Source organism: Amborella trichopoda, chromosome 8 (genome assembly GCF_054954075.1).
Source record: "Amborella trichopoda isolate Santa Cruz 75 chromosome 8, AtrichopodaSantaCruz75HAP2 v2.0, whole genome shotgun sequence".
NCBI lineage: Eukaryota > Viridiplantae > Streptophyta > Magnoliopsida > Amborellales > Amborellaceae > Amborella > Amborella trichopoda.
In genome coordinates, this window is record NC_142343.1 from 41,874,619 (window position 1) to 41,946,707 (window position 72,089).

The window sequence follows — 72,089 nt, forward strand, 5'->3', positions numbered from 1 at the left end:
TTAATAATTATTGAAATAATCAAAACACCGAGAAAGACATTTTGCCTAATTAGTATTATATGTTATTTTGGAGCAATTATATGAAGGCGATAATGATGTATTTCTCTATTGTATACTTAAGTGATTTTATGTGTCTTTGAGAGTAGGATCAACCTACAAAATTTCAGTAGCGGATCCTCGGGGAATTAAGAGTTATGGACTCATGATTTAAGGCTGCCAGTTTTGACCCTGCAAAATCCAGTAACTGTCCATTGAGTTCCGTAATATTTCCCACTAATGGTATGATTTTATTTCTTACTGAAATTTTATCGTGAGTCATAAAATTGAGTGTACTTTCAAATAAAAAACCTTTCATTAAGAAATTATATGTGGTTTGAAAGATATGATTGATTTATTGAAGGGTGAGCAAGTATTATTTTTTGCAACAAAAATTATTTCCATGACTTGGAAGTCAAGATTTTATTTCTATTGTAACATAATATTTTATGGCTCACACTAAGTTTTAAGAGAGAAATATCAATGGGAATTGGGAATAAAAATTTTGGATTGAAGAGAGGTCATCTTGAATTTTGTGAATTATGATGTGCTCTTTATTGAGACTTAAAAAACGATAATTATCAAGGCTACTTTAACAGAGTGATATGAGGCGTTGGAAAATATATGTGCCACCATTATGTGTCTACTTTTAAACAAAATTAGTTTGAAAGGAAAGCTCCACAAGGATAGAGATAAAATACAATTTTACTAGACAATGTTCATCCTTGAATTATGTAGTATGAGTTATTTTGTGAAGTGTATGTCAACTTATTTATTTCTCTGAAGGAAGATATTATTTGAGACCCACCATGATATTATGATTTGGTTTTGAGTCTAGTTTTCAACACAAGAGATTTCATGAAGAAATTCTTTATAGTTTGAGATAAACAATTTTTTATTGAGAGACACTCAACTTGATTTTCTTTTGAGAAAATCGCATTGTGATGTAAAAAGTAACTAAAAGGTAGACTAAATAAATGGTGTGATTTAGGGATGGAACTAAGCACTATTTTATATTTTTGAGTCTATTTCAGTACTCAAAATAATTTGGAGAGAAACTTTTTATGAGTTAAGAGATATCATATTTTTATCATGGGATGTTCATGTTCTATTCTGCAGTAAATTAAAAGATGTGTCATATTAATGCACATCTTTGGATTCATAGTAATGGAGACCTTTTTAAGGCTCATTTAAAAGGGGTTTTATAGTGTGCCATTCATATAGTTTATTATAATAAAACTTCAAAGAGAGGTAATATAGCGCTGGCAAGGTACGACACACTATATGAATAATGTTCGATCTGGGAACAATAAAAAGAAGAAGAAATACAATACCTATAACATCTTGGTTTTTCGAAATGAAGGGATACATAGAAAAGCTTAGAGGTAGCACAGAAAAGTTAAAGATCAGTAGGAAAATCAAATTTGTGATATTTGAAATGATGGGATGAAAAATAATTTTCTTCACGGTGTGAGAAAGGGAAAATCCAAGTGCCGAAGAAATGGACATATTATGACATGTGAAATCGAAGACCAATATATTCTTCATCAATTATGTGCTCTTCCAACATCACTAAACGATTGTAAAAACAATGAATCAAGAAAGCCCAAGTACTCCACTACATGGTTTTGAGGTATTAAATATATCTCACATTACATGATAAGGTCGTATATGGAAAGATGATTCAGTTACTTTTTATATGCTTTGGTTATACTTTGGCTAATTATTTTATGAATATGTATGGAGTATATAGACATTGAATGATATGTGCTAACAAATTTGAAAGAGCCGATTTATGAATACCGTGTGTTATGGTGCCTCCTTGTGCTAAGAGTACGAACTACTTAAGGTAGTGATACACATGAAGATGTGATTTGATTAAGGGCTTTGAGTCCCAAGTATGAAACAAGAGAGATGGGTGTGGCTCATTTAATTATGTAAGCACAGAGGGAGTGCTCTGATGGAACTCGGTCTTAGTGACCATCCTCCCGATAATATCCAGTAATATGATATCTTGCATGTGATGATAATATCTTCATAAAGTCTCCGTATTTGCCAAAAATGAAATTTTGTCAAGATTTTGATAACAATTCTTTAGTCATGTTTTATTTTAGATAAAATTGTCATATGGACCTTATGGTTTGTTTTGTAGCTGTAAAAATGACTTGGTAGGTGAATGCGATAAAACAATTTTTTAAGACTAAACATATATTATAATATTAAATTGGATGTTTTGTGAAAACCCTATAGTCATGTTAGATCCACTAATTCTTTATGAAAAATTCTTTTATACCGTCATACTATTGTCTAACCATTGCTTGTGTATACCAAGTCATTTTTTTTTTAAAAGGGATAAAACCATTATGCCTTCAAGGTATTTATAAAATTGAGAGAAAAACTGTCATGCATAGATTGTCAAATACCTATGTGCCTTGACTCATGTTTGTAGTTACTTAGAATCCTCAATTAGTTCAGACCTTGAACCATATGAAATGTTATAGGAAAGCTATCTTACTAGGCTTCCTTGACACATGTTATATTGATTAGATAACTTGGTTTGTATGGATTTACTACCAAGATGACTAGTGTGGTTGAACCTTTGGGGTTTATAAAGATTTAACGTATTGTGAAACCAATGGGCATTGAATTACTTATTGTATAAGACTTGTTATGCTACATCGTGATATAGACGTAAGAATGTTGAAAATGTATATATTGTATGTGCAATAATTGAGTGAGCGCTGCTACAATCCCACGTTTTTTTTTAGTTGCTTGGATATTCAGATATACAGATGCAAACTATTTAAAGGATTTCGATGATGTGAAATCTACATCTAGATATGTGTTCATGCTTGGAGGGAGAACAACTTCTTGAAAATCAAAGAAAAAGGATGCGGTGGCATTGTTTATCGTAGAGGCGGAATACGTGGCGTGCTATTTGGCGGCCAAGGAGGCTGTATGGATTAAGAAATTTCTTAATCGACATGACTTTCAACCTGTGCGTTGTGAGGATTTTCTACGACAACACGATGGCGATATGTATGTAAAAGGGAGCTACGATTCCATAATACCGTCAAGCATATAAACTAAATATTCTAGTGGGAGCACCTAGTGTTTGATAAGCCAGCTCGAATAATAGACTCTAGTGTTGTTCACCCATGGAACCCAGATGTGTGACACTGGTTGTATGGCTACAGAAAAAAGCGGCTTGTTTGAAGAACTCGCTTAAGCCAATGAAGATACTATCCCATGTGATGAGGATACATGATGATTTTTTGTGACAGCATGTCTATGATTTGCGATGCAATATGAAAGATGGACAACGACCACTTTCGAGATGATATCCGAACAGCAAAGAGAAATAAGTGTTGCCTCTATGAATCATTTTGTGAAAGGATTGATGACAAAAGCCATGATTAATGTATTGAGAGAGATTGTTATTAGGAGACACAGATGGGGATAAGAGAAAGTGAGGAAGAGATAATGTAAGACCTTCAAAGGCCAAGTGGGAGATATTGGATTTATATGGCCTTTAAAAGCTTTATGATAGCTTGTATGAACATTTTATATAGTGGAACATAAACTCAGTGGGAATGTGGTCTTTTTGTGGACCATACTAGGTAAATATTATTTGCTGATACTCAAACTAGGCTCTACGAGCTAGGCCAGTCGAGGTTTGGAAAAACCCAAGATACCTAAGCATAGGGATCTATCGAGAAGGGTTTAGTGGATTATCTCTTGATGAGGTTGGAGTATGCCCAGATGAGAGCCAAGGGACTGTGAAGCCCTTGCCTGTGATGAATAGCTTTTAGAGGCAGGGTTAAACCCTCATCGTTATATTATCACACGACATGTACATAGATAACCGTTTTGAGATTCACCAATGAGGGTGAAGCGTGTACATGTGCGAGAGATTACCTATATGCACTATAGAGTCATTGTTGAATCATGGTCTGAAAAACCATGATTTTTGTCTCTACGGGATAACCGGAAATCCATAAACTGGGATTGCGTCCCCTAGTCTATTGGCTGACTTTGGTGATCCAATCATGAGCCCCTGCAATGGACTGTGGGTCATGGGAACTGCTGGGTCAGTTTGAGAAAGCTAGGTGGATTGTGATTCGCATTTGAAGGTGGAGTGCTCCCATGTATTGATAATTTCCTAGATCTAACGGATTCGATTCCCATCAAAATTAATTAATTTTATGTTATGTGAATTTTAGAATGTTTATTTGAATTTTTGTGAATCTTCTGATATTTTATTTTTATCATTTGGATTTATTAATTAAGATAAATTAATTTCAATGTTTTAAATAAAATATAAGATTTAAAATTCTAAATATGAAATAAAATATTTTCTAAAAATATATGGGACCTTCATAAAATATGGGTTCCAAAATTTAAAAAGATGTGGATTAACGTGGCCACCAAAGCAGGGACACGCCCACCCATTAATGTAATATTCTTGGGAATAATGTTTATCCTCTTCGTTGGCTTATCATTTCAGGTATAACCAACTTATGTGATAATGTTGAATATTTGAGATGTTTACTAATTCCTTAAATCAATATTGATTAATCTAATAATTAAGGATTGGATATATTAAAATATAAGTTTTTCTTATTTGATGGGAATAGATTTAGGAAATGGAGGATAAAGCTCTAGCTCATCTCATTGAATCTTGATGATGGGTCAAAGAGATTGATGACTCAAATCTTTCACCCCACAAGTCTCTTTAAATCGACGGTTGATATTTGACCCTACGAATGAGGCAAAATCTATGACATATAAATCTATAAAAGTAGATCTCCCCTCATAAAATGAGATACATTTTCTCTTCTAACTCTTTAAAAATTCTCTCTTCCTACCGCAAAATTTAGCTCTCTCTGGAAAGGGCTTTGGATTACTAAAGGGATACATGCCCCATTTTTATCTTTCTCCAAGTTTCACCATGTTTTGGTGGCACGCAACACCTCTGCTCTTTATGGGTGGCAAAGGGGTGGAACCCCTTGCTAGTAGATTTCTCCATCTCTCTTCATATTCATTTCTCATATTTTTAAAATCAAGCTAAGAGGCTTGGTCAAAATTAAGCCATTGAGTGGATTTTGCCATGGACGGAAAATCAACATACCGATCATAGATCCCGAGTACCATTGGAAGGAGGAGACTCGACGTGGGGTGTACTAAGCCCGGTTGAGGTAATCTCCAGCAATTTTACCTTTTTAAATATTTACTTATCTTCTCATAAAGCAATAAATTCTAGTTTTGTTTTTTTTGATAAAGAATTGTATTTGATGAGGTAGCAATTGAGAACCAATTTTATTTTTCTTTTATTTATTTCAAGAGTGGTTTGATTATAATTGGACATTATAAATGATATTGCCTGTATAGAGGTAAAGAATTTTTTAAATACATTTACACCATGCTTTATCATAAAGTCCTTTCATTCTCTTTACCCTCGATTTTTGTTCACTATGGTAATTATTGATTCTCAGTCCTTTACTTTGGTAATAAAAACGGGCCCTTTCTACAAAACGACAACTTTATTTTTAGAAGTAAGTTATGTATTGTAGTTGAATGTTGTAGATTATAGTAATTCTACCTCTACGAGTTAAATTACAGCCTTATGTGAACTTTTTGCCCATTCTTTGGAATACGCTCTTAACTAAAGTCGGTGCTCGACTGTTGGGATATAGATTTCTTGGGTTCATATTGATATACATAATTATGGATGTATATGTATATATCTCTTGATAAAGTTAGGTATCTAGATGATAAAGACCAAATTACTTGGTCATCAAGTGTAACAATCCTAAAATTTCAAAAAAAAAAAAAAAAAAACGGAGAAAATATGCTTTTAAATAGGTGATGTTCTATTTGAGTATGATGGTCCTTGGGGACCATCACTATTTTCAAAAGGTTTTGCCTTTGCCTTTGCCTTTACTTTTTCTTTTGCCTTCTTTTGCTTCCTGCTGCTTAGAGGTGGCCACGTCCTTTAGCGGACGTGGTTTTCGTATGTTAAAAGCAGACGCTTAACGCGACACCTCAGGTATGAGGTAGAACGTAATAAAATATTATAATAATACGTTCTAAGAATTTAAATAGGGGAGGTGAGCACTCCTACCCTAGAAAATTTTGAGATCTCTCTCTCTAGCCGAATTTTATCGAAGTTCTCTCTCAAATATTTGTGGGTAAGTGACTTCGTCTTCTTGAAAAATAGTCTATTTCTAATAAATAGTGATATTTTCGTTTAGGATCTTTATTTTATCAGTTTTATGTGTAAGTGATTTCATTGTCTCGAAAAATAATTCATTCTTTTTAAAAATAAAATGAAATAATTATTTCTGCTTATTATCATGAATTTTAGGCGCGATAAATTTTATGCGTACGTGACATCATTATCTTGAAAAGTAATCTTTTTGATAAAAATTGTGATATTTTATCTATGTTAGAAATTTTGAATGCTGTAAATTAGAAAAATAAATTTATTTATTTTTCTTGTTTATTGTTAGAAATAAATGTGATATTTCTGCTTTTAGTAAAATTATGATATTTCTTTCTACTGTTTTGAATATTTAGACATTGTAAAATTCATGTGCAAATGACTGCCTTATTATTTAAAAAATTGACATTTTTGCAATTGATTATAGTATTGTTGTGAAATATTTATTTGTGGATTGATATCCCATAAATTGTGATAATTCCGTATTCTTGAATTTCTATAAGAGTTTTTCTATACATATTAAATTGGCAATTATGCTAGAATGCCTTTACAAACTGCTACCTTTCTAAATTTGAGCCCAAAATATTTGATTGGTTATTTTTGAGTGACTGTTATTAATGGTTTAAGTGAAATTCATATTAATGATTTCAGTGATATGTTGAGTACATGATATTGCTGCTTTCGAATGTTTAAAGAGATTTAGAAATAATTTAAGTATGCAAGTCGACTCATCCGGTTCGCCGGTGAGGTATAAGTGGACCTATCTGGGACGCCGGTAGGAATTAAGTGGACTCATCCGATACGCCGGTGAGGTATAAGTGGACCTGCAGGGATTAAGTGGACCTATCTAGGACACCGATAGGGATTAAGTGGACCCATCAGGACGCTGATGGGGTATATAGGTGACCTACTTAGGACGCCAGTAGGGTATTTTGTGAAATCCTTTGAATTATGTACTGCCGTTAAAAGTGTTATAAGCATTTCAATTATTCGGATTATACTTAATTATGCATTTATTGAAAGTGAAACTGTTGATGCATTTCTGTTAATAGATCTCATTTTGGAAAATATTGATATCTTTCAATCATGATTATTTTTAGGATTATGATGATCACTTACTGAGTAGCCAAACTCATCAAACTATGGTAAACATTTTTTCAGGATAACTGCGGATTCATTTTGAGTGCTAGTCAAGATCAACCTTGGAAGATACTGTTGTTGTGCTAGCTTTCTTTATTTACTTTGTAAGACCTCGCCACTGTAAATTTGTCCTATCAATAGATGTATATATGTTTTGTCCGTCACATCTCAGGAATAACAGTACTGTAAATTCTTGGGGTGTGACATCAAGTTATCATACCATAATTATATCTTCTAATTGTGTGATTGTCCTTTATATATAGAGGTACTTCTTGATGTAAAGATTTATCCAATATAATGAAGATATAGCTGGTTGGGGCTTTGGATCCATGGACGTAAGGGGACGTAAGGGTTCGGCCTGAACCATGTAAATATTCTCATTCTCTCTCCCTTTTATGTTCCCATAAATTTTAACATGGTATCAGAGCAATAGACTCCTTGGCTCAGATCAGATATCGGGAAATTTCAAGACCATCTGCAACCATCGATCCTTGTTAATGTGTTGGTAGCATGACCTTTATTCTCCCATGTTGTCTGAGGATCGAGTTGGTAAAAGGAGGGAGAGAGACGTGATGGTGATTCCAGGGTTCCCTGTGAACGATGATGATGTGATGCGAGTGCTGAATATTATCCAGGGTTCCTTGTCTCAAATTCCAACTGCAGCCCTTGACCTCCAAATTATTAGCATGGATCAATTTGCTATGGTGGAAGAATTGGCTTTTCTTATTAAAGATAACTTGCCTTGTAAGCATCTCATTCTTTTAATGGAAGATGTCCTAGTCAAATTCCTTCAATGAAATACATGCTTCAAGGCTGTCTTGGAGCTCGTGCAAATGAATCCTTACCACCGCATGCTTCTACATCGTCTTGCAGAGATTTTTGGGTTAGCACATGAATCTGTTGGTGAAGGAGACGATTGCCATTTAAATCTAGATTTAGATGGTATTTTTTTTAAGATGTGGGCTTTTGTCTAGAAGCCCAATTTCATTGGCATTTTTTTTTTTTTTTTATATGGTTGTACTAAAAAGAAAAAAAAAAAAATTGTATTTTGCAAGTTGGGTGTTTCCTCGCATCCACACCCAACTTGAGGGGGAAAGTATAGGAGAGATGGAGATGGTAGAGATAAAGTCAACATCTCTAATGTAACAGCTAAAGAAAATCTAGATTTTGGATCAGTTCAATTACTATGCAAAGGGAAGTTATGGTTGATGATCAAGAGTTCCGTCTCCAGATGAGGAGATGAAGATGATCAAATTTCACAAAGAGTTCCGTCTCCAGATGAGGAGATGAAGATGATCAAATTTCACAATCCTAATTGTTGATCAAGAGTTCCGTCTCTAGATGAGAAGATGAAGATGATCGAATTTCTCGATCGAAGTCGACGATCAAGAGTTCCGTCTCCCGATGAGGAGATGAAGATGATAGAATTTCTCGATCCTAGTTGATGATCAAGTTTTTCGTTCCTTGATCTTGTTTGATGATGGAGTTTTTCGTTACTCCATCCTGTATGATGATCGTCAATTTTTTCATTACCCGATATCGGATGTTTCGAAGAGAGAGAAAGAAAAATTATTTTCTTTAGAGAGAGAAAGCCTTTAGAAAGAAGAGAAACCTCTGAAGAGAGAGAGAGAGATCTTCAGAGAAGCCTATGAAGAGAGAGATCTTCAGAGAAGAAAGTAGAAAGCCCAAAAAAAGGTTGTTTCTTGGAAGACCCTAGAGAGAGAAAGTCTCTCGAAGAAAGTAGCAAGCCCAAGAAAGGTTGTTTCTTGGAAGACTCTAAAGAGAGAAAATCTCTCGAAGAAACTAGCGAGCCCAAGAAAGGTTGTTTCTTAGAAGACTATGGTAACACGTGATTTTTTTTTTGGTAATTTAGTATTGTTCAAACTCGAGCTGTTCTGTGTCAAAGCATCTTGAGTTTGAGGGGGAGTGTTGGGATATGGATATCTTGAGTTCATATTGATATACATCATTATAGATGTATATGTATATATCGCTTGATAAGGTTCAGTATCTAGAAGATAGAGACCAAGTTACCTGGTCATCAAGTTATCATACTATAATTGTCTCTTCTAATTGTGTGATTGTCCTCTACATATAGAGGTACTTCTTGATGTAAAGATTCATCTAATATAATGAAGATATAGCCGATTGGGGCTTTGAATCCGTGGACGTAAGGGGACGTAAGGGTTCGGCTTGAACCATATAAATATTCTCATTATCTCTCCCTTCTATGTTCCCACAAATTCTAACATTGATAACTTAGGCCAAAGGCTAGATGTTTGAAATCGTAAGCTCGTTTTTGTGTTTCACGCTTATTTCTTCTTCTTCTTCTTTTTCTTCGGGTGTTTTAAGTAAATAAAAAGTTTATAAAAGGGTGAAGTCCTAAACAATCAAATTAAAGCGCACATCAAAAATTCACTAGGAAAGGAGGTAATAATATAGTTGGGTTTCTAAAGAGAGAATGTGAGAGTAGAGAACGGGTTAGATGTCTAGATAGAGAATGTAAGAAGAAAGAATAATTAGTTGTTTTTTTTTTGGAAAAAGTTTATATAAGTTCGAGGCTCTAAAATATCAAATTAGAGCACACATCAAAAATTTCACTAGAAGAGGTTGTTTGATGCCCAAATATTCTCAAATTGATCATCTCAACATCAAGATGTATGGACATGAGAAAAAAATGGATTTTAAGTTTTGAAAATAATGCATATTGTAATGCATTTTTGGATCGTCAAGTTTCAAGATTTCCCAGCTTTCACAATCCATGCTATTTTTTAAGGTTTAAATTTTATAATTAGCTATGAAAATATATTTTAAGTCTATCACAAAGATTTTTAGTATTGAAACTACATTTCTCGATACTATTTGAAGGTGTGCTTTACTTTGATTGGCCTCTCTCAAACTGCAACTTTTTTTTATTGTAAAAGAAATGAGTTGGATTTTTAGAGTGTGACAGAGGGATAAGCTTAAAAAAATTGGGTTTTTAGAGGGATAGACAAATTGGAGGAAGAAACCATGGGAAAAAGATGAGTAAAATGAGAAAAAAATGACGTAGGCAAAGTAAAAAATAAATCGTGGAGAAGTTCCTTTAAAAAAACTTTTCTTTTGATTATTTGAAATATTTTCATGCTCAAGTCGGTTGGCGAAAGCTTTTGGAAAAAGGGGATGTTGATATTGGTCGTCCGACTGAAACAAATTGTCTATATAATATCACGGGCAAAACACAAGGTAAACTTTTGCCACCATTCCGCAAATGTCCATTTAATAATATTCATAAAAAAAACGCCTTGGTGTTATTCTATTCTTGAGAAACTTGTTTCTTCAAAACAGAAAAAAAAAAAAAAAATTCCATTTGTTTCGAGCAAGGTTTGAAAATTAGGCGATTCAGATCGAAATCGCCTGATTTGGTTCCCTCCATATATTGGGAATGGCAAGGTCCCCCTGATTTCAAGATTTTCATATGTTTATAGATTTACTTAATTAACTATTTTTAAAATTTAAAATTTTATAATTAAATATAAAAATAGATTTTGAGATAATCCTAAGAACATTTTACATCAAAACTATTTATCATGATAAAATTTGAAGGTCCACCTTACCTCTATAGCTATGGATGCATCTGTATGCCACCTGCACCCTATATATATATATATATATATATATATATATATATATATATATATATATATATATATATATATATAATGCTTATGTTGAAAGCGTTTGTAAAGCTTTACACATTTTTGATAAAGCACTAGATTTTAAATAAAAAAAATTAGCCATAAATCTTTTTTTAAGAAGAAATTGTTAGCAATATATTATTTGAGAAAGGTTTCAATACTTCCCCAACAGCATAGAAGATCTATGCTTCTCCTACCATCCAGCCGTCCAATTTTGTTCAAGAGAGCCACTCACCGTTTGATCTTAGATCTAATGTCTCAAAGTATTTTATTTTTAGCTTTTTTTATACAAATTGTGTGAATATGAAATTGGTATGTTCCATATTCTCATTGGGATGCACTTATAAAAAATATTAAAAATAATTTTTTAATAAAATATAATGACCAAAATCCCTTGGATCTTTCAGAGGTATTTTGATCATTTTATTTTATTGAAAATATTTTTTTTTCTTTATTTTTCACTAGTGCGAGTTTAATAGAGGATTGGACGTACAAAATTTGGTAATAGAAAAAAATTTAAAATTAAATAGTGTAGAGACATAACATTGTGATTGCGACAATCTTAGCCTTCCTTTCATAATGGACGATTGGATAAGGGGAAGTATATAAGTTTGGGCGTGGTTTCTATAAGGATGCAACCTTAAACAATCCAATTACGGTGCACCTCCAAATTTTATCATAACGTGTAATTTTGGTGTTCAAAATTATTAGGATTATCTCAAAATCTATTTTCATATCTTACCATAAAATTTTAAAATCTAAAATTGGTTAAAATCAAGTAGATCTATAAACATATGAAAATTTTGGAAATGGACGGTCCGGATAATGTGTTGCAAGATGCATTATTTCTGAGACTCAAAATCTTTTTTTTTCAAATTTATATATCTCGATATCAAGATGATGAATTAGTTTTTTAACATTAAAATAATCTTTATCGATAGATTTTTGAGGTGCATTTCTAATTCTATATTTGAAGGTTACAACCTTATAGAAACTTTTTCTTATAAGTTTTATGTTGTAGACAAAACATAGAAAGCTTGCCTTGTTATTTTTGCCGATAAAAATAATGTACAAGTAATTAAGGGACGAGGCATGTTCCATTGCTAGTACAGCATTAACCACTAAGCGAGCAGCATATGGGTTTTAGGATCATGACAGGTGCACTCAACCCCTTCTCCGTCTTTAATCCGTGATCCCATTCAAGTATGAAAGTGTCACACCCCAAGAATTTACAATACTGATATTCCTGAGATGCGATAGTTAAAACATATATGCATTTCTTGATAGGACAAATTTACAGTGGCGAATTCTTACAAGGTAATAAAAGAAAGTTTAAGCACAACTACAGTATCTTCCAAAGTTGATCCTGACGAGCACTCAAAATGAAACAACAGTTATCCTGGAGTAATGTTTACCATAATCTGATGAGTTTGGCTACTCAGTAAGTGATCATCATAATCCTAAAAATAATCATGATTGAAAGATATCAATATTTTCAAAAAGGAGATCTATTAACAGAAATGCATTAACAGTTTCACTTTTAAAAAAAATGCATAATTAAGTATAATTTGAATAATTGAAATGCATATAACATTTTAACGGCAATGCATTATTCAAAGGATTTCACAAATTACCCTACTGGCGTCCCAAGTAGGTCACCTTTATACCCCATCAGCGTCCTGATGGGTCTTGTTAATCCATATCGGCATCCCAGATAGGTCCACTTAATCCTTGCAGGTCCACTTATACCTCATCGACGTACCATATGAGTTTACTTAATCCCTATCAGCGTCCCAGATAGGTCCACATATACTTCACTAGAGAACCGGATGAGTCCACTTGCATACTTAAAGTATTTCTAAGTATCTTTAAAGATTCGAAAGTAGCAATATCATGTACTCAACATATCACTTAAATTATTAATATGAATTTCACTGAAACCATTAATAACAGTCACTTTCAATAACATTTCTAAAATAACCAGTCAAATATTTTGGGCTCAAATTTAGAAAGGTAGCAGTTCGTAAAGACATTCTAGCATAATTGCCAATCTAATATGCATACAAAAACTCTTACAGAAATTCAAGAATATGGAATTATTACAATTTATGGGATGTCAATTCGCAAATAAACATTTCATAGACAATGCTATAATCAATTGCAAAAATATCATCTTTCAATTAATAAGGCAGTCATTTGCACATGAAATTTACAATATCTAAATATTCAAAAACAGTAGAAAGAAATCTCACAAATTTACTAAAAGCAGAAATATCACATTTATTTTTAATAATTTTACAGTATCTAAAATTTTCTAACAATAGACAAGAAAAATAAATAAATTTATTTCTAAGAATTTACAGCATTTAAAATTTCTAACATAGATACAATATCAAAATTTTATTAAAAAGATTATTTTTCAAAATAAAGAGGTCACTTGCGCATAAAATTTATCACGCCTAAAATTCATGATAATAAGCACAAATAATTATTCTATTTCATTTTTAAAAAGAACGGATTATTTTTCTAGATAATGAAGTCACTTACTTAAAATATTTGAGAGGGAGCTTCCGATAAAAATTCGGTTATAGAGAGAAAAAGCTCACAGCATTTTGACTAGAGAGAGATCTGAAAATTTTCTAAGGTAAAAGTCCTCACTTCTTCTATTTAAATTCGTATGACACCTTATAATATTCTTTTATTAAGTTACACCTCACACATGAGGTGTAACACTTATATTACTTCGTATACGCTTAAAGCCAACGTCCACTAAAGGACGTGGCAAAGGTGAGGCAAAGCGTAAAGCACAAGCTTTTGAAAATAGTGATGGTCCTTAAGGATCATCATATTCATATGGACCATAAAAGTTTTTTTTTTTTTTGTTTTTTTCAGAAATTTTAGGATTATTACAGAAAGGATTGGCTGAGGGTCCCAAATGGGTCTATTTAATCCATTTGGTACGAAAGAGCGATTCTTGGCTTTTTAATACCAGGCATTGGAATGTGAGATTTAACTGATTGATTCACTGTTAACCTACATTTTTTTGCAAGTTCCACCTAAACTAGTGCGAGTTTAATAGAGTATTGGACGTACAAAATTTGGTAATAGAAAAAAATTTAAAATTAAATAGTGTAGAGACATGACATTGTGATTGGGACAATCTTAGCCTTCCATTCATAATGGACTGTTGGATAAGGGGAAGTATACAAGTGTGGGTGTGGTTTCTGTAAGGATGCAACCTTAAACAATCCAATTACGGTGCACTTCCAAATTTTATCATAACATGTAATTTTGGTGTACAAAATTATTAGGATTATCTCAAAATCTATTTTCATATCTTACTATAAAATTTTAAAATCTAAAATTGGTTAAAATCAAGTAGATCTATAAACATATGAAAATTTTGAAAATGGACAGTCTGGATAATGTGTTGCAAGATGCATTATTTCTGAGACTCAAAATCTTTTTTTTTCAAATTTATATATCTCGATATCGAGATGATGAATTAGTTTTTTAACATTCAAATAATCTTTATTGATAGATTTTTGAAAATTAGGCGATTTGGATCGAAATGGCCTGATTTGGTTCCCTCCATATATTGGGAATGGCAAGGTTCCCCTGAACTGTCCGGGTCGGGCCGGTCTGTACCGGTTCTATTAGAGTGAACCAAAATATTTTTTATTTTTTAAGTTTTTAAATTTTGATATCATTATTTTCCATTTTGTAGGGAAAAATAAATTTTTCAATACTTGTTTTTAATGTCATAACATTGAAACTTATAAGGAATTTTAGTTTTTTTTTTATCATATGATATGGAAGTGTTTTCTAATAATTTTTTAATTGTGTTTATAATAATACTAAAATTAATAATTATACATTGATAACCACATTTTTATTTTATTTATTAATTTAATTTCATTATGAATTATATAATGTATTATTTTTTGTTGTATTTGTGAAAAATAATTTTAAATTAGATGATATTGTAATATATATTTTAAATTTATTCTTATTTGTATAGTAAAATAATTATAAAATATAAAATAATAATTATAATTATAATTTCAGTGTATAATATTATAGTTAGTTAGGTTGTGATAATTTTGAATGAGTAAAGAGAATTAATAAATGTTTGATGTGATATTAATTTCACTTTATAAGGAGTACTATTGTTTTAATCTTGTAATATGATAGTATTTTTTGATATTTTTTGAATAATTTTGATATAATATTATAATATTATATTATAATTAATAATTATATAGACATCCAAATAGGAAAACAATGTCTCAATACTCACATATTTTTTTATAAATAATGAAAGCACATAATGTGACACCCCTATTTTTTTTTCAAAACTCAAAAAATATTATTTTGGAGATTTTTTTAAAAATCATCTTGAGGCTAAAACCAGCTAATCCGATCCAGGTTGCCGATCCATCGATCAGACAAGATTTTTTGGGTGGCATATCCAGGTCACCAATTAGTTTCTTTTAACCTTGGTTTCAAGGTATTGTTCCATGTTTTCTACCACCATTTTGCACAAGAAAATAGTGAAATAAGGCCCTTTTATGGGTATGCGATTGAGGTCATGTTGGAAGCACCACCTGAGCTTTAGTTGCTGGTCTAGGTTTCCATTCCCCTCGCATTCGAAAACCACTAATTATTTCTAAAACAGGTAGGGACTTGTATTACCCATTGATTTACCACAAAAAAAAAAAAAAAAAGGAAGGGGCCTTTATAACTTTACATGGTATAGAAATAACAATTTATTTTATTAGTTGTTTGGTACGTGCCCTGTATTATATGTAATACTATTTAATTATGTAGTTGTTGGACCATTTTTAGCCAATTTTAGTTATTTCTGGCTAAGAACATATGATTTTAAGCAAATTACTTTGAATAAAGTAAGGACAAATTTTGAAAAAGATAATTTTTTTTTGTAAAACTGCCTATAAGTACATCTCATAGTTATTTAAAGGAAAATGTTTACATACGGGTGACGCCCTAAACAATTAAATTAAGACGCACCTCAAATCGATCATCTCAACCTCAAGATGTATAAACATGAGAAAAAAATAGATTTCAAGTCTTGAAAATAGTGTATCTTAAAATGTACTTTTTGGACAGTCAATTTTCAAGATTATCAAGTGTTCATAGATATGCTCGATCTGCACTATTTTGAAGATTTGAATTATATAATTAGAGATGAAAATAAATTTTCAGGCCATCACAAAGATTTCCAATAGTTAAATAACATCTTTCGACATTATCTAACGTGTGCCTTACTTTGATTGTTTAGGGCCTCCGCCTTATACAAACTACACCTTTATTTAAAATGAATGTAGACAACTATCTGATAATTCATTTTCAGGATTAATTGTATTTGAATAGTCAATTATCAATAGCAAAGAGTATATCCAAACATGCCCTAAGTTTAATTCTCAACACTTCATAAACTCTCAAAGTAAAAGCAAACCCCGACAAAACAAAACCTTGCTAATCCGGGCTTTGTTTGAGGGACCCAATTCACGCCGGTCAATTTCATGTATTAGGGGAGTTTCAGTCACATTGATGATTTCATTGTTAAAAGTTATGAAATATACTCAATGTTATGACTTATGGGAAAGGGGCTGGGTTCGTGGTGGTTGCATACCTCCACTACAGAACTTTAGTCGCACATCGTGATTTCCAATTCCACTATCAGCTTTTGAAAACCTAACTAATTAAAAAAATAAAAAATAAAAGAAAAACAAACGGGTGAGAGCCTATATTCCTTAATGAATTACCCAAAAAGAAAAAATATATTTTCCCTTGACAACTGAGGCTGGATTCATCTCTACTCTTTCTTCAAATATTTTTAGAACTAAAGCAATACTTTTTATGGGTAATTCATCTCTATGTTTTCTAAAAATTATTTTTAGAGCTAAAGAAAAACTTTTTTTGGGTAATTCAATGGGGATGATGAGTCCCTACCCGTTTTTTAAATTATTAGTAGTTTATTAATGCGTTAGGTGAAAATGAAAACCTAAAACTTAGCTGATGCACAAATGATGCTACCACCACGACCACAACCCCAACCCTATTATCAAACTAAAGCAAAAAAAAAACTACCCATTTAGTACTCTTTAAATATCAAGATCTTTTCTACACTTTAAGTGCAGTAGGAAACAATCTTGATATCTAAAGAGCAACACAACAAGGAGCCTAAATAAGTTAGTCAGGCTGCGCCCGGTTGGAATAGGGACTGCTAGAGTGGTTCTGGCTGGGTTCGGGCGTGATCGGTTGGGCCATTTAGTATTCAGGCGAAGCCGACCATATTAGTTAGTCAGGTTAGGCCTGAGATGCGGCCAACCGACTGGAACCGAACAACCAGTTATAATTTACCCTTTTCTTGTTCTTTTTGCTGGCCAAATCGTATTATGATTTGTTGGGTATCTCCACTACCGTTTTAAAAAAGCCACTTCACGTTATTTCTTTTCCAAGATTAGTCTTCTGTATTACTACCTGTTAATATAGGTTGGCAATTTCCACTTGTTAGGTAGAGAAAGAAAGAGGAGAATTAAGGTGGAAAAGGGTGAATTTGAACATAGATGACCATTTCATTGTCCCCAAGCCTCCTAGTGGAGACTCTGATACACATGACCAACATGTAAAGCAATACATCTGCGATGTAAGCCTGCAACCTCTTCCGATGGATCGTCCTCCATGGGAGTTTCATGTTCTCAATTGGAAGACTACTTCTTCACCTGCAACCCTTGTTGTTAAGGAGCACCATTCCGTGGGAGATGGTGTGTCAATGATGTCTTTCTTGTTAGATCTTGCCAAGAGAGCAGACGATTCGACTAAGCCTATCTCTTTTCCTACCTCATCTAGTGCAAGTGGGAAGGCCCAATTCAAGAACTTTCAGAAACGTTTTTAGCAGCGTATCGAGCCGAATAGGTGGATTAGTGGGGCTTGGTATTCAGCCATTGATGTTGTGGATGGTTTGGCGAGGAGCAAATTGTGGGTGCAGGATAGTAACATTCCCATGAGGGGTCCTCCAGGGGTGGAGAAACTTCCAGTGTGCATATCTCAGGCAACAATGGATCTAAAGAGATCAAAATGGTGGGCAAGAAGCTCAATGCGGTACGTATATGCTTCTCCTCTTCTTTCCTAGTCTGTTTGGACATCGTTATGATAGGTGAGTTTAGTGTGATTAGGCTAGCCTCGGGAAGGGGATGAGGCAAGCTAATTGGCTTAGTCCTGAGGACTTGGCTGACTCTTGCACATGGCTGAAAAGCCCTCAATAAATAAATAAATAAAAATAAAAAAAGAAAAAAAAATAGAAAAGAAAGAAGAAAAAAAAAGAAAAAAGAAAGAAAGAAAAGAGGTGTTGAAAGCAAAAAAACAACATTAAGGAGTTAAAATATGCTTAAAAAAGTATTGGAAAAATGGATTTAAACAAAAAACAAATTTATAATTGGGGGCATTTTAAAAAATCCAATAAAATGAAAATATGAAAAAGGGATTTACGGCAAAAAAACGTTCACCAATATTTGTCAAAAACATTTAAATCATACACAAAAATGTTATAAATCAGTCCCACATTTTTTTATGAATTTTTTGTGAATTCTTTTAATATTTACTTTAATAATATCCTCGAGTTGTATACACAACTTGGGGAAACTCGGCCCAACCTATAGGGTGAGGTTATGGCTAGGCCTACGCTGGCTCGCGCCTGCCCTGAGACAATCTAGCAAAAACCCATGCTCTAACTTTAAGTTTGGTCCTAGTCTAGACCCAACCCAAATTTATTAGAACGAGCCTAGTTTATACAAAAAAAAAATTGGATCACCGGGGTTGGGACCTATATAAATATGGGAAACAAAACATATTTACAATAGCTAATACATTAAACATTTTTGGGCGAGGAAGGTGGTAGTCTGGCCTGAATATTATTTGAGCCTAACAGGCCCATTCCCGGTTTGCACACTTTGCTCCTAACTTATCTAAAGGATGCTTTATTTGTGTTCTTCCTTGGTTCTAAACAATCCAAATATTTTTCTTGTAGACTGTAAATGATGTTTTACTTGGTGCCATTTCCTATGGTCTTCAACAATATCTACAACTCTCTCTATCAAGTGAGTGATTCCCTACTACATAAATCTTCTATTCAGTTACAAAATAAGCATTTCATGAGATATTGAAGTAATTTGAATGTGTTATTTGGTCTTCTAGAAGATGAGAGATGCAAGGATCCCTCAGTCATTTTAGAGGGGTTGAAGGTGACTTCCTTGGTGTTTTTCATTGCAAGAGAAGATAAAGGTCTGCAAAAGCCAGAAATGATGTTCACAAGTAATTCAAAAGCACCATGGGGAAACCGCATCTATTTCTTTCTCCGTCCAATTCCTTTTGGGATGCCCAAAGATCCAACTTACTTTGTGAAGCAAGCAAGTTCTTCTACAAAAAGGTCCAAGTCATCACTTGGAGTCCTACTAGGTAGAAAGTTTCTAGTGTTTAAAGCAAGGTATAGAGACCCAGAGGTAAATTCCTCTCACTTTCATAGAACGCACACTTCCCCTTCTTGTTGAATTTCTTACTTTTCTTTCATGCTTTGCAATTCTTTTTTGACTAAGTGCACCAATATCCTTTGCATGGAGGGGTGCCATCCACATGTAAAATACAAGAGACTGTGATTCTAGTTTGATAAAAATGGATATGCTTTTTTTTTTTAGCTCAATGGGGAAAGAATATCCCTCATATGGTAAACTCAAGATGTCATATTACGGAATTCTGCCACCTTAGCCACCTAGCCTTGAGCTCAATGAAAATGGACGGTTGGCAATAGCTTCAGTCATAATGTTTCAAGTTAGCTTCTGAGGATCACAAGTTAGAGTATTTGATATGTAATTTCTTGTACAAGTTACATCGATAAAATTCACGACATTCCTCCATTTCTCAAGGGAGTCGCACCTGACCTAATAAAACTAAGAAGAAACTATCTATAATGAAATTTTAACAATAAATTCTTGTAGCCCTCAGAGATATCTTGCCCATTTTATTTTATCATAAATATATTTTTATTTTTGTTAGAAACGCCACTAAAAAGAGTGGATACCTCTCAAATTTCATGTTAATGATGATTTGTAATAAAAATAAATATAAAACAATGTTAGCCATGGCATTGGCACAGAGTCATAATAGCCGTCCATTCATATAAGGTGGCTGGGATAAGAATCACATAGGCTTTATATGTGGGTAATGCCACATGATGATTTCCCTTATTTTTGGGCCAACATGAACTGGACCAAAGTTTACAGTGGGGTGCCTGCCTAATAATAGTAACATTTGCAATTTTACTTATTAATTAGGAAAAGAATATAGAGTGACCATTTACTTTTAATGCAAGAAGGTCACATTCACTATATTCAATAAGATTTTAAATTAAGTAGTTGTGAGTATTTAATTGACTAGACTCAAAAGGTGAAATAAATTCTTGAACTTTGTGCACACCCTAAAACCATCGAATTTGACGTACAATGGCTAGGAGCAACTGTTACCTCCTTATAAAAAATATAAACGGTCTCATACTTTACAAGCCCTATTAATTATCTCATGTATTCCTATTTGATTTAGGTCGCGGCTTCTTCGTTCTACAATTCAATCAGTAGCACGACTCTAGCTTTGTCAAATATGGTGGGTCCAAAAGAAAAGATTGCAATTGAAGGCCACCCCATCAAGGATTTCTCCTTCTTCGTGGCGGGGATCCCTTTGGTATGAACACTTATTTTGAGTTCTCCCCCATTTCAATGGGTACCATAATTTTTTAAACAGAAAAACAATGTAGAAATATGTTTGATAAATGCAGAACTTCTACATTGTTCTTGAAAATTGGACATCTGATACCGAAATTTTCAACTTTCTAACACACTCGTAGTGTTGGAATGAGTTCTTGAAACAATTCTTAATAACCCTTATACTAATCATTAAGCTTTTCTAACTTTGCAGAGTCTTTTCCTATCCGTTGAGTTACATGGATCATGTGAATTTAAGAGCAACAGGGACCAAAGGTTACGTAGACACTGAAAGTCTTTGTCGCTGCATTACTGAAGCTTTTCAAGAAATCAAGGACTCCTTAGTATCTTAACTCTAGGTCTCTAGAATGGTATTGATTATTTCAAAATAGCATTGTCAATCTATGTGGGTGGGTGCTATATATGTCATATAAGATGTTTATTTTTTGGATGAGCTCGTAGGTATATGTTGCTGCTCTTCTACACATCATGTATAAAGAAGAGCTGAGTAAATGTATAGAAGAAATTTATATAAGGTTTTCAAGTGTTTGTAGATCTGCTTGACCAACAATAGGGTAGTAGGTTTCATATAGAAGAAATTTGTATAAGATTTTCATATGTAATTGTGCTCGTAGGTATATGTCATATATGATGTTTACATTTTCAAGTGTTTTTAAATCTGCCTGATTTACAGTAGTTTTGAAACTTTCATTTTCATAATTAGACCTGAACATAAGTTTGAATAACATCAAAGGGATACTTAGCACTTGAGCTGCATCTTTTTGGCATCATTACGGGTGCGCCATAGTTTGAATATTTACTTCGGACCTAATGAGAATAAACTCTAGATACTGTGGCCTGCCACACTAATCTCTTTCTCTCACACACACAATTATTGGATCTTTAGTCCCTCAAACCTATGGAATAAAGTTCAAAATATGTTTTAGGAGTACATTTCCTGTGAAGTTAAAATAGAAATCTTCGTTTCATTTAGTCCCTCAAATCTAAAATATGTTTTAGGTAGGAAAATGAGCAAACACGTTCATTTGTAAAATAGCCTCCTCCATCTTCGTGTTTTGGGTGCAATCAATGGCAATGTCATCCACTTGCTCATCTTGAATAAGTCCTGGGCCCAGGGTAGGGGTCCATGGTTCGGTGCTCTTCGCCCTAATTTGCATTAGAAAAGTAATTTGTGCATCAGGGTACACAGTTTTACGATAGCATCCCTTGACACATGTGACATCCATCTTGGAGATGTAGATTAGAAAATGGTAGCGTTATAAAAATTTAAAATTGATAGTATTAAAAATGTCAAAAAACTTATATTTAAATTCGGGTTACTACTTATCATTGTTGAGATTATCATTTTCTCAAAGTTTAAATCCAAAATCCATTTCGAAAATAGATTTTGGAAAAATGACTCATTTAAATAGATAAGTCGGCCATAGAAGCCTTGTCCATTTTGTTTTTTAATATATATATATATATATATATATATATATATATATATATATATATATATATATATATATATATATTTATTTATTTATTTATTTATTTATTTATTTCTTTATTTATTAGGAATTGTATACAATCCGTGATTCCATTCAAGCGTGTGTGAGGATAGGCTGAGGGTCCCAATGGGTCTATTTAATCCATATGGTTCGAGAGAGAGAGATTCTTGGCTTTTTAATACCAGGCATTGGAATGTGAGATTTAACTGATTGATTCACTGTTAACCTACATTGTTTGCAAGTTCCACCTAATTTGTTCTTTTATTTTTCCATTTTGTCGGTATGCTTTTACTCATCTCCCCATTACGTATATAACAAGCTCGAAGAGAAGCTTGTGAATACTCTGTTCATAATTTGTAAGTTAATTTATATGTACTTTTATATTGGAAAGAGATTTAATAAAGCCTAGGCTTTATGAAAAAAATAGTATGAAAAATGATTGGTAAGTAACGCCTCATCTCATAACTCCCAAAATTAGAATTCTAGGTATTGGAAAACCTTTACATCGATCATCTTGGCTTGAACATTATGGTTGTTAAAAAAATTAGAATTTTAAGCTCAAAAAATTAGAACTTCGTGGGGCGTGACATCACCCACATGGAGCACAACATTTAATACTCCATGTGGGTGATGTGCATTTAATGACCAAAATACATTTACTAAAGAAATATTGTATTACAAAACAAAGGTATATAAATGTCCAAAATTTGTTGATTATAATTATAAAATACTCTATTGTATAAACACCCTACCATAACCCTTTTTTATTTTAATTATTCGTTAGATGTAGATAAATTATTTATTTTATTTTTGAAATACATATTACTTTACAATAAGAATAAGTGAAAATAAGGTTTCGTTTGAAATTAGTGGCTCTAAATCACACAAGCAAAACACACAAAGGACATTGAACTATGAGTTATTATTTAGGTGCTTGAAGGGTGGACGAATACCTTTTTAATCATTCAAGTGGAATTTTCTCGAGCATGAGAATCACATCCATCTATGTCGGACGTACTAAATAAAGTTAAAAGAATTTTTTTAAAAAAAATTAACCATAATGCCTTGAAACACTTTGGGGTATTTTGGCCAAAACCTTTTCTTTGATATTTGTATTGATGTGGCATTGTTGTATAGATGGACCCTCATCTTTCATGTGAATAAGGTTTATAGGAAATAAATAAATAACAAATTTAGAGCGGGCAATGGGTTGGCCTTGCCTTGACCCTAGCCCAACCCTATTCCCCTTCGGGGTGGCCAAGCCATGCCCGACATGAAGCATGCCAAACCTCGGAAAATCCCGGCCCTAGCCTGATCAAATGCAGGCCAAGCTGGGCTAGATAAAATTTAATAAATAAATAAAGTTAATAAAAAGAGGGATATTTTTCAAGATTTTTTTTAATTATTTATTTATCGACTCAATCTGCATTATTTTTAGAGCTTTAAATTTCACTATTAAGGGAAAAAAAAAAAAAAAAAAGGGAAAAATTTCACCGTACACCTAAATTTCATATTTGATTTCTTCATGAACCCTGAAATTTTAAACATTTCTAACGGTATGAACTTTGTCAATTCCCTATTTTTTAACCCCCTGAAGTATTTTAAGTAACTTATTTGTCCCCAACATATCCTATAACGACGTGCACGTCCATCTTTCTGTCTACCTCCCTCTCTTGCTAAATTTGAGCTCTGCACTATAACCTCGTCTTTCTGTCTACCCCAAACCCTCTCTTTACTCAATATCTCTCTTGGCACAAAATCGCAACCAAGCCTCTCAGCGGTTCCTTCCTCACATTGTGTCCATGGAAATAACTACCATTTTTTTAGTGTTTTGCACAAAACCATATTCAAGCCTTATAATATGGATTTTTCAACATCAAATTCAGCAATTTGGGCTATGTTTCATCAATATATTAATAATTGAAGGATGTTGAGAGTCTCTGTCCAAAAGTAATTTAGCTTTCTGATTGCAGTGTGAGAAAGTCCATGGACGCAGGTGCTGTGTCGTATCAGGGCTTTTAAACTTTGCCATCAACTCAGTTGAATCACTGAAAGTGATGAGCTAGTCACAACATATTTTCCCAAGATTGAGCCTCACTTTCTCTCTCCAGATTTACTATGCTACATAAAAATCCCAAATATCAACATCATGAATCCTAGAAACTTCTCTCTCTAGAATTGACTGGTTGAAGCCTTGAAATAATCACCGAAGGATTTAGGGGGTTACAAGATAGAAACCTGTCCAAATTAATGCTTCTAGAAATGTTTCAGATTTCAGGGTCCATAGGAAAATCACACACCAAATTAGGGTGTAGCGTAAATTAATGCTTCTAGAAATGTTTCAGATTTCAGGGTCCATAGGAAAATCACACACCAAATTAGGGTGTAGCGTGAAATTTTCCCAAAAAAAAAATTTGACCCGTCACGAAGTTTTTTCAAAACCAAATTTATATCTTTTAGCATAATTTAGAGGTGCACCCACTTAGAGTATTTAAGGTAGACACCTTATACAAACGACACCGTTTATATGATATCTTTATTTTTCCTATATTTTTTTTAAAATAATAACACAAAACTCCTACGGATCTTTTCTCTTTTTTTTCTTGTTTTAAACCTTTGCATTTCTTGTTCCTCTTAGATTTAGATGAAATTTTTGTTTTTGGAAACTTCTTTTACTTGGTGCATTGATTGATCATTGATCATTTGATACGCGATGGAGCCCGGGCAAGAAGCAAGGAGGGCCAAGTCAGCGTCACAAAAAAAGTTTCTTTCTTTGTTTGCCTGGAAAAGTCATATGATAAATGCCTTCCTTGCTTAAGAAATAGAAAGGTGAAACCAGATTTTCCTAGGTGTTAGGTAGGAGAAAAGTCTGTGTGTGTTATGTAGGATAAAAGTTATTTCTCAATCTGTTTACGATGCAAATTAGAGAGATCTTCATAAGAAAATCCCTTAGATCTGTATTATAAATTGATTTTAAAAAGTGTGTGATAGAAAGTGGGGACAATCGAATTTTAATCTGAGGTCGGATCTACTCAGAAGTGAGCAAATCTATTCTCAGATCAGTGGCAGAGTCAGTATTTATCCGAAATATGAAATACTATCTAAAAAACAATAAAACTAATTTAATTCTAATAAAAAAAAACACAAGAAAGAATAAAAATGTACCAGACCGGGCCAGTTGGCCTGGGACTCTCGAGGCTTCGAGGCCTCACCTGTAGCAGGACTAGCTGCGTTTATGCCATGCGTCATCTTTGTCTCTCTTCAAGTTTTGACTAGCCTTTGGCTTGGTTGGATGGATTTCTTTATCTAAGAGCTGCAAGTGTTCTAAATCTAGCGTTTTCCTAAGTCTAGTTTTTTCTCAGATCTCATAATCTCTAAGTTTTTCTGGGCACAAGAGCTAATCAGGTCTAAAGAGTCTCTAAAGTCTAAAGAATCTCAAGAGTTTAAAGAGTCTAACCTAAAATGATCCTGAAATGACATTTTTATAAGCTGAAAAATCATGTGGAATGGGTAACATACCATAACCAAAAGATTTCCATCTTGGACTATCGTTTTGGTGGTCAAAGGCTTGAGCGACACTGACACTAGTAGTGTCGCCCAGACCAAAGTGGCCTAGGTTAATTGAACGTGGCCTAAAATGATATGGGAGGTGTTGGCATGCAGAAACTATCAATTTGGGGCACTTAGGTCTAGGTGACATTGGGAGTGTCGCCCATACCAAATATGTTCAAAATTAGTAGATTTTAGTTAAAGGGGGATCCACGGGCTCATGTGATGCTGACTGTCAAAATTTGAGTCAAAATGAGATGTTTTGTTATTTTTAATTATTTTTTTTACTAAAATAGGGTATTCTATAGGATTTGAGTTAGTCTAGCCTGGACGACATTGGGAACGTCCCCCGACCAAATCTGCCCAAAATTGAGAAATTCCAGTTCTAGGGGGATCTACGGGCTCTTGTGATGCTGCCTGTCAAATTTTGGGTGAAAATAAGATGTGTTGCTATTTTTAATGATTTTTTTACTAAAATGAGGTATTTTGTAGGATTTGGGTTAGTATGGGCTGGGCAATACTGGGAGCGTCACCCATACCAAATCTGCCCAAAATCATGAAATTCCAATTCTATAGGGATTTTGGGTTTGTCAGAATGCTGCCTCCCAAAATTTGGGTTAAAATAAGATGTTTTGTTATTTTTAATGATTTTTTTACTAAAACAGGCCATTTTGCAAGATTCTGGATCACATGACGGACATTATGAACTATGGTGGTCTATGATCTGGGGATTTATTAAGATAGTATGGTCCTAAGGGTATAAAAATATCACAGAATTTACGAAATTAAAAAATGGGTTCTCTACACTATATTATTCTTTGCTAAGAATGAGCAAAGCTCTGGCATTTGAAGCCATCTCATTTTTCAAATCTCTTAGCTAAAAATGGCTGGAGAGAGAGAGTGAGAGAGTAGTATTAGAACCTTTGAGCCCCATTACCCTTTCTTTAAGCACTCCAAAGCTTACTCTCTATATCAAGTCCGTATTTGAGTGTGAATTACCCTAGGCACACTGAAATCAGGGATTGCCTAGTATTCTCTCTGCCCTCAACTTTCCTGCACTATGGTAATAAATGATTCTTTGTTCTTTACCTTATGTACTTTGGTAATCTTATTTGTTGAAGCAGGGTTGTAGTTTTTTTACACAGTGTGTATTGTCGAGGGATGTTGTAGATTGTAGCAGTGTTTGGAAACTCAGCCGGCTCAACTTGGAAACTAGCTACTTAAACCAGAATCAGGCATTGGCAAATTTTGGTGGTTCGGCTTCGCATTTTAAAAAGAATAAAAACATTATAAAACCCCCAAAATAAGGGATTGTAATGTGTTTTATATGTTTTTTATCATTTTGGCAAAGATTGGAAAGTGTTTTAGCCATGAATACTTACTAGTACATTTTTTATCTTTTTTGAAAATTTTAAAAAATACGCTTGCATACAAATTGATTATTGAATATTATTTTTTTCAATACTTTTCAACTTCATTTTGATGAGCTTTAGTTAATCCAGCTTTGAATATATTTTTCATATTTTTAAGATTTATTTCAATTTTTTTTTTACTTTTTAACACTTTTTGAACCCATTGGGACCTGCTCAATTAGGCCGGTTAAACCGGCCGGTTCATCGGCTACTCGGGCTCGGCCCTTGCGGCTCGTTCGAGTTTTTGAACCCTGGCTTATAATTACTTTACCTCAAGTAAAATTACAGCCTTATATACTTTTTGCCCGTTGTTTTTAATACTCTCTTAACTAAGTTAAGTTGGTGCTCGACAACTCAAGACAAAGGCTAGGTTTCTCGACTCGTCAGCTCGTTTTCGTGTTTCGCACTTTCGTCTTTTTGTTTTACTTCGGGTTTTTTATGAAAGGAAAAAAAAGCCTTTTAAATTTTGTTTTTGATTTTAGCCCTCCCATTTTTTTGTAGAGGGTAAATAGAGGGATTTGCCCTCTTTTAAAATTAAAAGAGAAGCTTCATTTGATCTCTTCTCTTAAATTTTTTTCCCATGGTTTCTTCCTCTTACATCTTTTTTTTTAAAACCAAACATAGCATGCCTCCCAGTCACATTCTGTCTAAAAAGCCAATCCATTCTTTATCCCCTCTCACACACACTCTCTCTCTAAAATTTTAATTCAATCTTTGTTAAAGGAGGCCAGATTATAATTGGGTTCTAGAGAGAAAATGTGAGAGTGGAGAACGGGTCGGCTGTCTAGATATGTAAGAAGGAAGAATGAGTTTTTTGTTTTTTAGTGTAAAAGAAATGAGTTGCTTTTAAATTTTATAATTAGAGATGAAAGTAATTTGCAGGCCATCACCAATATTTCTAATACTTAAATAGCATCTTTTGACACTATTCAAGGTGCATTACTTTGATTGTTGAGTGCCTCTGCCTTATACAAACTACACCTTTATTTAAATGCTGTGGTTTTTATAAGGTTGCAACCTTAAACAATCCAATTAAAACGCAACTCAAAATTTTATCGTAACATGTAATTTTGTTGTAAAATATATTTTCATATCTAATTATAAAATTTTAAATTTTAAAAATGGTTAAAATCAAGTAGATCTATAACTATATGAAAATCTTGAAAATAGACAGTCTAGATAATGTGTTGTAAGATGCACTATTTTGTAGACTCAAAAACTTTTATTTTTCATATTCATACATCTCTATGTCGAGATGATCGATTAGAGGGTTTTCAACATTAAAACAATATTTCAGATAGATTTTTTAGGTGCATATGTGATTCTACATTTTAAGGTTGCAACCTTATATAAACTTTTCCCTTATTTAAAATGGACGCAGGCAACTATCAGATTATTCATTTTCAAGATTAATCTTATTTGAATAGTGAATTAGCAGTTGTAAAGAGTATATCCAAACATGACCTAAGTTTAATACTCAACACCTCATAAACTGTCATAGTAAAAGCAAACCTCGACAAAACCAAACGTAGCCAGTCCAAGGCTTAGCTTGAGGGACCCAATTTAGGCCGGTCAATTTCATGTATAAGGGGAGTTTCATTTTCATTAATGCTTTAAATTTTACGAGTTGTGAAATACAAGCAATCAATTTTATGACTCATTGGATTGCCCATCGCGCTCTAATCTCACTAGCACCTTTGAAAACCTAACTACTGTAAAAAAATACGTAAGGGCCTGTATTCTTCATTGAATTACCAAGAAAATAAATGTTTTGACTCATGAAAACTGAGGCTAGACTCATCTCCAATTTTTCTTCAATTATTTTTAGAATTAAAGCAATACTTCAGGGGAAAATTATGCATTTATTACTCTTTAAATATCAGAATCGTTTCCTGCCCTTTTAAGTGTTGTAGGAAACAATCTTTATATTTAGAGAGTAGTAAATGAAGGAGCCTAAATATGATAGTTAGGTACCACCGAGCTGGGCTAGGGACTGATATAGTGGTTTTGGCTAGGGATTGATATGGTGGTTGCAGCTTGTATAGAACCGAGGCTCTAAACAATCAAAGTAAAACACACCTTCAAAGAGTATGGAGAAATGTGGTTTCAATATTGGAAATCTTTATGATAGACTTAAAATGTATTTTCATCTTTAATTATAAAATTTAAAGCTTTAAAAATAGTGTAGATCAAGCAGATCTATGAAAACTTGAAAAGCTTAAAAATTGGATCCCCCATACGAGCTAGATTTGTAAAAATATATCAAACCACAAATCCGACCCACACACATGCTCGGGCAAAATGCGCCTTATGTGCCGGTACGAGCGTGCAAAGTACACCATCAAGCACCTTTATGCCCACACTTCGCGTGCTATGCACATTTACCGTCTTTCTCACTATGCACTAAGAGTATAAGGCATATGAGTACCTATTCTTAAATATATATCATTTAACTCTCTCCTCTTCAATGTAGTACTCAAACCTCACAACTTATTCTCTCTACAAAAACTGCTTAGGGAAAAACCACAAAACCATTGTTGTTTTGAAATAAACACAAATATTTTTCAAACTAAAAATACTAACATTAGTAAAATTGGATTGTATATTATAAGATCATTCTCTTTTAATACGAGAATATCACAATCACATGTTATTAATAGAAGTGAAATCTAAGAAATTGAAGTGCCACAATATTCGATAAATTTTGCTTTTGGATTTCATGCACAATTTAATCGCTTGTATGAACTACTTCATTTTAAAGTCAATAATGATTGTGATATCCATATATTACTACTTCATTTTAAAGTCAATAATGATTGTGATATCCATATATTACTACTTCATTTTAAAGTCAATAATGATTGTGATATCCATATATTAAAAATAAATGATCTTATTGCATATATTTTTATAAAACCTTAAGGGCTTTAATAAAAATTCCTGTGATTTGACCCTTTTATTGATGTCTTTCTTTATTTTTATAATCCTCTTAAAATGCATCTTATATTTAATTTTTGAAATTATATGTTTTTTTTTTATAGATGAAGTTTCTATAAAGCCTAGGCTTTATGAAAATAAAATACGAGCTCACCTCATATCCTCATCTATTAAGCACTTTCGGCATTGAAAATCTTCATGATAGCTCTATGATCAATTTCCAACAATAACAAAATTTAAAACTAAAAAAAAGCTACGTATCTTGCGGGCATAATATGTGGTCTAGATGATCTGTTGCAATATATACTATTTTGGGTGTGGCCTGTATAAGGTTGCAACCTTAAACAATCCAATTAAGGCGCACCTCCAAAATTTATCATAACCTGTAATTTTGATGTAAAAAATTATTAGGATTATTTGAAAATCTATTTTTATATTTAATTATAAAATTTTTATCTCCAAAATAGTTAAAATCGAGTAGATTTATAAATATATGAAAATCTTGAAAATAGACGGTCTAGATCATGTATTGCAAGATGCACTACTTATGGGTCTCAAAATCATTTTTTTTTTCATATTCATACATCTCGATGTCGAGATGATCAATTAAAGAGTTTTTCAACATTAAAACAACCTTTTTTGATAGATTTTTAAGGTGCATATGCAATTCTACATTCTAAAATTAAGACCTTATATAAACTTTTTTCTACTATATTTAGAGTTTGATATCCTAATTTTTTTTACAAAAGTAATGTTCAAGGCGAGATAATCAATACAAAGATTTTGAATTGCTTCAATTGAAATTTTATTTTCGATTAGTCATGAGATGAGGATTTTACTTATTTTTTAAGACTGTAGCCTTATCAAACCATTTTCCTTTTTTTATTAGCCTTTTAGAAGACATTCTACATTTATTTTTGACACGAGAGACACGATTGAGTAGACGCAACTGATTGAGACATGCTACGACCACCGTGAAGCAATTTGACTATTGAACATAACCCTTATCGAGTAATTGACTATTGAGGGTCGTCCTTCTCGACTTTCCCTAGAGAGAAAAAAAGCCCCTTGATTGCGTGGCAAACAGAGAGCCTCGTGAATAAAAGTAATATCTCATGTACTAAACTGCTATTGTTTTTTTAATTGTTGGACTAACTAATGGTCATGGCAAAATAATTCGTGCTAACTACTGGTCATGGCAAAATAATTCGTGTCCAAAGTAAAGGAAAGTTTCAAGAGCAAGAAAAACGAATAAAAAACAACCGAACGAGAAAGGACAAATATACAACGACACATTTTCTTTTAGCACAAGGGCGTGGCGACGCCTTCAAAAACCACTACCGAGTTAGAAAACGGGTAGAGGCTCGTCATTTCCACTTTATTACCTCAAAAAAAATAGTTAAAATTGAACCTCATTAGAGGTTGTTGTGAGCTTCTTATAATAAAGATAAAAAAAAATATTTATATAGAACCGAGGCTCTAAACAATCAAATTAGAGCCCACCTCAAAAATTTCATTCAAAGAGGTTGTTTTGATGTCCAAATATCCTCAAATTGATCATCTTTGAAAAAAAGACCTATGTGATATTTTACATAAGAATACATTTTTTTTTTTTTTTTTTCTTTTTCTTTTTGAGAAAAGATCACTTACAGGCAGTCTTTATTATAATAAAATAAATTTCAAAATAAAATCAACATAACAACAAAACCAAGATCTTATCAACTTGATGGCACTGAAACAACTATACACTATGCTTGAGAATAAAAGATAAGATTGTAAGAAACAAAATAAAGAGTGTTGAAGATTACCTCAACCGGGCTTATTACATCCCATACCGAGTCACCACCATCCGATGGCACGGGATCAACGGTCTAACTCTAGCTTCAATCTCGAACAGGGAAAACAAATTCGGCCAAGCCACACCAATGGAACATGAACCCTTTTAATCACAAACTCAAAACCGTAGGTAACTTCTCTTAACAACCTAGTTTGAGAAAGATGGATTCTCTTTTTGCTAAACCCTAAAACCCTTAGTCGTAAATCCATATTTGAGAGGTAGGAAAGAAGAACTTCATAACCTAAACCCTTAAGTTCTTTCACAACGTGAGAGAGAGAGATCAAACATAAGAGAGATAAATTTTCTTAAGAGAGAAGTAGAAAGATAAGGTGTAGAGGAGTGCCACCCTTTTGTGGCACATGTGGGCCCCCACCCACATGCCACATGGTGGGCCCATGTGCACTATGGGGCCCCATGGAATATTATATATAAAAAATATTATTATTAAAATTGAATAAAACAATTTAAAATATATATTTGAATTTTTATGATTTTGTAAGAAAAATAACTGTATTTTTATAAGTCCAAAAAACACAAATAAAATATTGAGAGATTCATAAAAATTCAAATAATAAAACTAAAATCATTTCAATAATAAAATGAACACAATGAAATTAATACGATGGGAAAATGATCCATATGGTTTTAAGAATCCAATCTGTAATAACGGGCTACTCCACCTTCAACTGTGGACTACATACCGTACTAGCTTTATCGAACCGACGCAGTGTTTTTCATGACCCACAGTCCAAGCAGGAGCTCATTAGCGGGTCACCAAAGTTAGGTCGATGAATCAAGGGGTCGCAATCCCAGTCTGTAGATTACAGGTCCTCCCCTAGAGACGAGTCAAGGTCACCATGACCTGACGCGACCACAGCTCTATAGTGTATAAGAGTATCTCTCGCACATGCATACGCTTCACACACAAGGGTCATACAGTCCCTCGGCTCATCATCCGAGCATGTTCTCCAACCTCATCAAGGGCTAACCCATAAACCCTCATCGGTTTGTTCTTCATGCTCAGGTAACATGGGTTTTTTCCAACCGACTGGCCTAGATCGTTAAGCACAGATCGGTATCAGCAAACTATCGTTTGCTTAGTATGGTCCACGAGGGACTACACTCCCACTGAGTTCATGTTCCACTATATCATTTCATTTTACAAGCACTCGTAAGGCCTCTAAAGGCCACATAAACCCAACAATCTCAACATCAAGATGCATAGACATGAGAAAAAATGGATTTTAAGTTTTGGAATTAGTGTATCTTGTGACACATTTTTTGACCGCCAATTTACAAGATTTTCAAGTTTTTATAGATATACTCGATCTACACTATTTTTGAAGCTTTAAATTTTATAATTGAAGATAAAAAATTATTTTAAGGCCATCACAAAGATTTCTAATATTGAAACCATATTTGTGGATACTATTTGAAGGTGCGCTTTAATATGATTGTTTAGAGACTCGGCTCTATACGAACCGTACCCAAAGATAAATAGTCAAATACTATATAATCCCTGACCGAAAGAAAAAAAAAAGACGGTACGATTCTTTTGGGCAGAGAGATCTCACAATGAATATCGGATGTGGAATGTGAAAACGGTTGGCTAGAGATATTTTATAGATTAGTCTCAAAAATGTAAATTTTTTAATTAAGTGACCCACCAAGCTATTTGATTATGAGAAAGTATATAATGAGAAGGTGGTCACAATTAATTTTGACCATTGGATGTGAAATTGGATGGCTGCATTTATTTCATTAAACAAGCTTAAAGTTCAAAAGAACTTTTTTTGAACTTTACTACAACCTAAACTATCAGATTTCATATCAAAATTGTAAGTAATTGTAAGCTCTCAGTACGGCTATACACAATCCCTTTGATTACACAACACAACGATCAATTAATTTGGCTGTTAAATGTGAAAACTAGTAGCTAGAGATAGTTAAGTGATCAAGCCTTAGAAAAAAAAATATTGGACTTTGTGATGCCACCAAGCTAATAACTTTCATCGTTTGATGGCCATAAGTGATGAATGCATGTAGCCTACTCCGGCCGGAGCATACTACGCAACAAACCCTTTAGCAAAATTGCTACTTTGCTAGAATATATTTTTTTTTGCACGACTTACGTACCGATCCAAAAATTTTAGATAAAATACAAAATGCTCCTTTTAGGCGAAAATTATAAAGAAGGTCGGTCAACGCACATTCTTTTATTTTTTTTTCAAAATTAACCCTAAGTCAACCCAAAGTTTGATTTTTTTTTCTTTTAGTGTTATCGTTAGTGGGACAGTGCTCTAGGCCTTAAGGCACTGTCCTACTAACAAAAACACTTTAAAAACAAATTCAAAATTTGGGTTGACCAAAGGGCAAGTTTGAAAAAAAAAAGAAGAAGTGGGTTGACTTACCTTTATAATATCTACCTATGAGTGGATCATTTCATACTTTACTAAAAATTTTAGGATATATACATAAATCACCCTACTTTTTTTGTTAGTGGTTAAGTGCGCCAAGCTTTAAGACACTGTTCTACTAATGAAAAAACTAAAAATAAATAAAATAAAATTTGGATTAATCGAGAGATAATTTTGAAAAATATATATATATAAAAAAAGGTTGACTGGCTTTTTTTATAATTTTCACCTATAAATATATCATTTTGTACTTTACCTAAAATTTTAGAGTCCATACGTAAATCACTCTTTTTACTAATTTTTTTTCCAAATTTTAGGATGAGTTTTGGCCAAAATCATTCTCTTCAAAATTGAGTGGTTCCTATACAATCTTTGGATGTCAAATTTTTTAGGTACATAGAAGCTGCAGATTATTATTATTATTTCCTTCAAGGTTGGTCATTGGGTTTAGAGATTACGTCCCAAATTTTAGATCTAATAAGCATTTCCAGATAGATTGTGGTGCTATGGAGTAGATGGACAGTATTACCTTCTTGTACGGTATGTGGTACATAATTGTAGAAAACAGGAATTAAAAAATCGCCGAGTCCAGCCGGACTCGCCCGGTTCGACTCGAGAATCACTACCAAACACGTCGAATCGGCACAAAAAACGGGAATCGCCCTGTCCAGAGAGAACCGGGCGATTTCCAATAGTAGACTCACGATTTTGTCCGAGTCCCAATAGTAGAATGGCAAGTCACCCGGAAGAACACAAGATGAGCAGTGTTCTTCACGGGATTTCGATTTTTTTTGTCTTTTTTTTATCGATTTCAACGTTTTCAGCCTTATGAACAAATATTATAGGCTTTAATTCAAATTTGGAATCATTTTCACTCAATAAAAGGAATCAAAATCCACCATTTTTTATCAAGAAATTTGGTTCACAGAGTGAGTTTTAGGGTTTCCACCATTTTCACGATTTCAATCGAATTAAGTCTTCATTTTTTGTAAAATTTCAGGGAGAGTGATTGTAGGAGTGTTGGTCACAATTTTGTGTTTATAATTTGTGATTATCTTGGAGAAATACATATTAATTTTGAGTTTGAAGGCACGGATGCACGAAAAACAGGTAAAAACGCAGGTTTTTTTTTTTTTTTTCCCCATGCGATCAAATCCAATCAATATTTTAGAAATCATGTATTAAATTTATAGAGTTTTGATTCTTTGTAGTGTTGTTTATCATTAGATATATTCAATTTGATTATATTTATCCAATTTGAGTTGGATTTTATAGAAAATAAGAGTGATGTCTGTACACAAAACAATGGACTGTTTTTTGTTTTTTTTTTCCTCCATTTTCACGATTTCAATCAAAATAAAGCTTCATTTTTTTATAAAATTTCAGGCTGAGTGATTGTAAGAGTGTTGGTCACAAATTTGTGTTCATAATTTGTGATTATCTTGGAGGAATACATATCAATTTTGAGCTTGAAGGCATGAATGCATGAAGAACAGGTAAAAACTCAAGTTTTTTTTTTTTTTACCCCATGCGATCAAATCCAGTCAATATTTTAGAAATCATGTATTAAATTTATAGAGTTTTGATTCTTTGTAGTGTTGTTTATCATTAGATATATTCAATTTGATTATATTTATCCAATTTGAGTTGGATTTTATAGAAAATAAGAGTGATGGCTGTACACAAAACAGTGGACTGTTTTTTGTTTTTTTTTCTGCCATTTTCACGATTTCAATCAAAATAAAGCTTCATTTTTTGTAAAATTTCAGGCTGAGTGATTATAAGAGTGTTGGTCACAAATTTGTGTTTATAATTTGTGATTATCTTGGAGGAATACATATCAATTTTGAGTTTGAAGGCACGGATGCAGGAAGAACAGGTAAAAACTCAGGTTTTTTTTTTTTTCCCCATGCGATCAAATCCAGTCAATATTTTAGAAATCATGTACTAAATTTATAAGGTTTTGATTCTTTGTAGTGTTGTTTATCATTAGATATATTCAATTTGATTATATTTATCCAATTTGAATTGGATTTTATAGAAAATAAGAGTGATGTCTGTACACAAAACAACGGACTGTTTTTTTTTTTTTTTTCCGCCATTGTCACGATTTCAATCAAAATAAAGCTTCATTTTTTGTAAAATTTCAAGGTGAGTGATTGTAAGAGTGTTGGTCACAAATTTGTGTTCGTAATTTTTTATCTTGGAGGAATACATATCAATTTTGAATTTGAAGGCAAGGTGCACAAAGAACAGGTAAAAACTCAGGTTTTTTTTTTTTTTCCCCATGCGATCATATCCAATCAATATTTTAGAAATCATGTATTAAATTTATAGGGTTTTGATTTTTTGTAGTGTTGTTTATCATTAGATATATTCAATTTGATTATATTTATTCAATTTGAGTTAGATTTTATAAAAAATAAGAGTGATGTCTGTACACAAAGCAGTGAACTGTTTTTTGTTTTTTTGTTTTCCGCCATTTACACAAATTCAGTAAATATTTTGCAAAGAATGTGTTAAATTTATAGGGTTTTGATTCGTTATAGTGTTGTTTATCATCACATGTATTCAATTTTATCTTATTTATTCAATTTGAAATTGAATGACTGATGTCTGTGAAGAACTGTGTTTTTTTTTTTCTTCCTCAATTCAATCGATTTTAATTAATATTTTGATAATAATGTGTTAATATTATAGGGCTTTGATTTGCTTATCAAAACATGTATTAAATTTGATGTAAATTATTCGATTTGAGGTGGATTTTTTAGTTGGAATGACTGATGTTAGGTTGGTTTGTGAAGAACTAGGTTTTTTTTTTTTTTTATTCATGATCAATTTTTTTGAGAAATTGTAATTTTTCGAAAAATTGTTTTTGATTATCATGAGGAGTTAAACAATATTTTTAATTTTTATTGTTAAATTTTTAGTTCACAAAATTGCATGTTGAAAGATTATTTATGCAAAAAAATACATGTTATTATATTTTTAATGCAAAACTGTATTTTTTAATTTATTGTTAATGCCAAAAAATACATTAACAAATACATGCTGTTAAACTGTATTATATTTTTAATGTAGTTTTGCATTAAAAATGTATTTTTAATTTTTAAAATTTTTAATACAAAAAATACATGTGGTTAAATTGTATTATCATGAGGAATTAAAGTGAATATCATTGTAAAAAAATTGTGGCATATTGTTATATTTTTAATGCAAAACTGTATTTTTTAATTTGTTGTTAATGTAAAAAAATACATTAACAAATACATGTTGTTAAACTGTATTATATTTTTAATGTTGTTTTGCATTAAAAAAGTATTTTAAATTTTTAAAATTTTTAACGCAAAAAATACATGTTGTTAAATTGTATTATCATGAGGAATTAAAGTGAATATCATTGTAAAATATCATGTATGATAATTATATTAGCGTGCAATTATCAATTTTATTATTAAATTTTTAATGCAGAAAATGTATGTTCTTGATAATTGAGTTGTAAGCATGTTTGGAGCTTGCTTTTTTTATTATATTATCTTGCATATTTGTAATTGAGATGTATGAATATTTGGCATGTGTGACTTATATAGACTTTTTTTTATCTATAATGTTGCATAAATATATTTTTTTTCTCAGTAGGAACTAATTCATATTTGTTGAAATGAAGATTTGTGACAAGTCCAAATGTATTGGCATTGTGAATTACTATACCATTGTAAATATATTTTTTATTGATACTATATCAATGTAAATTTATTGTTCTTTATGTAGTGGCTGATATAGGCTATTTTTACTTATAATGTTGCATGAATAAATTATTTTTCCTAGTAGGAATTAAAATAGTTTTGTCAATAGAAGTATTTTGCATTAACTAACAAATATAACTTCATGAACTACCCCTACATATTATCACTACACATGGTGATTATTTTTCATGTTCAACTGTCAGGTTAATTTTTAACCTTTTACATTGAACCATGGAAAGATTTACAGAAGACCCTGCATGGCAACATGGGGTCAGACTTGACCCACCCACAAAAAAGACAAAATTATTTGTAATTACTGTCAAAAAGTGATAAGTAGTTGGGTACATAGGTTCAAGCAACACTTGGCAGGGGTTAAAGGAGATGTTTCTACATACAATAGTATCCCTAATAATGTAAGAAAGCAGATAACAGCATTTGTCAAAGCTACCAAATGAAAAAAATGCAAGGCAGATGATGGATGAGGAGATAGCTAGTTTATATACGTCAACAAGCGGAAATGATCTAGAAGAGCAATATAATAATGACTTGAAGATGGCCACAAGAAGGAGTTTACATGAAACATACCAGAGGGAACGCGGGTTTAGAATGCCAGGTGGTTATGACATGGGCATGCATGGTGGGCCTAGCTCAGACATGCATTGTGGGTCTAGCTCACACATGCATGGCGACCCCAGCTCGAGTATGTATGACGAGCCCAGCTCAAATATGTATGGAGGGGTTGGTGGCAATATGTATCAAGAAGAATCAGACGTTGAAGAAATTGTTTCTAGGTTACCTAGGAGTGTCAGTATTGCAGGTCATGATCGTACAGACCTATTTCTCTCAAAGCCTAAGTCACAACAGATGACCCTAAAAGGCATGGTTAAAGGTACAAGAAACATGTTAAGGAGATATGTAGGTAAATGGTTCTACGATAAAGGGAATCCTTTTGATACAGCCAATAGCCCATATTTTCCACCTATGGTCAGTGCATTCCAGCGAGACGAGCCCGAGATAAAACCCCCGATGGCATATGAGTTTAGTGGACCAATATTAGATGAAGAGGTGGAGGAAGTAACAAAGTGGATTGAAGAATATAAACAAAGTTGGCCAAGGACAGACATTACTCTCATGAGTAATGGTTGGTTGAATAAAGTTAGCAAAAAAGAGTTTTTAAACTTCTTGGCCTATTCCCCAAAAGGTACAACTTTTTTGTCTAGCAAAGACGTATCAGAGACGAAGAAGGATGTAAACTTCAACGTACGACTATATGATCAGATAGTGGAGGAGGTGGGAGATAAGCATGTAGTCTAGTTTATTACGGACAATGCACGTATATGTGTTTCTGCGGGCAGCAAGTTAATGGATAAGAGGAAGCATCTAGTATGGACCCTGTGTGCTCCGCACATCATCGATCTTATGTTAGAGGAGATCGGTGAGATCAAAATTGTGAAGGAGACTCTAGAGGAAGCAAAGTTGGTGTCGATATTTATATACAACCACTATAAAATTTTATTTCTGTTTAGAGAATATTCTAAGAAAAAAAGAGATAATCAGGCCTGCCATAACCCGCTTTGCGACCGATTACTTAGCGGTGGACTCTATTCGGGAATCTGAAGGTGCATTAAAGAGATTGTTTACCTATGAAGAGTGGTTAAATGACCGCCTCTCGAAGTCCAGCACCGTATAAAAGTGGACGGCATAGTCTCAAATAGGAGGTTTTAGTCTCGATGTTCCAATGTTGTAGAGGCCACTGCCCCTTTGGTCACGGTGTTAAGAATGGTGGATGCTGACAAGGAGCTACCAAGGGCATCCTTTATGAAAGTATCGAGAGGGCGAAATCAGCTATTAGGGAGAAGTGTAGTTTTGTTAGCAAAGTGATCGAGATTATAGAAAGGAGGTGGAACACCAAATTTGGACATCAAATTCATTATGCTGGTAAATATATATTTATTTCATTAGAATGTTTCATTTTAAATCATTTTTTTATGAACTTGTAAATGATATTTTTCTATCTATTTTCTAGACACCTAAACATCCCCACAAGATTATGGAAGGAGTTAGATACATTATTGCAAGGTTGGAGAGAAGCTATCGAAACCAAGTAGCAGCAATGCAAGAGGTATTATTTAATGTTTGGGTAATAACTTCATTGAGTTGTTATATTTGTGAAGAATAATGCACTAAAACGAATATATTTGTTTTAGCTTGCTATGTATAGGGATGTTATAGGATCCTTCGGAACTAGACTTGCCAGGAATTCTGGAACTAAGATGGATCCAGGTTATCCCCTCGTTAATATTTTGTTCATTCATATATTTAATCTTTTGAATTGTTCTTGCCCTTACAATGCTTTTTGCATTTGAATCCAGCTGAATGATGGGAGATATATGGTACTGATGCACCTCACCTAAAGATGATAGCAATCAAGGTGTTCTCTCAGACATGTTCTGCTACTGATTGTCAGCGCGACTGGAGTAGGTTCTAATGGTTGCATACTACTAGGAGGAATCGACTCGCATCGGAGAAGCTTCATAAACTAGTCTACGTTCATTATAACTTAAACCTCCGAGAGCGACAAATACGAAGGAAGCTTGAAGACTATAGGACGATAGACTTAGACACAATATTTGTCACAGACACGGCAGACCAATGGGTAGTAGAAGAGGAGCCAGTATTGCACAAGAGAGCGTTCCTTGAGGCTATCGGTGAGGACGATCTTGAAGAAGGTGATGAGTAGCATGAAAGAGGAAGTAGTCAGCCAACATATCCACAATTCATCGAAGATGTCGGTGATATTACACCTAATGAGGGAGAGTGGGAAGGGGGTCTAAGGGAAAATGAGAGAGATGATGATTTCGAGGCCACCCTATCCTAGCCATATTATTCACATATCGAGTCCCAACAGCAATAGGGTAGGGATGAGCACGACAGTGTAGGTAAGCATGAAGAATGGACAAGCTTCGGGGATTTTGGATTGGAAACACAACAAAACACTAATACTCAGAGATTTGGATATAGTCAGACGCTTGCTAATATTGATGAATTGTTTTAAATTGAATCAATGAATTGTCAAACGAATTCAATCAATGGCACCAGCGTGACCAAGAAGAAGAACAACATCGTCTGTCATTTTATTTTTAGATCGTATGTTACTAATTGTATGCTTTATTGTAGTCAATGTATGTTGATATACTTATTCCATGATAATTCTATGTTTATCTTTCTGTGTGATGTAAATTAAATGATAAATACTAGTTCATGCAGGGAAAGAACATATCAATATTCGCATATTCATGCAAAGAAATGAAAATTCTTAATGGAATACCCTCATTTTTTATTGAATTCCTAAAAAATAATATTTATGATGAATTTTAATAATTTTTTTGAAGCTTTATTCTGACCGATTCACCCTATTCTAGATCCCAATAGCTGATTCGCCGATCCGGATCGGTTTTGGAGGTGCCCGATTCGGGTCACCGATCCGATTTTTAAACCATTGGTAGAAAGCAATGGTTTAAAAAGCGGATCAGTGACCCGGATCGGGCACCTCAAAAATCGATCCAGATCGAAGAATCGGCGATCAGGATCGGGAATCGGCTGAATCAGTTGAATTAAAGCTTCAAAAAAATCCAAAAAATTTATTAAAATTCATTATAAATGTTGTTTTTTAGGAATCCAATAAGAAATGAGGGTACTATATTATTAACTTTCATTTTTTTTATCAATTTGTGAATATTGAGGTGCTCTTTCCCTGTATAAACTTAAGTATTAAATTTGCGTCACATAAAAGAAAAATCATAGAATTATCATGGATAAAATATATAATTATACATTGACTATAATAAAGAGTAGACTAAATCAATGCAAGAATGGCCATTAAAATCTCGTTTTGGCAAAAAACCCTAATCCGCTAAAAAAACCCAAATTATTACAGCCTCACTAACTATAATCCAAAATTATTAGTACATAACTAATTATAATATTATATACTGAAATTATAATTATTAGTTTATATTTTATAATTATTTTATTAGATAAATAATAACAAATTATAAATATTTTATAATATTATCTAATTTAAAATGTATTATTGACAACTGCAAGAAAAATAGTACATTACATGATTTATAATGTAAAAATTAATAAATAATATAAAAGATTTGATTATCAATGTAAAAATTAATAAAATGCGTACAAATTTTGGAAATAACACTTTAATTTATTATATGCCTAAGGGGGAACAAAAATTAGCTCAAGAAGGGATAACTATTATCTAGCCCAAGGGAGGACTCGAACTTGAGACGTCAAAGCAAATAACATTAGTGATAACCATCATGCCTCCTTGGCATATGTGTTTAAAATTGCCTATTAATAGCATATATTTACATTTTATTTTCATTTAATGATGTTTGGGAATTATCCCACATCGAAGCATGAGTATTCAAATATGCTATATAAATAACTATATAATTGGAAGATAAACACAAGTGTGAAAACACTAGGGCATTCGTACACATGGACGCGTGAATGTGCGTGTCGCATGTGTGGCACATGTGGGAGTGGTGTGTGTCGCACGTGTGACGTGTACACATGTGTGAAGGTATTTTTGAGGCCTGAACTGGCTAAAACCGATGCACACATACACGCGTGCATGTGCGAGTCGCACGTATGGCACGTGTAGGAGTGTGTGTGGCACGTGTGGGAGTGTGTGGCACATGTAGGAGTGTGTACCGCTCGTGTCACACATACACACATATGGGAGTGTTGCTTGTCGCACGCGTGACGCGTACACATGTGTGAAGGTGCTTTCAAGGCTAGAACCGGGAGGGAACCAGACATAACCGGGTGGGAACCGGTGGTTTGCTCTAAAACCGGACGGTTCTCGATTTTTTGCTGGAACCAGCACAGGCTGTGCCGATTGTCGAGTTGAACCGAATTCAACTTGCCGATTTTAAATCATTGGTAGAAAGTGTAAAGACAATTGCTAATTTACAAGATAGATAGAAAAGCGGCAATTCACATTAGTGATAACGATTACTTTAGGAGATTCACAGCTTTACCAGCATCTAGAGAGAGGTGAGATTTTCTCAAAAGCTTTAAACTCATTAACATATGTTAAGGAGACTAGTCGTGGTGTTTATATTAATATTGTTTAGTCCATTCTTTGCGGGTACAAGGGATGTATACACAGATTATCAAACATTGTTGGGATTATTGAATGACACTTATTAGATTCCAAATATGGATTGTAGCTTTGTTTAGGATCTTACATTTTCGGGTGATTTTTCGGTTAAGTCAAACTACAATCTAATATTTTCTGATCGTTGGAGAGAGTTGGATATTAGTTTATTCAAGATTAAGAAATTGCATATCCCCTTAAAGTGCAGCTATTCTTATGGATAAAGTGGCAAGATAAATTAGCAACTTTTGACAACTTAAGAGAGATGAGGTTTGTTATCATCAATGTATGTATCTTATACAAAGACAATAATGAAACTTCGCAACATATTTTCCTCTCATGCCCTTTTATTACATATCTTTGAGATTGAGCTCGACAGTACCTCAATTTGTCATTACCTTGACCCCATAATGTCAGAGCTCTTTTTGACTAATAGATCACACCCGATATTTCAAAGATGGGAACTATTATTTGGAGATCTATTTGGGTTAACCTTTTTTGGAGCGTGTGGATGGAAAGAAATAAAATAGTCTTTGATAGTATAAGAACATATATGTCTACATTAAAATCGAATATTTTGACAGTTACAACTGATTGGTTCTTTGCACATAATGATAATAACTTTATTCCTAAAAGTCTTATCATTAACAATCCCTTGGCAATGGCGATTATGGGTGTTACCACCAACACTCATAGTGATTTTGTTTGGATACAACCACCAGTGAATTCCTTCAAACTTAATTTTGATGGAAGTTCACTTCGCAATCCAGAGCCAACTGGCTTTGGTGGTCTCATCAAAAATAATTTAGGTCACATTACATTTTTTACTCCGGAGTTTGTGGTATTATAGCAACAAATAGACGGACGCATCATGTTTATTAGAAGGTTTGAAATTGCGATGCACTTTGGAATGGCGCAGGATTATCAAAATAGACTCGACAAATGTCATTGCCTAGATCAAGAAAGGTCCATATTCGTTGGAAATTAAGACTATCTTTTATCAAATTTTGGATATTTGGTCCACGTCTATGGCAACAGTCCAACATTGTTATAGAGGTGCGAAAGAAGATGATGATCTTGCCAAAAGAGGAGTCTATACTCCTTCTCTGTTGGTTATTTCATTTATGTAATCTTATGTCTTTGCTTGAGTATCTTGTATTTTATATTTGAATTAATAATAAACCAAACGCTACTGTTAAAATAAAACAAAAATAGAGAGAGAGAGGTGGTGTACAACAAAATAAACAAATTAATAACAATTTGCCTTTAAGGGCCTCTACTAATTACTCATATAACCCAAAAAACCAACAATGGGTAGATCCAAAAACCACATGATAAGCACCAGATCACATCCACTCTACCATAGAGAGGCTTTATTAAACAATTAAACACGCGCCCAAACCTCAAATATCAATGCAAAACCAAGAACATAGGTATTAAGTAAACAAATATTGAAGGAGAGAGAGAACTTAGAGAGAGAAAGAAGAGAGAGTGAGCACTTAGTTGATCTTTCTACAATTCTTGCGAATTTCTCCATTAGAGCCGGTGAGAGGTTTGATGTCACCCATCTTGATCATGGCAGCCACAAAGTCCTTATTAAACAAGTCTGAATTGGAGCTGTAGCTTCGAACAAGAGAATCGGCGGACCCACCATTGAAGAGCTGCTGATCAGAGTGGAGAAGGCCCTTCTTGTTAATCAGGTTCTTGAAATACTTGTTGTCAAAGGCCGTTGGGGTTTGAAGTTCCAGAGGGTTCACGTTGTTGTCTCCTGAGCCCGCGGTCCTTGGGCAGTTGGATTGCCGAGTCTTGGCAAATGAAGGGTCGATGTTGGTCTCATTGTAGATGCGGTCCCTGATGTTAATGCAGCGAGCAACGCCAAGAGTGTGGCCTCCTGTGGTCATTTGTTTCATATAAAATATGAAGCATGTTAGATAAATGATAGCTAAGTCCATGACCTAGCGTCCTTGAAAGAATATATTCATTTCTCAAGAAATGTCTATGGTGACACCTCGGACTCACGACTCCGCCAAGGTTTTCCATGAATTTAGGATGTAAATACATCTTGAAGTATTAAAACTAAAGAAGTAAAAAAAACAGTTCAAAATTATCATTTCAAATTTGAACTCTCTATATTTTGTATATTTATGGTTGTAGTGATAAGGTCTTACAAGGGTGAGGACTTTAAACATTCTTTTAACCTGTCGTAGACCCAGATACAGAAGGTGGTTACGTTAGCCAACAAAAAAATTTTGTTATGATGCATGTAACTTACTCCAAATCATTGGAATAGAGCTTTACGTTAGCCAACAAAAAAATTTTGTTATGATTCATGTAACTTACTCCAAATCATTGGAATAGAATTTGAATGATGATGAAGATGATTTCAACGGTAAAAATTAACGACATTTAGAAGTTTCGATTAAAAAATTATTTGTCAAAGGGTGGATGAGATGAAACGTCATCCATTTGGCAATAGCTATGTCAAATAAATATGTTGGTCTAGCACGTAACTCATAACTATATCATATCTGAATTAATATTGTACATAGTTATGTGTGTTCATATCTGATATTAGTATGAGTGTAAAAATAAAATTTACATCAAAATTGACCAAGGCCAGATGTGAAGGGGGAGGTAGTACGTCACATTTAAGTAGCTTGTGAGATTTAAAAATGTTAAGAAGCATTTAAGTTTTAAAAATATGTGGTGTTCCATGTCCGACACACGCAAAAAACCATGAAGAAATAAAGGTGTGTATGTAGAGGGCCAGATGTTGAGAATGGAATGGTCGGTTAGTGTAGTGAGGATGAGAGAGATATATATATATACCGGAGAGGGCAACCATGTCCTTTTGAGATAGGCCTTGATTAGCGAAACTGTTGATGAGCTGATTGAGGTTGAAGGTCGGAGGTGGGATGCTGTTGTTTGCAGCGGCCTGGCTCGCTGTCCTCGCGTCCCTCCTTCCCAATTTCACTTGCCAATCCGGTCCTCCCAACTATGATGACGCAAAAATCAGACCAAAAATAATTCGAAAATGGAGGAAATTGAAAGAAAAAATTAAAAAGACGAGTCGTGAGAGATAGAGAGAGGGGGAGAGAGTTTTTCCCCATTTCTTGGACTGTTAGCAGTATTGAGTACTCCACAAAAGACCAGATGAGATAGAGAAGTGATGTGAATTCTCCAGTGTTCATCTCTTCAACTAGCATCCCTAGAAAAACACACACACACACACAAGAGAGAGAGAAATTGGGTTACCAAGACAACGGAGTCTCTTGCAGCGACGGCCAAGGTATCAGCACATGAGACGACCCCAGGGCACGCCTTCTCCACCGCAGATTTTATGTTGTCCACAATATTGAACCCTCTCGCCGAGTTCCTGTTTGGTTGTGCGTTCTTCTCTCCAATGAAGGTGGACGTATCATCCAGAAGCAACGATCCATCGCACCCCTAATTTCAACAACCACAATCCACCTTACCATCAAAACTAGAGAGAGAAAGAGATCACCCCTAAATTCGAACCAGAAAAATCGACTCAGCTAGAGAGAGAGAGAGAGATCACCCCTAAATTCGAACCAGAAAAATCCACTCAACTAGAGAGAGAGAGAGAGAGATCACCCCTAAATTCCAACAACCACAATCCACTTAGCTTTAAAAGTTCAATGGAAGAAATGTAGACAGAGAGAGAGAGAGAAGGGAGACAATGAACAATGTAGTTGTACAGGACGTGGGGCATGTGGTCTTTTGAGAAAAGGGTAAGGATACACAAGTTATTTCACTTTTTAGTCGAAAAATCGAGTTTTGAGCTTTTAAGTGAAAAACCAAACAAAAGAGATTGACCGCACATGATTCAAAAAGCTCATCAGTTTAAAGAAAAACAAAAAAAATTAGAGGATGGAATATGAGAGGTTAATCTCTAGGGGTTTTGGGGAGCTATATCTTGTTAAATATAAAGGACACTTTTTTTTTGAGAGAGAAAGTAAACATTATTTGTAGTAACCATAGTTCAATCTATCTCACATTCACGAAGCAGTCATGGAAGAAAAGGCGAAGAAGCTGAGCTCCAACTCTCTTGTCATTTGAGATGGCTGATTTAACAGCCGATCTAATGGTGGGCAATGCCTTGGGGCAAGAGTAAGCATAGTAGTGTGGGGTGAGTTGGGCATACGAGCTCCAAGTGAGGAGCAAAACGAATGCAAGTCTAACAAACAGAGAGGAAGAAGCCATTCTAGATAGAGAAAGTTCTTTGAGAGAGTGAGGTAGCGTGAGAAAATGGCACAGAGAGATGGGTTATTTATAGGTTTGAAGATGGGTTAATTTTGGGGTTGATATGATGGAGGGAGCATGTAGGAACCGGCGGTTCACCTAATACCTAAGACCGTATACTTGGCATCAAGGAATTGGACATCTCGTGTTCACATTCATGTAATGTATGTTACTGTGTATGAAGACCGTATGTTTGAATAGTCTTTGAGGGAAATGGACCCTCGTAGGTTTTGATGGCCAAATTTTTCAAAGTTATGACCCACAACATTACTTGCTCCCTAGTGATCATCTTGTTTTTTGGCAGTTCATGGGGTTTTTCTCTCTCTTAAAAGAAAACTTGCTAGAATGAGCTAATCTCTCTCTAGGAAACTCGAGTGATGAGGATTTTCTCTCTCTAGGAAACTCAAGTGATGAGGACTTACTCTAATTATTAGTTAAACCATTTTAAGTTTCTCTTTTTTTTGAACATTTAAACTATTTTAAGTTTCTCTCCGAGGAAAAAGATAACTTGACCCATCCAAATACCTGTCACCTCTTCTCAAATGGAGCTTTCTTGAACTGGGTCTCTTTCAGTTCATGGAATTTTAGGGAAGGAATGCCCCTTGGTTTAGACTTTAGAGTTTTAGACAATTAGGCCTACTTCTCTTTCTTGGGTATTGTTAGAAATAATGTGACTAAATTTCGCTCTCTCTAGGACATTAGGAGAGGTACAGTGCCCCTAGTTTTTTCCCCTCTCTCTCTCTCTCTTTCTCAAATACGGTAGAAACAATGAAACTAAATTTCCTCTCTCTCAAAGGAATTAGGAATGGGTGAGGTTTATTATATAAGGCACCCTCGGTATACTGTATAAGTAAAACGCACTAGCAAATTTTGTCTGGAGACGCAGTATTAGTAATGGAAACCCTATGATAGCTTGAAAATCTCTTTTATGGTTAGATATGAAATTTAAAATATTAAAAAGGGTGTGGTTTTTATAGATCCAAAGCTCTAAATAATCAAAGTAAAACGCACCTTCAAATAGTATCGAGAAATGTAGTTTCAATACTGTAAATCTTTGTAATAACCTTAAAATATATTTTCATCTCTAATTATAAAATTTAAAGCTTCAAAAATTGTATAGATCGATCAGATCCATGAAAACTTGAAAATCTTGAAAATTGATGGTCCAAAAATACATTACAAGATGCACTATTTCCAAAAGTTGAAATCTATTTTTTTTCTCATGTCCATATATATTTACATAGATGATCAGTTTGAGGATATTTACGCATCGAAACAACCTCTTCTAGTGAAATTTTTGAATTGCACTCTAATTTTATTGTTTAGAGCCTCGCACTTATATAAATCTTTTGCTTTCAAAGTATATCTATGTATACTTGAAATTCATGAAAATAGAGGGCCTAGATAATTTGTTACAAGATAAAGTATTTTTAAGATTTGATTTTTTTTTCTTTTTATCCAGGTTGAGATGATCAAATTGAAGAGTTTTACAACATCCAAACACTCCCTTATGTATGACTTTGAGGTGCACTTGCTTCAATGGTATGAGTTTGAAAGCTTATATGAACATTTTCCATTTGGAAGGTGAGGTTCGTATAAAATCCCCTCCTTGTACTCTAAAAGTAAAGTGCACCCGTAAATTTTCTCACAAGATGTACTTCGGGTGATGGAAACTGTATAATACCTTAAAGGGTCTTGTTTGTATAGAGCTAAGGCTTTAAAAAATCAACGTGAAGCGAACATTTAAATAATGTCGAGAAATGTGGTTTCAATACTGCAAATTTATGTGGTAGACTTAAAATATATTTTCATCTTTATAAAATTTAAAACTTAAAAAATAGTGTCGATCGAGCATATTTATGAAAACTTGAAAATCTTGAAAATTGACAGTCCAAAAATATAACACAAGATGCATTATTTTCAAAACTTGAAATCTTTTTTTTTTCTTAGGTTTATGTATGTTGACATCCAGATGATCAATTTGAAAATATTTGGACATCAAAAACAACTTCTTCTAGTAAAATTTTTGATGTGCGCTCTAATTTGATGTTTAGAGCCTCGGGACCTATACAAACTTTTTCCTAGTCTATTTTATTAGAAAAGCTAGTTTGTTTGCCCCTAGTTTTGGCTCCCTCTCTCAAAGATAATTTTGGTAACCTCTCTCTCTCTACAATTACCTACGCAAGCACTTTTCACCAGACGTGTTTTACGTGGAAATTGAAGTAACCAACGTAATTGTATTAGTCAATCACCTACTTTATCCCCTTCTCCCTCTCTTTCTCTTTCTCTCTCTCTCTTCATTATTAAACTTTCTCTCTCTTAATTCTTTAAGTGTGATGTGCATACGTTAACACGCGCAAACTGACAAGGCAGGCCTCTATTTTTTAGAGGCAGTCAAACGTAACGTCAATCAACGGAGCAGGTGAGTCAGGCATGTCGACTCACAAGATTCTAACCGTCGATTCAAAAGTGATCCAACAACTACCACATTATCTTCCATACACGCGGTTTCTTTAGGGTTGCTAGCCGTTAACTGACCTTTTCTCACCCCACCCTTTCAAACTTTGGGAAAGGCTATATTTTTATCCCTCAAATTAAAGCAAATAAATAAATAAATAAAATAAAAATTAGAAAAGTCACAGAAGTAGTTCATGCGATATAATGCCTATATATGTATCTTCTTACTTCATCTTCTATTTTGGATCATGTATGAAAATGGAGTAATAGGGGAACATTAATGCTTGGGTGTGAGTGGGACAGGCCGACTAATCAGGTATTAGTCAAGAGACATTTAACAAAGCAACATTATCTTCTCATTGAACTTGTCAAGTTTTTGCAACAGTAAAAAATCTAACTATTATTTAATGGACCCGGTGTCTATGCGGCCAAGACTATATATGTAGAAATAAAGGCTGCTTAATAATTCTATTTTTGAGGTTGTTTTTTTATTTAATTGTTAAGGACATATAATATCTAACATGGAGATCGTGAATATGAAAAATAAATCAATTTTAAAAAGCTAAAAATAATAATTCTAATAAAAAAATATTTGGACCGCTAGTTTTCATTTTCTTTAGATGAAACACCTACTTGCATCTGTAAAATGATGCTTTACACTTTTTGGACTGCATATGTGGTCATGTGATCCAGCCCCATGAAACAATTTTCATTATCTCAAAGTATTAGCTTTGAAAACCATTTATTACTGCTTTTGGTATTTATTTTGGATTAGGTGAAATATCATTCCTGGGTTAAAACTCCTCACAAAGTCATTATGGAGTAAAAAAGTTTCAATTAACATTAGAGAGGCTAACACTTAATTTCAATTTCACTCAGGTAGTTTCTCAAAAATATCTCAAGAAAACCCAAAATGACCATGTTTAGCGTTGCGAACCCCGAACATGTAAATCCATTTCAATAATTTAACCACCCTAAACAAACGGGAGATTCCAAATCATTTAATTAGGACCCGTTACGTAGGTCAGATTATTAAAATACCAATACTTCTGATTGAAGCATCTTGAGTGAGTCGAATTACTAAAATATGTTAGATTGTTCATTGTTTCCAAACCTGAATAGGGCCAAATTCGTAGCCCATAAAATGACACATCACATGGTTTTGAAATTTATCAAAATGCACCTTAGAATTAAATATTAAATAGTCAAACGTTGCGTGTATTTTAAACAAATTTACATGATATTTTATTATAGATCAAAACGTGCGCTGTTCGATTCCTGAAAAGCGTTGCTGCGTAAAAAGCCAAAAGGAACTTCATTATTAAATTTGAGACTTAAATATATTTATAGAACGACAATATATTTGAATAGTCTACCTTTCAAACATGTTAGTTGAATCGTAATTATTATAAAATGGGAAGCACCCTTGTCGGAAATGAGTTGGATGTGTTTGTTTTCTTTTGTTTGTGAGTTGAGTTAAAATCTAATAAGGAAAATGGTCTGGTAGGGCTGCAGCCCTATCAAAATAACTGAAGCCTCACCTCCTAACTCATTGAAAATGGCAATTCAAGCTTTGGAAAACTTTTAAATCAATCATCTAGGCTTGAACATTATGGTTATTAAAAAAAAAAAAAAATTTAAGGTCTAAAAATAGAGTATATTACAACAAATCATCTAGATTGCCCATGTCACCCTAAAAATAAATGTCCACAGATCTACAAGATCTGAACCATTTTTTGAGTTTCAAATTTTATTGTCGATGTTGGAAATTGATTTTAGATCTATCATGTGGATTGTTATTGCCGAAAGTGCTTTTTGAACCAGAATTTGAGGTGAGGTTTTCTTTTGCACTTCATAGTTCTGGTAAACAGAAAATAGGAGCATATATTGTGAGTGTTGACCTATAGTAATATAAAAACAAATAAAGGAAACTTCTCACCTATTTCTATTGTGTATTGTATGTAAGGAAAATAGTTTCTCTTTTACTCTTTGAATAAATAAAGTCATATGATACACATTAAATAGTTATCTTTTGTGGGTTTCTATATTCTAAGGGGTTTTTTGTCATGCACAGAACCTATAATCATTTGGGGACAACTAAGTCGTTTTCGGTCAATTTTCAAAATATTATAAGATGTGTATGTATAGTTATTTTTTCTTCTTATTTGTTTTTATTTGGGTAAAAGAGATTTTGAGAAAAAGTGTTAACACACCAAATCTTGTTGAAAGGAAGGAAAATTGTTACCATTCATTGAATTGGTAAGAAAAAGACGCGGCTTTATACATGCATTCGATTAAGTGCCCAACTAAGCATTAAAATCAATCACACCTTGAGAAAGAAAACTTTCGGAAAAAGATTCATCTTTGTGTGAAAGTCCACTGTACCTATCTGTCAAGCTGATTTTTGTGATTTGTGGGTGCATGGAAAGGTCTCCCTTCCTTTGATTCGAGAAGGTCAAATAGGCACACGATACACAACTCTAAAAAACTATACATTTTTCTTTCTTTTTTGGAACTTAGATATCTCTCTCTATGAAGTTTGAACAAAATTTTTGGAGGAAATATACTATTGTCCTGCAGGAGCATACTGTGTATCTACTCCATTAGTGAAAAGATCTACTTGGGATTATTTTCAATGCATGGAAACTACCTAAGAATCAATAGATGATTATTCTCAAAAGAAAAAAAAAAAAATTTAAACTTTAAGTTTTTTGATGCGTAGATCTTACCATTAAAAAATTGGATGGTCTATGTCATAGAGAGTTCAATTCAAATTGTTTTTTTTTGCTTGTTGAGGTTAGCTTATGGTTTACAGGATTACCTCCTCAAAATTTGAAGTCCAAAACCTAAAATTACTCCTATATTATGTTTTTCGTGATGGAATAAAATCATTTATGAAAGCAAAATAAAGCCTAGGATTTATTTTGACAGGATGAAGTATCTATAGAGCCTAGGATTTATGAAAACAAAATAAAGCCTCACCTCAAACCCTCGTCTGGAAAGCGTTTTCGGCAACATAAATGTCCATGATGGATCTAAATCAGTTTCCAATACTGAATTTGAAACTCAAAATATGGTAAAAATCTTGTAGATATTTAAACACTTAATTTTAGGGTAAAATAGATAGTGTAGATAGCTTGCTACAATATACATGTTTTTTAGAGCTTAAAATCGTAATTTTTTTTCACAACTAATATGTTCGAGCTGAAGCTGAGATGATTCATGTAAAGTCTTTGCAATACTTGAATTGTAATTTTTGATGAATTATGAGATGATGCTTTACTTATTTTGATACGGCTACAACCCTATAAAACTATTTTCCTTTTTTTTTTCTTAACATTACTTATCTCTACACAATTGAACAACTACGGCTAGTTACATGCCGGCCTTTTCTTGGCCATAGCCCTATCCTAGTGCCTATACTTAGCCTAGGCTTATAAGCCTGGGCTAGGACAAAAGGCCAAGGCTAGGCCCCTTGATTGGGCCAAAGAGTCCTTCGCCCATACTCAGCCTAGGCTTATCAACCCGAGCTAGGCCAAGCAAAATAAAAGAAAAAATCAAGAAAACAAGGGGCAGGCTGGGCTGGGCTGAACCACCCAACCACCGCTTAAGCCTGGCCCCGTCCTACCCTCATGTTGTGGTTGCCTCCTCCCATGAACAATCTTTATTTTGGAAGATTGTATGGAAAGAGACCATTTATCTTAAAGAGATCATTTATCTTTTGTACATAGATATCACAATCATTCACACTCATTGGATGTCAAATTAGATAGCTTAAGGTAAATCACAAAATTTGATAAATTTTTTTTTTTTAAACATTATGTCTATTCAATAACACTCGTACAATCAACCATTCTGAAATTTAAAAGTCAAGAATGATTGAGACATCCATATACAAAAAAATAAATGATATACTTGTAGGCAAACAGTTATTTTGGAGCATTAAGATTACAAACTTTTTGTTTTTTTTGTTTTCTTTGAAATTAAAGATTACAAATCTCTCTCTCTCTCTATAGAGAGGTTCATCTCGCTCCTCTTTTACCACTCCTTTTCAAAGGTCATGTTTCTTTTACCATCATGCTGAATTGTTCGTATCCGAGTTGAAGGCCATGGGCGGCTTAGAAGATTCAACAAACAAGTACATAAATAAACTAATCGAGAAGAAAATGAGTGGGTAGCCTGCGGTGCCGGATTCCGTACCATTATTTTTTTTTTGTCATCATATTTTGTACTACACCAACATGTAGAAAGAATCATATCATAAAGCAGGGGAAGTAGCCATGAAAGTCTAGACAAGTTCTTCTATTTTACTTTTTCTTTAGGAGTACTGTTTATATTTTAAAAACCCTTTGCAAAATTATTGAGCTTAAAAGATACTCATTAATATTCGATGGTTTATATTTTAATTTTTCTTTCATTTAGGTAGCTCGGAAAATGTCATGTTTAGAGTTGGAACCTTGAACGCGTATGAGCATTTAGAACCTTGAACGAGTATGAGCATTGTAGGAATTTAATCCATCCTGAGTAAGCGGAGTACTTTTGTTATTTAGTTGAGGCCTCTTTAGTTTTTAAAGTCATCGAAACGGCAATGCATGTTCAATATTCCCAGTTCTAGAGCACTATGGATATTTTTGAAAGCAACTATTTAGGAGGTGAAAATTTAAAAGACATTTTTAAAAGTTACTAAGATGTTTAAACCCCTTAATGATTTTATAAGAGGTTAAGACCCTTAAAAGATATTTACCCTTTTTATAGTTTGATTAGGAGTCGAACTTAATGTCGTGATCCGTCACTATAGTTTTGGGTAACTTTCACAAATATAGCTCTTATTTTTCTTAGGAAATTTTTTTTACAAGTAGTCCAACTTTAAAATATAGAAGTGAGGCATACCCCATAAATGTTGTTTTTAGGTTGAAAAACACTCCAATGAATCATCTTGACATTAAATGTATGTATATGAAAAAAAAAAAAAAAAAATTTAAATATTAAAAACAATACATCTTATAACATATTATTTGGATACTAAATTTTTAAGATTCTCTAGTTTGTAGATCACTCTTCCAGCTGTATTTTCAATACTTTAAATTTTATAATTGAAGTCTCTTGAAAGTATGACATTTAATAAAAATGTATGATAGATAATCAAAATTCGTATAACCAACTTAAAATTTGACAATGATAATAATAGTGTTGAGTTTCCTCCAAGGTTTGAGCACTGTTAAGTTTTCTACGGAGTATGGGGACATCCATTCCTTGATTGCTTAACGTGGGCGCCTTCTGTGAACCACTCCTTTTTCTTTGAGTTTTTTCCCAACGACGGCGCATTTTTCTAAAGCTTTCTTTAATGGTACAAATTTAATGTCCACACATGTCACTTCCGGAGAAAACTTCTCCTTACCTCTTTCTTCAACCCTCTGCCGGCCAAACTCTCTCGATCGACCATAATCTATCTACACCTCTTCACCTTCTTTGTCCTCTTTTTTTAGCTTCATTACTGCTTCGCCTGCAATCCCCCACGGGTCGAGAGAAATACCTTCAAAGAGAGAATTGATCGAATTGGACTTAACATTTGATGATTTTAATCGAGTCGATGTGGCTTTTAGTTAGTCTAAAAATGGTGGGGCTTCAAATTTTTTTTTAACCCGTCCCAAACCTAAAAAAAAAAAGGTTTTTTTTTTTTTGCTCTTTTTTTTTTCAAAAAAATATGAGAATTTCATTAAAAAAATGGGTTGTGTTAAGTAAACAATCAATGTAAAATTTTATCAAATCATAGCCTCTAATAAAGCAAAATGCCCGTCTAAAATTTATCTAGCCGATCTTAAATAATTGAAAAAACATTTTGCTGCTACTAATAATGATGATGATGATGGAGGATGTGGCTTTTGGTGCTTTGGATTTTTGCTAGGGTGAAATGTCAAAAGTGTACTTTGTGACAAATTGTACAAGAAGTGGTATTTTTGAAAAAAGAAAAATAGAGATGGTAGTTTTGAACTAACCTGAAATACTATTGGCAAAAATGAGGTTTCTCCTCTCTTGTTTTACAAGTAATTAGCCAGGAATAAGTCTTACCGGTTGATATAAATAAAAATTGCGGATAGTGGAATTAAAAGTTGCGGATAGTGGAAAAGGTAAAAGCCAAACTTGGGAGCAAAGTTACAAAAGAACTCCTTCGCCAATATAGACTCTTTCACAAAAATAAAATACGATTTTTATTGATTTGCATCGAAAGTTCAGTGCATTGAAATATTCAAAGATAAGCCTTTGAGACAATGTGTTGAAATATTGCACATGGGGACATTTATGAGTCAAGAAACCATGATACGAAAGAATATGGGATTTAATGCAAAAAATATATATATACAACGGATGGGCTCAAGGCTTAGGTGGTCAGGGTATTGGTATATTATACCGTGACGTCTTGAGTTTTGTTTATATCATATCTCAAGTTAATATCCAAAATGAAAAAAAAGAATTAAAAACAAGATTTTGAATACAACAAAATTAGCATAAGGTTTTAAAGGTCTTATCTTGAGTAGAAAACAACTAACATAAGCTTTTAAAGGTCTAGTTTATGTTGGAAAGAAGTGCACAAAATTATTAAAGATATATCATTTTTTTTTACATTACCTAAGACAAAAAAAAGCTATATCATTAGATTATCTTGCATGATGTCAATTTAAACGTTTTGAATAGTAAGGGATTACATAAGGTTTTCAAAGTTCAATAAGATGTTCCTTCCCCAAGTCAAGTTCCATATTTTCAATATAAGAGAGGTTACATATGGTTTTCTATTGTTTGCTAAAGGCAAAAGAGTAATTGCATGCAAATCACTAGCGGAACATGCTATGACACAAAACTCTACCTTCGGTGAATTAAGGGCCCCCATACTCTAAAAACCTCTTAAATATGGACACCCATGTACGAGGGTCTGACCACATGCTGATATTTGGGTTATACAGGCATGCATGTCAATACTCTTTGAAACCCATAAGGTACTACTAAAGTGTCCCTTATCTTTGAACATAGTTTTGTTTTCAAAAAGTAGTGTTTTCCTTCTCTTAGAAACACGTAAGATACCACTATTAAGTGTCCCCTAGCACTGAATTACCAAAAAAAAAAAAAAAAGTGTCCCCTAGTATGTCGTTTGTTTTTTTGACATAGTTTTGTTTTCAGAAAGTTGTGTTTTTCTGTTTACAAATGTTATTCTTTACTTGAGTAATATTTTTGAAAACTAAAAAAATACTTTAGTATAAATCAAGTAGTTTAGAATAAAAATAAAAAATAAAAATTTGTAGTCTTTAAAAAAAGTAAAAACCTAGTAGTCTAAAAACTTGCAGTAGTATTTGATAGTTTAGTTGTTTTATCATAAAAAAGTGTACTAGTATTGGAGAACTTTTAAAGTTTGTAATACCTTTCTCATACGAGGTGTAGTACTTGCCTTTGTCCCAAACTTTTAATATTACATTTTTTTTCTAAATTTGTACTTTCATCGTGTCGTGATAAAGGAATTTATAGTTTTAAAAGTTTATAATAGTATTTGTGTTCACGATACAGATTGGGACGATCTCATGATGAGAATCGACTAGATCCGAACCACAAACTGATTTTTTTAAGAGTGAAAGTGAGTGGAGACAATCAAATTCTGATATAAAGACATGTATACTAAGACATAAGCATATCTGCTCTTAGATAAGTGGCAAAACCAGCATTGATCTGAAATCCGAAATACTACATAAAATGCAATAAAAATAATTTAATTCTAATAAAATAAACAAAAAATGAAAGGAAATGCATGAAAGAGTAAAATATACCAGACCGGGACAGTTGGCCCGGGATTCCTGAGGTTTCGAGGCCTCGCCAGTATCAGGACCGATTGAATTTATGTCGTACGCCTTATTTATTTCTCTTCAGAATTTGACCAAGCCTTGGCTTGGTTGGATGGTTTTCTAAACCTAAAGGCTGCATGTTTAATATCCTAAAGCTAAGGTTGTCCTAGTCCTAGGGTTTTCTCAAGGTATTAGGTTTTTTGGCCGACGATTTTTCTAAGTCTGAGGAGTCTAAAAATCTAACCTCGTAAATGATCTTGAAATGATTTTTAAAGGTTGAAAATCGTCTAGAGTGGGTAACTGCCAAGTTCAAATAGATTTTGCAGCCCGAATTGATGTTTTGGGGTGAACATACCAAAAGGGTCCAGATTCAATGAATCTGCCCCAAAATGGTCGGGGAATGGTTGACATGTGAAAACTACCATTTTGGGGCAGTCGGGCTGGGTGGCACCAATAGTGTCGCCCAGACCAACTATTCAGAATTGGCAGCAGCCATATTAGCCTCTCGGTAAGTATGTTGGATCTGCCATTGATGATCTACAAATGAATTGAGACTAAACTTGCAATTTACCAAGATAATGTCTAGTTTCTATGGGGTACTACAGCGTTGCCTCAAAGAATCGACTAGAAACTTCGAGTCACTTTCAATGATAGGGGGTACGCATTGCATCTCCTTCGCTAGAAGGATTCCCTTTTCTATTGCATGAAATTCAACAATATTGTTAGAGTTATTGCCCAAAAGTGCTGCAAATGCTGCAATGAAGCTACTTGCATTATTCCTGATGACATCACCACAACCAACAACGCTTGGGTTTTGCCTGGAGGCCCCGTCAATATTAAGTTTCAAAAAACCCGTAGGAAGGGGCAACCATGCCACATGTATTTAACTCATGGGGGATGCCAAACTCCAATGCAAGTTAAGATTGGTAGTTATACTAATTTCTGAGTAATGGAAATCCCAATTTTTACTCTAACCAAATAATTAACCAGATGGATAATTCCTAGTAGTAGTTGTTCCCTAGGCATTTTTACCCCCTCATGGGCGCGTGAGTTCCGTTCTATCCAAAGGCACCAAATGGTTATGGAAGAGATCAAAATCCATACGAACCACTTACTTGAGGATCATAATCTATACTTGATCCATTTGGCCATGAAGGTTGTTGTATTTTGCTCAATTGTAAAGCATTTTCCAAATTTGTGAAGAATAGATTTCTAAATCAATTGCGAAAACGATAATATGGTTAAAGAATTCCTCCCCCTGTAAACAAAATGGATAACAGGAAACCAAATGAAGGCCCCTAGATTAGAGAAGCATGAAGGTGAGTAATTGTGACTGCAGAGCTAACCAAGTGAACCACTTGGCCTGAGAAAGGGATGGCATGACCAACATAATCTTAAAATAAGGTTTCACAGGCGCCAGCCTTCTAACAAAGTCCCAAGCCCTCCTTATCGAGAAAAGAAGATCTCCCGCATAGATCTAGATAAGCTGGTCCTCAAGAGCATAGGTAGGTAAAATATGTGAGAGCACTGCCTGAGATAGAGGGGTAGAAAAGGATGACAGAAGAGTCCATCTAAGAGGAACATTTACTAAGAAGTCAAATACCTTAGCCTTAGTTATAAAGCTTGCAACAACAAGTTTATCGGCGCCAAATATCTCCCCCAAAGATTGTTCAGATAGCCAAGGATCATTCCAAAGTTCAATTTGTTTGTCATTACCAACTAACCATTTAAGATTATATTGCAAGCCTATTAATGCCCAATGCTATACCTTGTCAAGCATGTGAACAAATCCTTGATTGCGAGTGCCAAATTGTGTAATTGCGAAAGTACCTATGTTTAAAAAATCTGGCTAGCATACTCGATGGATTTGAGATCACCCTCCATGCCAATTTCATCATGACAGCTATATTAAAGTCTTGTACATGACGAATACCCAAACTCCCCTCTGCTTCAAGCATAAGATGCAAACCCCTATTCTCACTAGTGCCTGCCCACATAAAGTTTTGTTGTAGCCTCTTAATGTACGCCTTGGTAAGAGGAAGGACAACAACAATTAAATAGATGATGCACTTAAAACTGACTTCAGAAGTCATAATCATCCTGCAAAAGATAAGGATAGAGCTTTCCATGAGCCAATCTTACTGAAGAGCTTCATGATTAGACTTTGACTGTGTGAATGCCTCAAAAGACCATGAAATAAAAGTAAACCCAAAAATCTGGCTGGTAAATCCGTTATACCAAATTGAAGCAACCTCAAAATCTGGGCTCTCACATAAGTACGAGTCCCAAAAAAGAGTACCTTACTTTTATTATCATTAATTTTCTGGCATGTTGCCTTGCAAAAATCATCAACAATACGCCTAATGGAGGAAGCTGCTTGAACTGAAGCACCATAGAAAATAAGGGTATCATCTGCATAAAGTAGGTGATTGACCCCATAGTTCCAGCCAGATGGAAAAGCAAGGGGCAAGGACTTGTTAAAAAATGAGGCATCTAGCATCCTACTAAGATAATCCATAGCAAAAGAAAGAGGTAAGGCGATAGAGGATCACTCTGACGGGGGTCACACTTTCCTCTGAAATATCTCATAGAAGAACCATTATTCAAAATAGAAAATAAAGGGGTAGTTATACAATTTTATATCCAAGATACAAAGATAGCAGGAAACCCCTAACAACCTTAATTTTAAGAACGAAAAGAAAAAAAAAAAAAAAAAAGAAGCTTTTATAATATGATGGTCCATATAAGCATTATGGTCCTTAAGGACCATCACTACTCTTATTCCCTTTTACCCTTCACCTTTTTCTTTCAATTGTCACGTCCTTTGGTGGACGTGGGTTTTAAACATTACACATTTAATGTTAGTACTACACCTCATGTATGTGGCGGAGTTTAATAAAATAATATAATAATAAGTTTTAAGGAGTTAAATAGAAAGAGGGTAAGGACTCTCGCCTTACATAATTTCCTTTCTCGCTCTCCCTCTTACAAACGCAGTGAACTCTTTCTCTCTCTAACCGAATTTTATCGAAAGTGCCCTCTCAAATATTATAGGTAAGTGACTTCATTGTCTTGAAGAATAATCCGTTTTTTTTTTATAAAGTGAAATGATTATTTTGTCTATTATCATGAATTTTAGACACGGTAAATTTTATGCGTAAGGGACTTCATTTTCTTGAAAAATAATCTTTTTAGTAAAATTATGATATTTTATCTATTATTAGGAATTTTAAATGCTGTAAATTCTTAGAAATAAATTTATTTTTCCGGTCTATTGTTCAGAATTTTTGATACAATAAATTAGTAGAAATAAATGTGATATTTTCGCCTTTAGTAAAATTGTGAGATTTCCTCCTACTGTTTTGAATATTTAGACATTGTAAAATTCATATGCAAATGACAGCCGCATTATTTGAAAAACTGATATTTCTGCACTTGATTGTAGTATTGCTTATGAAATGATTCATTACGAATTGGCAACTCCATAAATTGTGATAATTCCGTATTTAATTTTGGATTTTCATAAAAGTTCGTCTATTAATACTAGACGGTTATCATGTTAGATTTCAAGAATGTTCTTCAAAACTGTTACCTTTCGGAAATTATTGCACAAAATGTTTAAATGGCTACATAGAGATATTTCAATAGAAGTGATTGTTATTAAATTGCTTCAAGTAAATTCATGCTAATGTTTTTAATGATACTTTGCATATATGATATTGTTGTTTTATGATGTTTAAAGAGTTTCAGAGATAATTTGAGTATAAGTGGACCTACAGGGATCGTTAGGACCTATTCGGTTATGCTGATAGGGACTATTTGGACTCATTCGGGATGCCTGTGAGGTATCATCGGACCTGCAAGGATTGTCAGAACCTATCCGGTTATGCCGATAGAGACTATTTGGACTCATCCGGGGACGCCAGTGAGGTATGTTTGGACATGTAGGGATTGTTTAGACCTATCCGGTATGGGCTATTTGGACTCATCCGGTACGCCGGTGAGGTACGTTTAGACCTGTAGGGGTTGTTTGGACTCATCAGGACACTGATGGGGTATATAGGTGACCTACTTGGGACGCCAATAGGGGATTTTGTGAAATCATTTGAATTATGCATATCTGTTAAAATGCTTATATGTATTTTCTTCATTTAGATTATGTTTAACTATGGATTTGTGAAAAGTGAAATTGTTATTCGTAAATGTTTTTGTTCACAATGCTCCACCTCATGTTGTTTTTTCTTAATCTACATTCTTTAGAAAATGTTTATATCTTCCAACCATGATTATTTTTAGGACCATGATGATCACTTACTGAGTAGCCAAACTCACCAAACTATGGTAAATAATTTTTAGGGTAATTACAGTTTCATATTTAAATGCACATCAGGACCAGCTTGTGAAGAAGATACAGTCATGTCATAACTAAATTCTCCTTTATAACTTTTGTTTAACTTCACCACTGTAAGTTTTTGTTCTATCAACATATGTATACCTAGACTTGATGTGAGTACCAGTTGTGAGCAAACTTGTACAAATTTTAATTAATAGAAAAATTTGTTTTGTTGTAATCTATATTAATAAGAATTTGAATTTTTTTTCCTAGTATAAGAATAGTCTGTCGTACCTCGGGAATGTTAGAATTCTTCCGGCGTGACAATTAGAGTATCAGAGCAATAGGTTTAAGATTCCTAGGAAATTTGAAAAGAATAGACTTTAAGTCATATTTATTGTATGTACAAACTGGTACGAGATCAAGATCCAGAATGACTGAAGCTAATATGGAAGGAATTCATAAAGCCTTGAAAAATATGGTTACCCTAATGCAACATCAAATGGAGAACAACAATTCACCCAGGCAGTCAGCTACGAGAAATAATGGGTGTAATATCGAACAATTTTAGAAATTGAACCCACCTTCTTTTAAGGGTGTTGTAAACCCACTAGAAACCCAGGGATGGATTATGCAATTGGAAAAAATATTCGAGGTAATAGAATGTCCTGATGATAAGAAGGTGGCCTTGGCAGTTTTTACGTTAGAAGGTGAAGCATAACATTGGTGGCGAATGAAAAAAAGAGTATTAGTCCAAGAAAATAAACCTTTGACTTGGGAGGTATTTCTAGAGACATTTAATGAAAAGTACGTCCCAGATTTTATTCGAGACAAAAAAAAAATGGAATTACTGGAATTAGTTCAAGGAAGCAAAACAGTAGCACAATACGAGGCCAAGTATACTAAATTGGCCAGGTTTGCTCCACATATGGTCAACAACGAAGCAAGAAAGGTAAAAAAATTTGAAAGGGGCCTCAGACTAGCCATCAAAAGCAGAATATCAATCTTAAAACTTAGGACTTATGCCGAAAAAGTTGACAGAGCCCAAATTGTTGAAAAAGACTGCGAAGATTACCAAAAGAGGAATAGCCAAAGAAATCAGTATAGGCCCATACCATCTAATCGACAACACTCTGAAGGAGCGAACAAAAGGTCAAGGCCGACTCCATTTCAAAGCCCATTAGAGCATTGTAAAAAATGTGGGAAGAGACACGGGATGAAACCCTGTTATTGTGAAATCAGCGCTTGTTTCCAATGTGGGAAGTTGGGGCACAAGATCAAAGATTGTTTTTCCTTGAAAATGCAGCAACATTCGAAGCCTGAAGAGGTAGCCCAGAAACCTCAGACGAAGGGGAGAGTATTTGCAATTACTCAGCAAGACGCTCAGGCCTCAAAATCAGTGATCTAAAGTACTCTTACTATCTTTCAAGAAGTAGCTCATGTTTTGATTGATCATGGATTAACTCATTCATTTGTAACACCACACTTTGCATGCCACTTAAGGGTAGAACCAGAACAAATGGAATACATTCTAGAGGTAGCCACACCTATGGGGAATTCAATTAATACCAATATAGTATACAAGTCTTGTGTGATAAGGATAAAAGAAAAAGAAATGTTAGTGGATTTAATACTCCTAGAAATCCAAAATTTTGATGTCATATTAGGCATGAATTGGCTCTCTGCATACCATGCAAGTATTGATTGTTACAAAAAAAAGGTTACTTTTTGTATTTCGAATCAACCAGTGTTTTACCTCGAAGGTATCAAGGAAGCCTTTCCACCATTTTTAATCTCTTCAATTAGGGCTAATCGCCTCCTTCGAAAAGGATATCAAGGCTTTCTTGCCTATGTTGAAGTAGATAAAAAGGAAAAGATAAACTTGGGCACCATTCCGGTCGTTCGATAATTTCCTAACGTATTTCTTGAGGAATTGCCAGGGTTACCACTTGATAGGGAAATTGAATTCTTTATTGAGTTACTTTTCGAGACAACCCCACTTTTTAAGGCCCCTTACCGAATGGCACCTGCGGAACTTAAAGAACTTAAACAATAATTGGAAGAATTATTAGATAAAGGTTTTATCAGACCCAGTGTGTCACCTTGGGGTGTTCCGGTATTGTTTGTTAAAAAGAAAGATGGGACCATGAGGTTGTGTATCGATTATAGACAGCTAAACCAAATGACAATGAAAAATAAATATCTACTACCTAGAATTGATGATTTATTCGATCAATTACAAGGGTCACAAGTATTTTAAACAATTAATCTTAGATCTGGATACCATTAGCTCAAAATTAAAGTGATGATGTTCCCAAGACAGCTTTCAGAATAAGGTATGACCTTTATGAATTTTTAGTCATGCATTTTGGATTAACCAATGCACCGGCTGCATTTATGGATTTGATGAATTGAATCTTTAAGCCTTTTCTGGACAGGTTTATTGTGGTATTCATAGATGATAATCTAATTTATTCCAAGGATCGGGTGGAACATGAACAACATGTAAGATTGATGTTGCAAATACTTAGAACAAAGAAGTTGTATGCCAAACTAAGTAAACGTGAATTTTGGTTGGAACAAGTGAAATTTTTAGGATATGTGATATCAAAGGAAGGGTTATCAGTTGATCCTTCAAAGGTTGAAACTGTGGTTAATTGGAAACAACTAAGTAATATGACTGAAGTTCGAAGCTTTTTGGGATTGGCAGGATATTACAGAAGATTTGTAGAAGGATTCTCTCGAATTGCAACCTCATTAACTCGATTGATATAAAAAAAAAGTTAATTTTGAATGGACAAAGGAATGTGAAGAGAGTTTTCAAGAACTAAACGCTCGATTGACTTCAGCACCTATTTTAACTATTCCTGAGGCGAATGGGGGATTTGTGACTTATAGTAATGCTTCACATAAAGGCTTGGACTGTGTATTAATGCAATATGGGAAGGTAGTGGCATATACATCCAGACAGTTAAAAGAGTATGAGAAGAAATATCCAATTCATGACTTGGAGCTGGCTGCAATCGTATTTGCTTTGAAAATTTGGAGGCATTATCTATATAGTGAGCAATTCGAAATATACACAGATCATAAGAGCCTGAAATATCTTTTCTCCCAAAAAGATTTAAATACGCGGCAGATAAGATAGATGGATTTCTTAAAAGATTATGATTATACAATACATTATCATTCAGGAAAGGCTAACGTTGTGGCCGACGCTCTAAGTAGAAATCTACAAGAGTCTTAGCTCATCTAATGATCCAAGAAATGAAATTGTTAGAAGAAATAGTAGATTGGCATCCGGTTCCGTTCTTTAATGGTGTCGTAAGTATGATTGCCAACATTAAGACATAACCTTAATTAATTCAACAGATTCGGTCGGCACAAAAGGAGGACCCTCATTTTATAAAAATTATAGAAGAGGGGATGTTGGGAAAAAATGACGAATTCTCTATAAGCAGTGATGATTTGTTGAGATTCAGAGGTCGGATTTGTGTTCCGAATGATGAGAGTGTGAAAAGGGTTATCTTAGAAGAAACATATCACTCCCGCTATACTATACATCTCGAAAGTATTAAAATGTAACAGGACCTGAATAAACCTTCTGGTGGAATGATATGAAAAAGAGGTAGCACTATTTGTGTCTAAGTGTCTAACATAGCGGCAAGTAAAAGCTAAGCATCAAAGGCCCACTGGGTTGTTGCAGCCTTTACCCGTGCCAGAGTGGAAGTGGGAGCACATCTCTATGGATTTTGTCTTTGGCTTGCCTAGAACAAATTCAGGGTATGACAGCATTTAGGTCATTGTGGACCGGCTGACTAAAGCTGCCCACTTTCTACTGATCCGCACAACTTACACTTTGGATCGACTAGCTCAGTTGTACATTAAGGAAATAGAACGGTTACATGGAGTTCCGATCAGTATTGTATCGGACAGGGATACTCGATTTACTTCTAAATTTTAAGCTAGGCGACAGTCAGTCATGGGGATAAGACTCACCTTTAGCACTGCCTTTCACCCTCAAACTGATGGACAATCGGAGAGGACCATCCAGACCTTAGAAGATATGCTAAGGGCCTGTGTCATTGACTTTGCAGGAAGTTGAGATGACCATTTACCCCTGATTGAATTCGCTTATAATAATAGCTTTCAAGCCAGTATTTAGATGGCACCATATGAAGCCCTGTATGGAAGGAAATGCAGGTCACCCATCTGTTGGGACGAAGTTGGTGAAAGAAAGCTTTTGGGGAAAAAAATTCGTCCAGGTTACCACGGATAAGATAACATTAATTCAAGAAAGGCTCAGGATAGCTCAGAGTCGGTAAAAGAGTTATGCCGATAACCGACTGAGAGATCTTGAATTTGAGGAAGGTGATCGAGTTTTCCTAAAGATCTCACCAATAAAAGGCATCATGAGATTCGACATGAAAGGAAACCTGAGCCCCCGACCCTTTGAAATTCTGGAGAGAGTCGGAGGTGTCACTTATAGACTTGCCTTACCACCCGAATTGGTAAATGTCCATAATGTCTTCCATGTATCCTCATTACGAAAATATCAGCCCGACCCATCCCATGTCTTTAAATATGAACCTTTACCGATCAGGAAGGACCTATCCTTCATTGAGCAGCCAATTTCCATACTAGATAGGAGGGTACAAGTGTTGCGCAATAAGGAGATTCCTTTGGTCCGTATATTATGGTAGTACCCTTCAAGAGAAGAGTCGACTTGGGAACGAGAAGACGAAATTAGAGAAACTAAACATTACACATTTAATGATAGTACTACACCTCATGTATGAGGTGGAGTTTAATAAAGTAATATAATAATAAGTTTTAAGGAGTTAAATAGAAAGAGGGTCAGGACTCTCGCCCTACAAAACTTCCTTTCTTGCTCTCCCTCTTACAAACGCAGTGAACTCCTTTCTCTAGCTGAATTTTATCGAAAGTTCCCTCTCAAATATTATAGGTAAGTGACTTCATTGTCTTGAAGAATAGTCCGTTTTTTTTTATAAAGTGAAATAATTATTCTGTCTATTATCATGAATTTTAGACACGGTAAATTTTATGCGTAAGGGACTTCATTTTCTTGAAAAATAATCTTTTTAGTAAAATTATGATATTTTATCTATTATTAGGAATTTTAAATGTTATAATTTCTTAGAAATAAATTTATTTTTCTGGTCTATTGTTCAGAAGTTTTTATACTATAAATTAGTAGAAATAAATGTGATATTTCGTTTTTAGTAAAATTGTGAGTTTTCCTCCTACTGTTTTGAATATTTAGACATTATAAAATTCATATGCAAATGACAGCCGCATTATTTGAAAAACTGATATTTCTGCACTTGATTGTAGTATTGCCTATGAAATGATTCTTTATGAATTGGCAACTCCATAGATTGTGATAATTCGGTATTTAATTTTGGATTCTCATAAAAGTTCGTCTATTAATGCTAGACGGTTATCATGTTAGATTTCAAGAATATCCTTCAGAACTGTTACCTTTCAGAAATTATTGCACAAAATGTTTAAATGGCTACTTAGAGATATTTCAATGGAAGTGATTGTTATTAAATTGCTTCAAGTGAATTCATGATAACGTTTTCAATGATACTTTGCATATATGTTATTGTTGCTTTATGATGTTTAAAGAGTTTAAGAGATAATTTGAGTATAAGTGGACCTGCAGGGATCGTTAGGACCTATTCGATTATGCCGGTAGGGACTATTTGGACTCATTCGGGATGCCAGTGAGGTATTATCAGACCTGCAAGGATTGTTAGGACCTATTCGGTTACGCCGGTAGAGACTATTTGGACTCATCCTGGACGTCGACGAGGTATGTTTGAACCTGCAGGGATTGTTTAGACCTATCTGGTAGGGGCTATTTAGACTCATCCGGTACGCCGGTGAGGTACGTTTGGACCTGCAGGGGTTGTTAGACCCATCAGGACGCTAATGGGGTATATAGGTGATCTACTTAGGACGCTAGTAGAGTATTTTGTGAAATCCTTTGAATTATGCATCTCTGTTAAAATGTTTATGTGTATTTTCTTCATTTGGATTATGTTTAACTGTGGATTTGTGAAAAGTGAAATTGTTATTCCTAAATGTTTTTGTTCGCAATGCTCCTCCTCATGTTGTTTTGTTTTAATCTACATTCTTTAGAAAATGTTTATATCTTCCAACCATGATTATTTTTAGGACCATGATGATCACTTATTGAGTAACCAAACTCACCAAACTATGGTAAATAATTTTCAGAATAATTGTAGTCTCATAGTTAAATGCACATCAGAACCAGCTTGTGAAGAAGATGCAGTCATGTCATAACTAAATTCTCCATTGTAACTTTTGTTTAACTTCACCACTGTAAGTTTTCGTTTTATCAACAGATGTATACTTAGACTTCATGTGAATACCAGTTGTGAGCAAACTTGTACAAATTTTAATTAATATAAAAATTTGTTTTGTTACAATATATATTAATAGGAATTTGAATTTTTTTTTTAGTATAAGAATAGTCTATCGCAGCTCAAGAATGTTTAAAATCTTAGGGTGTGACAGTCAATGATGAACCTTCAGGAATTTGCCTTTTCTCAAAAAAAGTCTTTTAGAAGATCATATTTGATGATGTCTCAACTAAATTTGAAAAAACCAGCACCAAAACCATCTAGACCTGAAGCACTATCCGATTTCATGTCCCACGCGCACTCTCTTATTTCCTACATAAAAATTCTTTTGTAAGCTCAATGCATTGTTGAACCGTGACACACCTACATGGAGGAAGTCATAAGTAGAATAATTTATAACAAAATTATTATGGTCATCATTTGTTAGAAGGTTCTTGAAATAAGCAATCGTATGGGGTTCAATATCCTTGTGATATGAGATTAAATTGTAGAAAACCCTAAAAGCAATCTACAAAAATAAAAAATAAAAAATAAAAAATAAACACAAAAGAAAGAAATAACGCAAGATATACGTGGTTCGGCAACGTGCCTACGTCCACGGGAGATGAGAGCTTCTTTACTGACAATGGAGAATAGGGTTGCAATAGCTCTCTTCTCACACCTCTATGTTTTCTTTGATTACAAAGAGAACTACGTTTTTCCCTTAACCTTAAAAAAACCCCCGTCGTTACATTCTATTGAGTCTCATATAGATGGTACAAATTACTGAAATACCCCATGTATGGATAAAAAAATCTCCCTCGGAGGTTGCCGCCCCCAAACCTCCTTTGGGGCCAAGTCCACTGAGTCTACTTGACAGGACGACTCCTCCGGCCCTCAAGCCCTTCGGGCTTTTAACATCCCTCCGGAGTCATCTCTTTGACTCCACCTTTGGCAGATATTTTTCCTTAAAATACAAGACATGAATCCTCAACAATATCCACCTTGACTTGAATTTTGTAGAGCCACCCTGAAGATAACCTGAAGATGTCTTCATCCTCATATCCTCCATAAAAGTACGCGACTGCACCCCATCTTCCAGGGGGTGCGTCCCACACTCACAACAATGAGTAACATTAAGCAAGTCCAAGCAAAGCTTGAACTTCTTCGTAGTGACCGGCTTTTTAAGTATATATGTAGGGTTGTCATTCGTATGAAATTTTTTCAAGTGAATGATTCCTTCTGATACAAGCTCTATGATATTGTGATATCTCATATCAATGTGTTTTGTCCTTGTATGAAACACTTGATTCTTTGCAAGATTTATGACACTTTGACTATCACAATGCTGCACAGTACCTTCTTGCTCAACTCCCAACTCATGAGCCAAACCAATCGGCCAGATCGCCTCCTTTGCAGCCTCTATTGCTGCCATGTACTCTCCCTCTGTCGTAGACAATGCAATTGTGGGTTGAAACAATGCCTTCCATAAAATAAGTCCACCTGCTAGTGTGAAAACATACCATGTAGTAGACTTTTACTTGTCTAAATCACTAGCATAGTCGTAATCGACATATCTCACCAGTTATGTAGACCTTCTCTTCCTGTTGAATATAATTTCGAGATCTGACGTCCCGCTCAGATATCTGAAAATCCACTTAAATAGTATTCCAATACTCCCTACCAGGATTACTCATGTATCGACTAACAAAACTGACAACATGAGATAAATCCAGTCTGCTATAAACCATAGTATACATGAGGCTTCCGACTGCGCTAGCATAGGGCACCAGAGACATCTGCTCTATCTCCTCATCTGTAGTGGGATACTACTGTTCAAATAACTTGAAATGACTCGCCAATGGAGTTCTAAATGACTTGGCATTTTTCATGTTGAAACGCTCGAGCACCTTTTCAACATACCCTTTTCTGAGTTACCCAGAGTTTACTTGCACTTCTATCTCTATGAATCTCCGTATTAAAGATCCTATTAGCAGCCCTTAGATCCTTCATATCAAACTCATAACTGAACATAAACTTGAGAGATGTTATGTCATATGCATTCTTGGTATTGATGAGCATGTCATCAACATAAAGCATCAAGAAAATAAGAGAATTATCATCAAGAACTTCAAAATAAACATAATAATCATACTCACTTCTTGAATAGCCAATCCATACCATCAAATAGTCGAAGCGCTTGTACCATTGGCTGAGAGATTGCTTAATACCATAAAGTGATCATCCTTTTCATGTACCCTGAAGCCTTCAGATTTCTCCATAAAGATTTGTTCCTCTAGATCACCATGAAGAAACGTTGTCTTCATATCAAGTTGTTCTAGCTCCAAATCAAACATGGCTGCTAAAGCAGTAATAGCCTTATTGAAGTGTGCTTGACAACCGTAGAGAATATTTCATTGTAGTCCACTCCCTCCTTTTGAGCGTAGCCCTTTGCTACGAGCCTAGCCTTGAATATCTCACATTTCTTTTTTGTTGCTACTTCTGTCTTCGGAAAGATCTACTTGCACCCAATCACTTTCCTTCCCTTGGGCCTCTTGACAAACTCTCAAGTCTTGTTTTTTTTTCAGAGACTCCATCTCCTCTATCATGACTGTCATCCATTTATCATTTTGTTTATCACTTAGGGCATCTTCGAAAGAGTCGATTTCTCTAGTACCAATTGTTAGAGCGAAAACTATCATGTCCTCAAAGCTGTATATCACAGCGGCTTTGTAAACATGTTTTTTCTGCCTTTTACCAAATTGTAGGGTTCACCATATGGTTGTTGTTGTTTTATTATGCTGCTAGATGATTCCTCCTTTTATGGTATTTCAGACTCTTCTAGCTCCACCTGGTATTTCAGACTCTTCGGCCCTTCGAGCTTGTAATGGCCCTCCAGACTCGTCTCTTTAACTTTACCTTTAGCAGATATTTTTCTTCAGAATACAAGACATCAATCCTCAACATAAATTGCCACCAGTGTTTCTTAAATAAATAACTCTGTAATTTCTCCTTCTAACAACAATAGATATATAAAAGAATCTGGTGTTAGAGTCCCCATCTTTTAACCATACCTCTCAGGACTTCTGCCTCCACATACTTTCTTCCCGAGCCAAAAGGATCGAAAGTTGGGATGTGAGTTGAGCTTCCTCCAAAGCAGTAGTCGGGTCTCCTGGACTAATATCAATAATTTCCTGCAACTCAATTAGTCTAACCCTTATATTCGTTATTTGAGGACCAATGTTTCCAAAAGAGGTTTTGCTCCACTCAGAGATATCCATTCGAAGCCTCTTTGGTTTAGCAACAAACTTGTACATATGAGTACCTCCAACCCTTTCTTGCCATGAGTACTTAATGAGGTGCAGGAAATCA

The 72,089-nt window shown here is 34.1% G+C and overlaps 1 protein-coding gene and 2 long non-coding RNA genes across 3 annotated transcripts; 2 read left to right on the top strand and 1 right to left on the bottom strand.

Annotated features, from left to right (window-relative positions):
- The first annotated feature begins 17,559 nt into the window (after positions 1–17,559).
- On the top strand, positions 17,560–19,650 carry LOC148781110 (uncharacterized). Its single transcript, XR_016061746.1, has 3 exons — positions 17,560–18,204; positions 19,130–19,199; positions 19,297–19,650. It is a non-coding gene; the product is annotated as an uncharacterized LOC148781110 (long non-coding RNA).
- A 288-nt stretch (positions 19,651–19,938) lies between these two features.
- LOC148781111 (uncharacterized) lies at positions 19,939–21,530 on the top strand. Its single transcript, XR_016061747.1, has 2 exons — positions 19,939–20,832; positions 21,067–21,530. It is a non-coding gene; the product is annotated as an uncharacterized LOC148781111 (long non-coding RNA).
- A 23,165-nt stretch (positions 21,531–44,695) lies between these two features.
- On the bottom strand, positions 44,696–47,709 carry LOC18433600 (peroxidase P7). Its single transcript, XM_006843683.4, has 4 exons — positions 47,464–47,709; positions 46,702–46,893; positions 46,276–46,441; positions 44,696–45,337 (listed from the first exon to the last, which is right to left on the bottom strand). The coding sequence occupies exons 1-4, from the start codon at positions 47,668–47,670 to the stop codon at positions 44,946–44,948; spliced, it is 957 nt and encodes a 318-aa protein (XP_006843746.1). The 5' UTR covers positions 47,671–47,709; the 3' UTR covers positions 44,696–44,945.
- Positions 47,710–72,089: the final 24,380 nt, after the last annotated feature.

Bases quoted from the DNA above. Each gene is read 5' to 3' on its own strand.
- LOC18433600 (XM_006843683.4), bottom strand. From the start codon at position 47,670: ATGGCTTCTTCCTCTCTGTTTGTTAGACTTGCATTCGTTTTGCTCCTC. The intron at 46,894-47,463 runs GTGAGATAGATT...TGTTGAAATTAG, and splicing joins TCCATGACTGCTTCGTGAAT to GGGTGCGATGGATCGTTGCT. The intron at 45,338-46,275 runs GTATATATATAT...AAATGACCACAG, and splicing joins GGACATGGTTGCCCTCTCCG to GAGGCCACACTCTTGGCGTT.